General features: G+C 51.7%; 2 protein-coding genes across 3 annotated transcripts; one reads left to right on the top strand and one right to left on the bottom strand.

The window, feature by feature from the left end:
• Positions 1-23,222: 23,222 nt before the first annotated feature.
• On the bottom strand, positions 23,223-29,089 carry CREBL2 (cAMP responsive element binding protein like 2). 2 transcript variants are annotated; one of them, XM_078619710.1, is made up of 4 exons: positions 28,646-29,089; positions 26,157-26,294; positions 23,857-24,045; positions 23,223-23,406 (listed from the first exon to the last, which is right to left on the bottom strand). In XM_078619710.1, the coding sequence occupies exons 1-4, from the start codon at positions 28,658-28,660 to the stop codon at positions 23,278-23,280; spliced, it is 471 nt and encodes a 156-aa protein (XP_078475836.1). In that variant the 5' UTR covers positions 28,661-29,089; the 3' UTR covers positions 23,223-23,277. The 2 variants fall into 2 exon arrangements, with proteins under 2 accessions (XP_078475836.1, XP_078475837.1); XM_078619711.1 differs by having other exon boundaries at positions 23,857-24,042.
• Positions 29,090-34,652: 5,563 nt separating this feature from the next.
• LOC144737011 (metallophosphoesterase MPPED2-like) lies at positions 34,653-62,605 on the top strand. Its single transcript, XM_078619659.1, has 6 exons — positions 34,653-34,736; positions 50,430-50,578; positions 51,898-52,079; positions 54,332-54,563; positions 56,087-56,319; positions 58,524-62,605. The coding sequence occupies exons 1-6, from the start codon at positions 34,734-34,736 to the stop codon at positions 58,631-58,633; spliced, it is 909 nt and encodes a 302-aa protein (XP_078475785.1). The 5' UTR covers positions 34,653-34,733; the 3' UTR covers positions 58,634-62,605.
• The last annotated feature ends 9,484 nt before the right edge of the window (positions 62,606-72,089 follow it).

The raw sequence follows: 72,089 nt of genomic DNA, 5'->3' as shown, positions 1-72,089 counted from the left end.
AAACAGAATATAAATAACTTTATTGGTACCGAGGCTCCCGCGAGGCCACGTGGGGCAGGGCCGCGTGCGTGGCACAGTTCTTGGCGCCGGCTATCGGAGTTTGGCGGCGGTCGTGTCGCTACGGTTCTCCGCGGTGAGTAACAACGTCTGCACACACAGCGGCGCTACTGCTGCTACCGCCACGCCTCTCTCTAAATAAAATCAACGCCGAGCCGCTCGCGTGCGTTCCGAGATTCAGCGGTGAACGGGACACCACCAACATCATCCTGCAACTTGCAGAAGACGTCTCGGACATGGAGAAGGGGTTCACAGTTTTTCGAACGATGCTCATTTTTTATTTTAAACCCCCGCGCGTATTCTTCAATCCACGCGTTCTCCCGTCTCCGGCTCTCGGTTTTATTTCTGAGGTGCGCGTCTCTCCGTCGTGCGCGCCTTTTGAGTTTCCGGTTCAATATTTTTTCATTGCAATGGCCAGCGTTGTTCGCCGCCACTACTACCGCTACTACTACTACCACCACTACTACTACCATTACTACCACCACAACTACAACCACCACTACCACCACCACTACCACCACCACTACTACCACCACTACTACTACTACCACCACTACTACTACCATCACTACTACTACCACCACTACTACTAATATCACTACTACCATCACTACTACCACCACTACTACCACTACTACGACCACTACTACTACCACTACTACCATCACTAATACCATTACTACTACCACTACTACTACCACCACTACTACCACCACTACTACTACCATCACTACTACTACCACCACTACTACTACTATCACTACTACCACCACTACTACCACTACTACTACTACCACTACTACGACCACCACCACTACTACCACTACTACTACTACCACCACTACAACCACCACTACTACTACCACCACTACTACTACCACTACTACTACCACCACCACCACTACCGCCACCACGTAGAGCCAGGGGGGAAACCTACGGTTGGTTTTCCGAACGTCGCCGCAACGTTTTTCGGACGTTCAGCGTCGCCTCCCTTGGTGTCGTTAATCGTGGAGGGAGCGGGGTTGGTTGGTGGGGGGGTGAATTTGTATAGTTAGCAAGTGCGTGGTTTTAAAAACATCTCGGTTAGATTGCATTTCCGATGTTAAACCGCTCGCCAATGACCGTACCAAGTAAACAAGTCTTAATAATTCTTCACTTTATAATTTGTATACCTCGTATTATTCTCAGTTTTGTGGTGAATTAATACACGCATCTAAGTCGAGTACGCTTTATTCTTGCATTTCCAGTCTTGCATTTTGTTTGCGTGCATTTACTCGTAAAAATATACACACATATAATGTATGATTTGGGATTGGTGGGACATTTCTTTTGTTACCCAGTATAAACCAATCGTGCCGCCGCATCGTGAACCGAACTCGGCCCATCATCTCTTGCTGGCATTTTGTTTTCTTCCGACTGTCCCCATTTCCATCCCCGATTTGCGCTCTCACCATTTAGGGAGAAACACTTCGCGGTTACGGCGGAGCTCACTCCGCCAACACCTCTAAAGATGTCCTCCGAGTGACGCTCTGCGCCACACCGAGCAATTTCCCACCCGCTCTGCCATATGAGGGCTAATGTTCATCACGCGACGGCCAGATGGTTATACAGTGGTACCTCGGTATACGTCGTTAATTCGTTCCAGAAGGTAGGACTAATGCAGGTAGGAACAACAGTTCCACACTGCCCACCAGGGATTATTTGTCTGTCGTGCATAGCCCCTCCCAAACATGTACGCTCCCGTATTGGTTGAAGTGCGTCACGTGACCGTGAGCTTTCTGTCGTGCACGAATGCGCTGTCCAACCAAGTTCCTACCTGCCCATTCCGAAGGAACCTGTTACCGAAAATGACGTACGCCCAACGAATTTTTCCCATAAGAAATAAAGGGAAAGGAAATAATCCGTTCCAGAGTATAAGAAATGATATTATATATGGCATATTATACATTAATGGGGTTGTATAAAAAATGCATACATAAATTAAAATAAACGTATAAATAAAAAATGAATAAATGTAACATCACTTTACCTTGCTGAGAGGAGTTGATAGCCTACGAGGATGGTGGTGAAGAAGGGGAGGAGTCACGAATGGGGTCTACGTGGGCACGCGGTGACTCATCCCGACCCATACAAGTTCTAGCAAGCGCGTCGTATCCCAAGCAAGACGTCGTATCCCAAGCAAGACGTCGTATCCCAAGCAAGACGTCGTATCCCAAGACATTTTTTTCTCTCGTCAAAACACGACGTATACCAAATTCGACGTATTCCAAAGCGGTCGTATATCGAGGTGTGACTGTATATATTTTTTTATTCGCAGCACCGTGGCCAGATTAAGTGCACGACCAAACTGAACGTGATTTTTTTTGTTTGGTGCAGTCACCGGGGGCCGTGCTGGGACTATCAAATCACTTGATAATCATGGTGAAGTCACTGACCAGCGGTTTGCATCTCTAAGCTCGTGGGGCATTGACGAGGATTTGTTGTTGTTGTTGATTACCTTCATGACCGTCACTGTGGGCTGTTTGCGCTCTCATTCAACTGCGGGGTCTGGCACGATGTCCCGACGTTTCGTGTGTCCCCTGCCTGCCTGGGGTGGGGTGGGGGGGGCCGTTCCACGTCCCCCTCTATTCTTCTGTCCGTGATGGTTAAACTTGGGGACTTCCGTGCCAATAAAAAAAACAAAGACACGCGCGTCAACAAGAGGACCGACCGCGAACGGCCCAACACACTCTTTCTAGAGCGTAGAAATCCAGCACCTCCGATTAGCACGGTCGTATGTACGTTGAACTTCTTTCGCACAATACGTAGCCAACCGTGCTAATTTGTGGGTCTCGACGGGTTTGGGTGTCTGGGTCTCTATGTAACGCGTGTGTTGAACTTATTTTGCACTGTACGTAGCTAACCGTGCTAATCGGAGGTGCGGGCGGGAGAGCGGGCGGGATAAGGACAACAAACTAAACGATGTATGGCGCGAAAGAAGTTCAACAGACGTACGTTCAGTGGCCGTGCGTTGGCGATTGCTGTGATCCGTGTGTCGTGTGGTAAGGCTCGGGATGCCAGTGCCCCGTGTTGAGTTTTTATTAAGCAATAAATGAAAAATGGTGTGTTCACGATCGCGCTGTCATGGCATTGCAATTTTGTTTGACAAATGCTTCGTCTGTGAAGGCTTGCAACCTGTGGACTATCATCACGAAGAGACCCCCCCCCCCCCCCGTGTAGCCTTAACAGGCTGTTGGGGCAAGTGTCATGCACCTATGAAGGCCGGCACGGCACACTAAGGGGGTGGGGTGGCCAGCATCGCGCCCGGCCGCCTTTGTTTCCCCACTGGTGATGCTTATGCACCGCGCCAGGTACTCATTTGAGGCTGGCTCGACCTAGGGGAGGCCCAGCATTGCTTCAGATAATTGTCACGGAGCGGAAAATTGAACCTCGGCTCGCCGGGGGTTCGTAGCGCGGGGAAGTGCCGACCGCTGGGCCGCCGCTCCCCAGCGTCACCACGGGGACAGCGGAGCGGAGACGGGGACATGGGGGGGGCGGCGAGGAAAGAGATTGGGAAGAGAATTGGGGAATAAGGAAACGGAGGGAAAAGGAATGGAGAACCGGGAGCTCCGGAGAGACGAGGATCAGTTTAACACGTGTGTCGGGGTGTTATGGTAGAAACACACATCTGTTACAGCCGTGAGGATGCCACGGGACAAACACGTCGGTTGCAGCTACCACCCTGGGGGGCTGTGGGTTTTGGATCCCTCACGCCCCTCCCAACGGGTGGGGGCTGCGGGGTGTGTTTCGATCCCTCAGAACCCCGCCCCTCGGTGGGCAATTTGTATAAAAGATGGAGAGCCAGAGAGCTCGAGGCAGTGTTGGGGAGCCGAAGAGCCTAGAGCCAATTGAAGACTGAAGGCCGGACAGATAGACCCTGGAACTCCTCTGACCCGCTGTCCTTCTCAGGGCCGGGACAGGGCAAGCCAGTGGTGCGGCCCCAGAGCCTCAGAGCAGATGCCACTGGTTCTTCACGTTCTGTAGATGTAGATGCCACTGGTTCTTCACGTTCTGCAGATGTAGATGTCACTGGTTCTTCACGTTCTGCAGATGTAGATGCCACTGGTTCTTCATGGTCTGCAGATGTAGATGCCACTGGTTCTTCACGTTCTGCAGATGTAGATGTCACTGGTTCTTCACGTTCTGCAGATGTAGATGTCACTGGTTCTTCACGTTCTGAAGATGTAGATGTCACTGGTTCTTCATGTTCTGCAGATGTAAATGCCACTGGTTCTTCACGTTCTGCAGATGTAGATGTCACTGGTTCTTCATGTTCTGCAGATGTAGATGCCACTGGTTCATCACGTTCTGCAGATGTAGATGCCACTGGTTCTTCACGTTCCGCAGATGTAGATGCCACTAGTTCTTCACGTTCTGCAGATGTAGATGCCACTGGTTCTTCACGTTCCGCAGATGTAGATGCCACTGGTTCATCACTTTCTGCAGATTTAGATGCCACTGGTTCATCACGTTCTGCAGATGTAGATGCCACTGGTTCTTCACGTTCTGCAGATGTAGATGCCACTGGTTCATCACTTTCTGCAGATTTAGATGCCACTGGTTCATCACGTTCTGCAGATGTAGATGCCACTGGTTCTTCACGTTCTGCAGATTTAGATGCCACTGGTTCATCACGTTCTGCAGATTTAGATGCCACTGATTCTTCACGTTCTGCAGATGTAGATGCCACTGGTCCATCACGTTCTGCAGATGTAGATGCCACTGGTTCTTCGCGTTCTGCAGATGTAGATGCCACTGATTCTTCACGTTCTGCAGATGTAGATGCCACTGATTCTTCATGTTCTGCAGATGTAGATGCTACTGGTTCTTCACGTTCCGCAGATGTAGATGCCACTGGTCATTCACGTTCTGCAGATGTAGATGCCACTGGTTCTTCACGTTCTGCAAATGCAGATGCCGCTGGTTCTACACGTTCTGCAGATTTAGATGCCACTGATTCTTCACGTTCTGCAGATGTAGATGCCACTGGTTCTTCACGTTCCGCAGATGTAGATGCTACTGGTTCTTCACGTTCCGCAGATGTAGATGCCACTGGTTCTTCACGTTCCGCAGATATAGATTCCACCAACGCCATCTATTGCACGGCGGTTGAATTTACGACTCTTGGTCTAAACAGCTGGAACTGGAGATACGGACCAAGTTTGTTCGTATCTCTGCAAGTTCGTAAGTCAAATGTTCGTAAGTGGAGGAGTTCTCTGTACTAGAAACATCGCCGACACAACACCCCCCCCCCCCCCCCACAGCAACAATCAGAGCGGTGAGACCAGGGGGGCAAGCCGCGGCTCCGGAGCCACGCACGCGGCTCTTTGTAAGTGACTGCTTCGTGACGCTAAGTATCAAGGATCACCACCGTCCTCTCGTATTCACCAGAGCCGCATTGGCTGCTCTTGATAAATTGAGTTGTTTTGTTTGTTGCCGAATTCACTTTTCCCCACAGGAGCTGCTGCGCCCAAGACGTTGCGACTGCGGTTGGTCAGAAGAAGAGGTGCAGCGCCACGGGGCTAGGGAATAAGACTTACCACTATCCTGTGCTGTTTAGTTTCAAGTTGCATTTATTAGGTGTAGCCCTGTGAGCCATGCGGCTCTTGAGTCGGGTGCAACCGCAACAAACTGAATTTGAACAGAAAACATCTTAAAGCGACGACGTGCAACAGAAACATCCTAGATAAACCAGCAAATCTTCCAGGGAAAAAAACCCACCGTACTACAACGCTGTGTGCAAAAATCCCAGTGTGATGCAAATCAAACAATAACAACCATAAGACAATTTAGATTAAAGTTATCAGGCCAACTCCGCACTTCCGCAAGAAACATGGCTTAACCATATGTTTTCGAAATCACCAAAATGAAGCGAAAAAATATAATGTAACAACAGTAATCATAGGAACTTTGATTCAAATTTAACAATAAACGATATACATAACATACACTCCCAGTGTATGATGTGTGAGTCAGTGGTAGTGTGAGTGAGTGTATGATGTGTGAGTCAGCGTATGATGAGTGAGTCAGTGTATGATGTGTGATATGTATGTGTGCTGTGTATATGTAGTGAGCCTAAAGACGAGGGAGAGACGGTACTTGAGGCAACACTTTTATTGAACAAATAAACTCAATACAAGGTCCCTAACACAAAGGGGTAATGACCCCTTACACCCGCAACCTGGGGAGGTATAGGGCCGTCCATAAATGACGTCACGCACCTGGGGGGGGGGGGGTCAAACATTTGTGACGATGTGTGACGAGGGGGGGGGGTTGCGAAATGTGCACAACTTTAAATAAATATAGAATTGTTATAACACTCCTACAACATCAGAGTGCAGCGCCACATTAAACACGCACTACAATGACAATAGTTTAAAGCGATTTGAAGCATGTTTTATTTTCAAAATGGAAATGTTTTTGGGGGGGGGGGGCAGATCTTTGTGACGTCATGTCATATTTGAGGGGGGGTCTGACTTTTTGTGACGCCGTGTGACGAGGGGGGGGGGGTCAAAAATTGTCCAAAATCGCGTGACGTCATTTATTGACGGCCCCTATGGCCTCCGGGTTATCGTGCCTTCTAACACTGGGGGCCCAGCCAAGGTCCTCGGGTCCTGGCCACTGTCCCACTCAGTCACGACCCTTAGAAGGGCAGCAGGTCTAGGGGTCTACCCAGGGTCCGACTCTAAGCCCGGTCTTCAGTCTTCGGCTTCAGGACGACTGCCGAACCCGTTCAGAGGTCCGGCTTTTATCGACCCGCCAGGGTCTCTCCACCCCTGGCCACGCCTCCCTTCCAGAGTGTTCTCGGCAAGGCCGTAATTATAATGAATATAATAAATATTTAAATATGCTCAAAATGCCCCCCCCCCCCAATATATTGCTATAAAAAAATAATTGCTATTTGCTAAACATTAGCCACAATATCTGGACTCGTCTTCATTTTAATCAATGCATAGATTTCTGTTTATATGATTGTGGTTATGGTTGTACTTTATTAATCCCTAATCTCTGCCATTACATACAATGAAACAAGAAATGGTAAAAAAGTAAAAACAGAGAAATGTAATACATACACTATTAGACATTATTGTCAAAAATTAATGAAAAGTCCATTCCACGTGTTGGTGAATTTTTTTTTATTTTACGCAGGAAATGAGTTTTCAAATTAAAAAAAAAATTCTGGGTTGGGATCCCCAGACCCCCTGGAAGATTTGGTGTCCCCCCCCAACGTTGACTCCATGGCTACGGCCTTGCTTCTAGGGGGTCCTGGAATATGTCTGGGGAACCCTAGCGGCCCACATACCACCCCTGCTGACGTATGTCTGCTACTGCAGGTGAGTTATCAGTTTAGCGTACTTCCCGACATGCAACAAACTTGACATTTGCCATGTGGGTACTTTCCAGACTGTACACCATGCACAAATTATAAAAATACACTTTTTTGGGAGGGAGCTCAATAATGTATATATATTACACGGCAAGTGAGCTGTGACGTCAACTCTGTCACGTGACCCGCGCGTGTGGAAGCGTCACGCAGTGTAAGTGTAGCGGGTAGCGCGCCGCGCTACAAACTCGGCGACCCGAGTTCGATTCCCGCTCACGGCCACTCCCGGTGACGATTATTTGAACCGGTCCTGGGCCTCCCCTAGGTCGACTCAGCCTCAAGCGAGTAACTGGTCTGGTGTCTGAACATCGCCACTGGGGAGACAAAGGCGGCCGGGCGTGGTGAATCCAAGTCCCGAGTAGTAAAGCTCGTACAGAATAGAAGTTTTGCTGGCTCGCCTGGCTGACTGGCAACGCGCCACCCAACGCCGCGTTCCGATTGGCTGGAGGCCACGATGGGGTTGAGGCACCGAGGGGGGGGGGGGACGTGGGTGGGGGATTGCAGTGGGTGATGGGGCACTGGGGGTGGGGGTGAAGGGGGGGGCGTTCAGAGGGGGGTGGAATTTTGACTAAAAACTTTCGTAAATGCAGGAATTCATTTTCTTGGTTCTTTCGGTAAATTCACATGAATAGAAAACAAAAGATCTAAAAAATGTAATAAAAAAAGAAAATAGAAATAAAAATAATAAATTTAAAATAATAAATTGAAAATAATTAAAGCAAAAAACCGACGACGTTTCGATCGCAACACAAGCGGTCTTCATCAGATTGCGATCGAAACGTCGTGGGTTTTTGCGTTTATTATTTTCAATTTATTTTTAATTACATTTTATGTTACTATTTTATTTTTTTATTGTGGGTTTTTGTTTTTATTTTTTTCAACGTATTATTTTTATTTTTTTAAATAAAATTTCATTATTTTATTTAGATTTTTTTTATTTTTGGTTTCTATTTACGTGACTTTACCGAAAAAAACAAGAATGTGAAGAGGGTGGTGGAGGTGGGAGAGTTAATCCACAACATTTACAATTTGATTACCGTGCCGTTTCGCTGGTAATTACATCCAACATCATTGGGCGATTTGCCAGAATAGTGAATCAATTCACCTGCTTCAGGTCTTAACAAGAACAGCAGGACGACCTCATCACGGAACCCAATCAGGTGCTGAGATCAAGAGGACGGGGGGGGGGGGTATTGTAATTATTTTATAGATTAGTAATCAGTGAATTAGTATGTTTCCTCTGTCAGGAATTGTAATTGTAAGATGTGTTACTTAATGATACGCCGTAATTAATTACCAGCGAAACTTCGTACTCAAATTGTCAATTTTGTGGATTTACTCTCCAACACACCGGTGGGCTGAAGTAGTATACTACACTATACACTACATACTATACACTACATACTATACACTACATACTATACACTACACTATACACTACACTATTATACACTACACTATACACTACATACTATACACTACATACTATACACTGCATATTATACACTACATACTATACACTACACTATACACTACACTATACACTACACTACTATACACTACACTACACTATACACTACACTACTATACACTACACTATACACTACACTACTACACACTACACTACTATACACTACACTATGCACTACACTACTATACACTACACTATACACTACACTATACACTACACTACTATACACTACACTACTATACACTACTACACACTACACTACTATACACTACACTACTATACACTGCACTACTATACACTACACTACTATACACTACACTACTATACACTACACTACTATACACGACACTACTACACACTATACTACTATACACTACACTATACACTACACTACTACACTCTACACTACTATACACTGCACTACTATACACTGCACTACTATACACTACACTACTATACACTACACTACTATACACTACACTACTATACACTACACTACTATACACTACACTACTATACACTACACTACTATACACTACACTACTATACACTACACTACTATACACGACACTACTACACACTACACTACTATACACTACACTACTATACACTACATTAATATACACTACACTATACACTACACTATACACTACACTATACACTACACTACTATACACTACACTACTATACACTACACTACTATACACTACATTAATATACACTACACTATACTCTACACTATACTCTACACTATACTCTACACTACACTATACACTACACTATACACTCCACACTACACTACTATACACTACACTACTATACACTACACTATAAACTACACTATACACTACACACTACACTACTATACACTACACTACTATACACTACACTACTATACACTACATTAATATACACTACACTATACACTACACTATACACTACACTATACACTACACTACTATACACTACACTACTATACACTACACTATACACTACACTACACACTACACTACTATACACTACACTACTATACACTACACTACTAAACACTAAACTAGTAACTAATTGGCGTTTGTTTACTTGACAAATCCCTAATTGTCTGTCGGGTGGTGGAGGGTTACGACAAATTTATACTTTCGCGATATAACCCCAATTAAACTTTATTATTAATAATATTGGCCACGAAAGCCGGCCTACGTGTTAACAACCCGGGGGTGGTGGTGTGCAGAGGTGGGTTGGGAGGTGGGACGCGTGGGTTGGGGGGCATTAGGGGGGGGGGGCACCGTCGTTCATCGACGAGCACTTTCACAACAACGTTTTGCTGGCTGGCTGCCTGGCTGGAGGGAGGGACGGTCACTTTCAAAGGACGTGCAGGATGTACATGCCGGACAAAAATAATACTCGAGTGTATGTCAATTCATATGGCGATTAAAGTGAAATTTACATCCTGCAAATGTTCAAGTAGTCCAAGATTATCGCGGTGCAGATATCCACCCCATTGTTATCCACAAAGCACCACCCCTCCTCCCAGCTGAAGTCTATAGCACCTGTTGTTCGTGTTGGTTGGCGGTCACGGGTGTGATTTGTATGCAAGTTGAACTTCTTTCGCACTTCACGTAGCCAACCGTGATAATAATCGCAGGTGCGGATTTGGCCGCAGGCGATGAATATAGTTGATCGTGCATCACGGTGGCTAGGAGATGTTAACTACCTCGCCTGGTATACAGGAGGTCGTGGGTTCGATCCCGACCCTGACACCTGCTGTGTATTTGGAGTTTGCGCGTCTCTCATCATCACGGTGGCTAGGAGATGTTAACTACCTCGCCTGGTTTACAGGAGGTCGTGGGTTCGATCCCAACCCTGACTGCTGTATATTTGGATTTTGCGTGTCTCTCATCATCATCACGATGGCTAGGAGATGTTAACTACCTCGCCTGGTATACAGGAGGTCGTGGGTTCGATCCCGACCCTGACACCTGCTGTGTATTTGGAGTTTGCGCGTCTCTCATCATCACGGTGGCTAGGAGATGTTAACTACCTCGCCTGGTTTACAGGAGGTCGTGGGTTCGATCCCAACCCTGACTGCTGTATATTTGGATTTTGCGTGTCTCTCATCATCATCACGATGGCTAGGAGATGTTAACTACCTCGCCTGGTCTACAGGAGGTCGTGGGTTCGATCCCGGCCCTGATATCTGCTGTGTATTTGGATTGTGCGTCTCTCTCATCATCACAATGGCTAGGAGATGTTAACTACCTCGCTTGGTGTACAAGAGGTCGTGGTTTGATCCCGACCCTGACACCTGCTGCTGTATATTTGGAGTTTGCGTGTCTCTCTCTCATCATCATCACGGTGGCTAGGAGATGTTAACTACCTCGCCTGGTCTACAGGAGGTCGTGGGTTCGATCCCGACCCTGACGCCTGCTGTGTATTTGGAGTTTGCGTCTCTCTCTCTCATCATCACAATGGCTAGGAGATGTTAACTACCTCGCCTGGTGTACATGAGGTCGTGGTTTGATCCCGACCCTGACACCTGCTGCTGTATATTTGGAGTTTGCGTGTCTCTCTCTCATCATCATCACGGTGGCTAGGAGATGTTAACTACCTCGCCTGGTCTACAGGAGGTCGTGGTTTGATCCCGACCCTGACACCTGCTGCTGTATATTTGGAGTTTGCGTGTCTCTCTCTCATCATCATCACGGTGGCTAGGAGATGTTAACTACCTCGCCTGGTCTGCAGGAGGTCGTGGGTTCGATCCCGGCCCTGACACCTGCTGCTGTATATTTGGAGTTTGTGTGTCTCTCTCTCATCATCATCACGGTGGCTAGGAGATGTTAACTACCTCGCCTGGTCTACAGAAGGTCGTGGGTTCGATCCCGGCCCTGACACCTGCTGCTGTATATTTGGAGTTTGCTTGTCTCTCTCTCATCATCATCACGGTGGCTAGGAGATGTTAACTACCTCGCCTGGTCTACAGGAGGTCGTGGTTTGATCCCGACCCTGACACCTGCTGCTGTATATTTGGAGTTTGCATGTCTCTCTCTCATCATCATCACGGTGGCTAGGAGATGTTAACTACCTCGCCTGGTCTACAGGAGGTCGTGGGTTCGATCCCGACCCTGACGCCTGCTGTGTATTTGGAGTTTGCGTCTCTCTCTCTCGCTCTCCCCGTAACGGTCGCGTGGATTTTTCTCCGGGTCCTCTGGGTTTCTTCCCCTCCACATTTCGACTCAGCTGTACATTTCCACACAATGATGAGCCACTTCGTTGAGCTATCATTCGTGATAGCCACGGTCGCTTCTGAAGAACAACGATATAGCTCAGTGGGGCCCTTACCTGGTAAAAACACATTCCTGCTGCGGAGGGAGCTGGTAGGAACGTTGGGTTGCTCGGTCAATGGCCAGGGTCAACGGCGGCGTGGTGTATTCCGCAAATATGGCCGACTGTGAGGGCGGGCACAAGCCGACGTGAGTAGGTTAAACGTTGAGTTTTATAAGGGCACCACGGGGTGACCAGCCCCTCCCCACCCAGCCCACTCCTCCCACCCCCCACCCAGCCCCTCCCTGCACGACGGACGGACACAATAATCCCCTGTGGGCTGGTGGAACCAGTGGGTTCCTACCAGTATAAACATGTATAGTTTAAGTCTTGATTGTAATTATCGTGGACGTCTGTTTAGAATTTCACCAAATTGAACACGTAGTGGGCCTTCGCGCGACCAATATTACTCAGAAACAAGTTTTTTTTAATTAGATCGCGTAAATATACAATGATGTCGTGAACCCGCAACCACAGCGCATTAGAAGCTGGTTGTCACCACCAAGTTAAACGTGGGCAATACTCAACATTTTACTGGTAGGAACATCCTGGTTACACCAGCTCTCTCCGTCCGTCATGCATCCAAAAATGGGAGGGGTGGGGCTGGGTGGAAAGGGGAAGGTGGGAGGGGCTGGGTGGGGGGGGAGGGGCTGGGTGGGGAGGGTGGGGAGGGGCTGGGTGGGGAGGGTGGGGCTGGGTGGAGAGGGTGGGGAGGGGCTGGGTGGGGAGGGTGGGGAGGGGCTGGGTGGGGGTGGGAGGGGTGGGGCTGGGTGGGGAGGGGCTGGGTGGGGAGGGGCTGGTCACCCCGTGGTGCCCTTATAAAACTCAACGTTTAACCTACTCACGCCGGCTTGTGCCCGCCCTCACAGTCGGGCATATTTGCGGAATACACCACGCCGCCGTTGACCCTGCAGGCCATTGACCGAGCAACCCAACGTTCCTACCAGCAGCTCCCTCCGCAGCAGGAATGTGTTAGACGCTGGAGTGGGGGGTTCACTCTCCCAACCACACAACCGGTGTAGCGCTGAACGAGTAAACGAATTGGCCACGTGTTGTTTTACGTCACAAACCCCTTACCAATTGGTTGTGTGCCGGGTGGTGGCGGGTTTCACGACGCAACGTTGTACACAGGGCGCTTCAAAACATTTTCAGGGAGGGCCAATACGGGCGTTGTACAATGTGAAGGTGTTCTGATTAACGCTCTATAGCAGCCGCAACTGAACACGCTGCAAATTGAAAACGTTCAGATAACAGGACCCTGCGGGGTGGGCTAGTAGGAACGAATAACCAAAGAATATAAACATAATGTATTATTACACTTGTTAAGCCAGGAAAGCCCCACTGAGTCAAAAGGTTTTTGTAGGGTCCTGGCAAGTGTTTGCAGTAGGGGGCGATGTTGATACACGGACGGACGGACGGACGATATAATCTATTGGTGGTCTGGTCCACTTCGTTCCTACCAGTATAAAATCCTAAATAGAGCCCCCTATAGACTAATAATAGGGGTTGGGCAGCAGAGGGCAGTGTAACGCGGTCCATTGTTGTACAGAGTGCTTCAAAAAGTTGTGAACACTCCTGAGAATTTGCAACAACACCACAAGACATGTTCTTCCGGGCTCTGGAGACCACCTGGAGAAGATTCCAGGCACGCGTTGACAACGATGACGGACGAGTGGAGACTCTCTGACTTATTGAAGCTATGAACATCACATTTGTTATCATCCATAAGAGGTTTTTGGTTGAGATCGCATAAATATATAAATGTGTCGTTGAAACCCGCCACCACCCGACACAGCCAACTAATAAGGGTTGTCACGTAAACAGAACGTGGACAATTTGTCACTAGTACAGCACTAGTGTGTAGTGTAGTGTATGGTACAGTGTATAGTAGTGTAGTGTAATATACTAGTACAGCACTAATGTATAGTAGTGTAGTGTTTAGTGTAGTATACTAGTACAGCACTAATATATAGTGTAGTGTATAGTGTAGTGTACAGTGTAGTATACTAGTACAGCACTAGTGTATAGTAGTGTAGTATAGTATACTAGTACAGCACTAATATATAGTGTAGTGTATAGTAGTATAGTGTAGTATACTAGTACAGCACTAACCGGTGTGTTGGAGAGCCAAGCCACATTTACAAACTGAGTACGACGTTTCGCCAGTAATTACAAGCAGCTTCATCAGGCGACAGGCAAATCTGTGGAGAAGTCTTCCTGTTTCGTTCCTTATATCGAGGCGTAGATGTGGTGACCCGCTTCTGCGCTCTTGCACAATGATGGGGGGGGGGGGGCGACTGAGGCAACGTACATGATGCATGTGTATTATGCGAGCCCTTTGAACTTGTCCTTCCTGTCTATTGTTTATTAAAATAGCCCTACCAACGGTAATCCCTATTGAAATAAGCTGCCGTTTGTCGGCATGCATTTAAATAATGTATTATTTGATGATTTGCTTCCACGCAGCACTAGGGCGGTAGCTATCCGAACGGTGAAAGTTATTTTTATTTCTTTCAATTTCGATAGATTCTCGAATTAGTCTTGGCTAGTAGTAGCTAGTTTTGCACACAACTTCAACATTATCAAAATCAATTGAGTGTCCTTGTTGGCACGCGTGTTCTGCTACTGCTGACAGTTGCATTTGAGAGAATTTAATATTTTTCTAATGTATTTTACGCAACGTGTACATTTTTACCCCCCCACCCACCCTGGCATTGTGTAAATAAATAAAGTTCTCCGACGAGGCTTGGGATTTAATTAAATATCCTTTTTTATTACATTAATGTCCAGCAAAAAAGTTATGCACAATACCTAGAATAATTATACAAACAAACTGCGTTTATGAAAATATAGACTTAACGTGTACGTTTGAAATCAAAAACGGTATAAACGTAATGTGCAATTTCTCCTAAAGCTTCTTCCGCTTCTTCCGCGTCGTCTTCTTTTTCTTTATAACGCGTCGCGACAACGGGTTTAACGAACGGGACGAATCCAGGAACACCCGGATTAATAATTCACGCGTTGGTGGTTTTTTTTCGTTTTTTTTCTTGTTACCCAGAAGGATGCAAAAAATTCATCCAACTTCTCGTTTCCACAACTGTGTTTGTCCCAACGTTGGGGGAACGTTGGGTGAACGTTGAGCCAATGTTGGACCAACGTTGAGCCGAGGTTGGACCAATGTTGAGCCAACATTGGGCCAACGTTCAACCAACGTTGGCCCGATGTTTACACGTTTTACTGGGAGGCCTAAAGGGGGGGACGGGGTCACATGCCACAGTCCTCGTGGTTCCATCCAAAAAAGCTGGTCACGGACATCGTAGATGACCGTGACTCAATCAAAAACCGGGCGAAAGTGGGGCCTATAAGAGATTGGCCTACACGAGGTGGGCCTACATGAGGTGGTGAGGCTTTTAACCACGGTTCTGCTCCTCGGTGCAGACATTCGCCAATGAGGCCGTTGTTGGACTACAAATATCACGGACGTCTCTCCGCTACGGCTGGTCAATGGGGCTCCCTCGAACAAATCCTGCATTCCTGAAGACGGGAAACCCCCTACGAGCCACGCCCCCCCCCCCTCTCCCATCGTTGTGACTGACAATTCCCCACGGAAGTCATCAAACCACTGTCAACCTCACCTCCCGTCCAGCGGCACACGACGGAAGCAAAGTTACAACTCTTTCCCCCCCCCCCCTTACCCACCCACCACCACAAACTAACTTCGCTGTTATCCCATTAGTCAAGTGACGGAACCAAAAATTAGCGCGTTGGCTACGTAGAAGTCCAATGTCCGTGCGGCGCGTGCGCTGGAGTTCCTATCGCGCCGCCGTACGGAGGAGGCCAACCGCGCCGAAGGCAGCAAAGCTCTCACGGTTTCGATTCGCACAAACGCGTGAATTGGATCCAGTTTGCGAGCCACCCGGGCTCAGGATTGTCCCAGCCTTTTAAGATATTTCATTACGTCCCTTTGACCAAATACACAATGCAACACCCCCCTCCCTCCCCCTCTCCCTCCCCGCGGCAAATCAGAAAGTTTTCAAAAGGAGGGCAGATTATAAAACGTTAACGCCACTCGAGAAAAGTGTGTATAGATTTTTGCACGCGCACCTGTGCATGTAACAATCCGCAGAGCCAAGGGTTAAAGAAATTACTGATTTAAAAATATAACAAACTTTGAAAACAGTCTGCATCAGCAGCAGGCCACGCTTTCTCACCTGATGACGGACGTTTGTGTTTGAAGCTTTCGTGCAGTCACGAAAGCTTCAAATCCAGATCAAATCAAGATATAACAACAAATTTCGGAGGCATCTTGGAAGTGGCTCTGCGGATGGCGTCCGCTTCCCGTGGGGCCGATCCCCGACTTGGGAGGCGTTGGAAGCGCTGCTACCCCCCCCCCCCACCCCCGGTTGGTATTCTTCGTGCTGGCGACTAAGTGGCGAACGTGGTGAGGAAGAAAAAAACGACCCAAAACAAAAACGGCAAATACAAACTCCCGTCCTCAAAACTTTCTGACATGACGCTTGTGTATACTGCACAAGGATGCGTTGCCCGTGTGTGCTACCGTGAGCGCGCGTGTACCTACGGCACACTCGCATACGTGACGTACTTTGTGCGCGTACAGGCATCAACGTTCGGTTATCCCAGAAGATACATCATCATCGTCTCTCTCCGTGAAGCGAAGCAGCAAAATATCATAAAACATCTTCCCCCGGAAGACGTTTTACCCTCCGTCGCAATACCGTCCACCGCCGATTACAAGACGCACCGGGGGTGGTTTTTTAATTCTTCTTCTACTTTCTAAGTGACCTCCCGACCCCCCTTCCCCTTTTTGGGGGATTGCTTCGTAACGGCCCCGGTGCGCGCCTCACAATCACCCCCCCCCCCGTGATATCGAGTTGATCGACTTAACAATTCACCATTTTGAAGTGAAACTTTTATGTCAATAATTATTCTTGTTGATCATCATCATCATTAACCCTTTCCCGAATCCGATTTTTTTTTCTGATCCTATCTCTCTCTAAAAGGCCACACGCGCCGGTTTTAATTTGGCGCCGGCGGCCACGGTAGCGTGGGCCCGGCGGTTGCGTCGCCAACGCCTCTCTCTGCGGTGTAACACAATAACATAATAACACCACGACTGGCACTGCCACTGCTAAGCCTCCCTGCAAATCAGAACGCCTCGCTCGCCCGTCCCGAGATTCGGCGGTGGACGGGACACCCATCACCCTGCACCACCCTGCAACCTGCAGCCCCTATCGGACACGTGAAAGGGTTAAGTAGACGACTTCTTCTTTTTACGCACAAATCCTTTGACTCCCCCCACCCCCTCACCCCCCCAGGATAGCAAAACAATTCCCCTTCGAACCTCGCACCACGCAATCCTCAGGCGGGCGGGGGGGAAGGGGGCTGGGCAGTGTTTTCCTGCCCGAAAAATACAAAATCAATGTTGGTGCCTCTTTCTTCCCCGATCCGAGCCGATCGTCCGAAATCTCGCGTCCCGGGTCCACGATTCCTCACGGCGATTTCTTTCGCCGAAAACTCCAAACGCCCCCCCCCCCCCCCCCCGCACTGTGCGCCCCGCGCGCCGTACGCGTTTCCGCTCGCTCAGTTGTGCAGCATACACAATCCGAAACACTTATATTACGTATCGACATATTATAAAGTACGCACGTGCATCTAGTAAAGTGCTTGCTGTTAGCATGCCTCGGAAAGCAGTTTCAGACATTCAGTACGGCTACCCGCACGCAGATATCAAGTTAACCCATCTTAGATACTCCATCGCACCTCCCAGACACTCGCCTCTGAGCCAGCTTGCAAAGTTAGAGGTTCGACTCCCAATTCGGTTTTCTCAGTAATTTCTGCATTGGATTTCTCATCATCATCATTAGCATCGTCATTATCATCACAGTCATCATTATTTTCGTCATCTTTCATCAACATCATCACCACCACCACCACGTCAATCATCGTCAGCATCATCGCGACCATCATAATCATCACTGGCATCATCACCACCACCACCATCTTCATCGCAATCATCATCAGAATCTTGGCGACCATCAATCGTCATTGGCATCATCATCACCAATATCAGTAACATTCATGAGGTTTTTTTTGGGGTGAGCTCGCATAAACATAAATATGTCGTTAAACCCGCCACAACCCGAAACACAGCAAGGGTTTTTTACGGAAACAAAACTTGGCCAATTCGTTACTAGTTCAGCACTAACCAAACAGTCGTGTGGTTGGAGAGTAAACCAGCTGCAACATTTACACACGAGAGTGGCCGTGACGTTTCGCCGGTAATAACAACAGCAACAGCAACAAGCAGCAGCATCAGGCGACCGCCACAAAGTTGCGGAGACATCCTCCCTCCTCCCGTTTCGGTCTCAAATCGAGCGGAGGGATACATGTGACGTCATCACTTTGTAAGCCAATCAGGTGCCGAGGACCAGAGCGGGAGGGGGGGGGTTAATGTCTCCATGTAAATGTACAATTGATATCGATTATTGGTTGTGTCAATCACAGTTCATCAACATACATTATGTACATTGTGCATGTACATTATATACATTGTGACCGTGCTGCTCACAGTCAGCCACCATCCACGTATGGCATTGCAGTTAAACAGTGTTGTAGTAGTAGTATTACTTGATGGTACACTCCCAATTAGTACTAAGCCTGCAGCTGTGAGAACATTTGATTTCTCTCAATTTCAATAGATTCTCTAATTAGTCTTGGCCAGTAGCAACTGGTTTTGCACAGAACCTCAACATTACCACCACGATAATCATCATCAGCAGCAACATCATCACCACCACTTTCATTATCACCATCATCAGCAACATTTTAATCATTACCACCATCATCATCAGCAGTAGCAACATCATCACCACCTTCATTACCACCATCATCATCAGCAGTAGCAAAATTCTCACCATCACCACCATCATTATCAGCAACATTACCACAATAATCATCATCATCGTCTCGTCAGCCAGGCATTAGAGATGAAACAAATGTAAAGATTATGATTTCAAATTCCAATCGGGGGCCAACTCAACCACCACCATCATCACTGTCGTATATCCGGAGGTTGATACAAAAAGACGGAGTACCACTTTGTGTGCATGGGATCAACAGCGGTCATCCTCTGGTAAGAGACCCAGTGCTTGCCACAGGAACGTGGAATTTCCACCTAAGGTGCCGACTCTTTAGAAACGGGGGTGGGGAGGGGGCGACTGTTGTGGGGGGGTGGGTAGGGTGGGGTGGGTCGGTGGGTAGGGTGGGGTGGGTGGGGTGGTTGGGTCGGGTGGGGTGGGGGGTGGGTAGGGTGGGGTGGGTAGGTGGTTGGGTGGGGTGGGGTGGGTGGGTCGGATGGGGTGGGTGGGGTGGGTGTTGTGGGGTGGGGTGAGTGGGTGGATAGGGTGGGGTGGGTAGGGTGGGTGAGGTGGGTAGGGTGGGGTGGGTGGGGTGGGTAGGTCTGTGTGGTGGATCGGTGTGGTGGGTGGGGTGGGGTCGGGTGGGTGGGTGTGTAGGGTGGAGTGGGGGGAGATAGGGTAGGGTGGGGTGGGTCGGTGTGGTGGGTTGGGAGGGGTGGGTGTTGTGGGGTGGGGTGGGTGGGTTGGGTGGGTGGGTTGGGTTGGGTGGGTAGGGTGGGGTGGGTTGGGTGGGGTGGGGTGAGTGGGAATCGAACCTGGGGCTAACAAAAACCTGGCTCAGAGGCAAGAGGGTTGACCCGTCGTTCGGCACGGTCACCCGCCGATGCTCGACCGGCAGCGTTCGACACTTTTGCGTCGGTTTGCTTCACGTGGCCCCGTCTACAAAACAAACGGACGCGCTCACGCACGCAACGTCCTCATCGCAAACACGTTTTGGCTTGGCGCGAGTCGCGTCCGCGCACCCCCCACCCCATCGCGGTCTCGACGGGGAGCAAAAACGTTGATCCCCACACCTCCCTCTGCCTCCACCCCCCCCCCCCTCCTGGACGACTTAAGACACCGATTCTGTATTCACAACTCGGCTTGCACTCCCGCAAGCCTCGATCCAGACTCCCCCTTCGGAAGCACCGCAATCCCCCCCGGCCTCCACCGCTTCTTTTCCACCACCAGCCCCCATCCCCCCACTGACCAACCACATCCGTTTTTTTGATTACTTTCGTCCTCCCACAACTTCGATCCCAATGCGTGGAACTCGTGGTGGCGGTGGTGGGCTCCGGGAGACACGAAACAAAAATCTTTTGAATTCTGGCTTCGGGGGGCCGAGCAGGGCCAGGGGGCTAGGGGCGGGCCCTTAACGACGCGGCGCGACGTCAGCCGGCGACGCAATCGACTGGCGCGTGACGTCACGCAAGTGTGTGACGTCACACGCAAGTGTGTGACGTCACGCAAGTGTGTGACGTCACACGCAAGTGTGTAACGTCACACGCAAGTGTGTGACGTCACGCAAGTGTGTGACGTCACCCGCAAGTGTGTGACGTCACCCGCACGCGCAATCGATCACGTGCGCGTGACCCCCCCAAACTAAACGGCGGTCCACGCGGGGGGCAGGGGGGGTGAGGGGTGGTGGTCCTCAAGTGCTCGTACACTAAATTCGTAGTCATCCCGCAACACAAACTCGGGGGGGCACGGGGGGAGGGGGGGGGCTATAACTTGCCGTGTTGCATCTCGGTTGGCGAGATGCCGTGGCGGGGGGGGGGGGGGTTGAGATTTGTTAGGGGATACTTTTGGGTTAAGTGCTCTTATAAAAAATGAGGGCACGGTGGGGGAAGACGGGAGGAGGGAGAAGGGGAGAGGAGGAACAGGTTTCCCAATCCCACAATACATTCAAGTGCAGCAGCAGCAACATCGTCGTCATCATCATCATCATCATACATTCGTACGCTCGCCCACACGGCCCGCACGTAAAGCACCAGTGGAGTCACACGCGGCACGAACTCGTGCTCGCGCGCTCGCAACACACGTACAGACGTACGTACAAATACGTGTACACGCATGCATATGCACATCATATACATACACACACACACACAGACGAGACCCCACCCCCGCGCTACGTGGCCACGTGGGGGTGTTCAGGAAAGGTACAGAGAGTTAAGTGGGCGTCGATTAAGGGAAGGTTCACGACATGGGGCAGGGGGTTGTGGCCGGAACGTCACTGCCAATCGGAGCTCGGTTCAGGCCGAAGACGGATTGGCACACTGATGTTGTGGCCAGGAGATGTTGACTACCTCGCCTGGTCTACAGGAAGTCGTGGGTTCGATCCCGACCCTGACACCTACTGTGTATTTGGAGTTTGCGTGTCTCTCTGTCATCATTATCACGGTGGCTAGGAGATGTTAACTACCTCGCCTGGTGTGCAGGAGGTCACGGGTTCGATCCCGACCCTGACACCTGCTGTGTATTTGAGGTTTGTGTGTCTCTCTGTCATCATCATCACGGTAGCTAGGAGATGTTAACTACCTTGCCTGGTATACAGGTCGTGGATTCGATCCCGACCCTGACGACGCCTGCTGCTGTATAATTGGAGTTTGCGTCTCTCTCTCTCTCCACGTTGAGAATCAACGTCACGCGTTTAAGAATATTTGTCTGCTGCTGTGAATGTCCACGTGACGAGCCCACTTCGTCGAACTTTCGCTTGCGACGGCCAGGGCCGTGTCTCAAATCGAGCCAAGTAGCTCAGCCGGCCTGACCCGGTAGAATAGAAAAAACAGCCGAGATTCGATTATTATCTATGGCCAGGAATCGAACCCAGGTGACTGGAAATCTAAGGGAAGTGTACGAACCACTGCACCACCACTCCTGGTACTCTGTTCATATGTAGACTGTACACGCTTACACACAATATAGCATGTACATCGACAAACAATGCATATGCGCACAAGTGCGTACACACGCACACACGGATATATGGTACAGAACATTCATACAAATACTTAAATAGACCTACAAACATTCACACGTAAACACACACCCCCACGTCTCCCTTGTCTCTCAGCTTGACTCCCCGTGTCTCTCTGTGTCTTCCCTTGTCTCTCAGCTTGTCTCCCTGTCTCATGTCTTCCTACGTCTCACCACGTGTCACCACATCTCCCTGTGTCTCACCACGTCTCACTAAGTCTCCACGTCTCACCGTGTCTCTCTGTGTCTCACTAAGTCTCCATGTCTCACCGTGTCCCTCTGTGTCTAAGTCTCCACGTCTCACCACGTCTCACTGTGTCTCACCACGTCTCCCTGTGTCTCCCTGTGTCTCCCTGTGTCTCACCACGTCTCACTAAGTCTCACTAAGTCTCCACGTCTCACCACGTCTCACCATGTCTAAGTCTCCACGTCTTACCACATCTCCCTGTGTCTCCCTGTGTCTCCCGGCGTCTCCTTGTCTCCCTGTGTCTCACCATGTCTCCCTGTGTCACACCATGTCTCACTAAGTCTCCACGTCTCACCATGTCTCCCTGTGTCTCACCATGTCTCACCATGTCTCACCACGTCTCACCGTGTCTCCCTGTGTCTCCCTGTGTCTCACCACGTCTCACTAAGTCACCACGTCTCACTAAGTCACCACGTCTCACCAAGTCTCCACGTCTCACCATGTCTCCCTGTGTCTCACCATGTCTGCCTGTGTCTCACCAAGTCTCCACGTCTCACCACGTCTCACCACGTCTCACCAAGTCTCACGTCTCCGTGTCTCCCTTGTGTCTCACTACGGATTCCTACGTCTCCCTGTGTCTCAACACGTCTCCCCGCCCACCCCCCTTCCAAATATCTCCCCCTGCCCCAATATCTCCCCTCCCACCCCCCCCACCCAATACCCCCCCCCCCGCCCACCCCCCAATATCTCACCCCCCCAAAATCTCACCGCCCACCCCCAACAAAATCTCCTCCCCCCCAATATCTCCCCGCCCACCCCCAACAAAATCTCCCCACCCCCCAAAATCCCCCCCCCACCCAATACCTCCCCCAAATATCTCCCCGCGCCGTCTCCTCCCGGCGGCGGCGGCGGCGGCGTGGCCCGTTCAGTGCTTGCCAGGCCTCTCCTTGCTGAGCGAGGAGGCGAGGCTGCGGGGGGTCTCCTCGCCGCTCAGCAGCGCCTTGATCTCAGACGGGATCTTGCCCTGGTCCATCGCAATGCACCACTGCTTGTACTGAGGGCACGCGGGGGGCAGGGGGCGGAGCGGGGGGGGGGGAGAAAAGGCAGGGGAAGGTGAATGAGAGATGCAGGGTGGACGGAGGGGGAGAAGGTAGCGGGAGATAGTGGGTGACAGGGGGGGAGACACGGCGAGATAGGTGGAGACGCAGGGAGATTTTGGGAGACAGGGGGGAGACACGGGGCGGAAGGGGAAAGGTAGGGGGAGATATTGGGAGACACGGGGAGATGGTGGGGGAGGTAGGGGGAGATAGTGGGGGACAGGGGGAGACACGGGGAGGCGGTGGGGAGGTAGGATGTCTAAAGGAAATGAGTTTATCATCGTTTGCAGGGGAGAGCGAGAGAGTTTTGATGATGATGATGATGATGACGACGAAGCTTCATGGTGAAAGCCATCTCGGGCGGCGGGGGGGGGGGCAGCAGTGGCGGTGGTGGCGCACTCGCTCACCATGTCGAGCTCCTCGCGCAGGGCGCATATGGCACGCTCGCGTCCTGACACCATCTCCTCCAGGCACTGGTAGCGCTGCTTCTTGCGAGCGCGGCACTCCCTGGCGCTCTGCCGGCTGCGCTCCAGCTTCGCCTTGAGGTCGATCTTGGCCGGCTTGCGCCCACGCTTGCCCGGCTTCTTCACCTGCTGCTGCGGCGGCGGCAGCGGCGGTCGCGAGAGAGAAACGGGGAGAGAGAGTCAAAGAGAGAGAGAGACGAAGAGAGACAAGAGAGACGGAGAGGTGACCGAGAAAGAGAGACAGAGAGAGAAACAGAGAGAGAAAGACAGAGAGACAGAGAAAGAAACAGAGAGAGAGAGAGACAGAGCGAGAGAGACAGAGCGAGAGAGACAGAGAGACAGAGAGAGAAACAGACAGAGAGACAGAGACAGAGAGAGAGAGAGACAAAGAAACAGAGAGAGAAACAGACAGAGAGAGACAGAGCGAGAGAGACAGAGACACAGAGAAAGACAGAGACACAGAGAGAGACAGAGAGAGAGAGACAGAGCGAGAGAGACAGAGCGAGAGAGACAGAGAGAGACAGAGACACAGAGAGAGACAGAGAGAGACAGAGCGAGACACAGAGAGAGACAGAGAGACAGAGATACAGAGAGACAGAGAGAGACAGAGAGAGACAGAGACACAGAGAGAGACAGCGTCGCGGTGAAATGGGCGGGTGGGTGCGGCAATGAGAAGCAGTGAAGCCGAAGCGGAGATCGTGGTGCCGATGGAGTGGCGGTGGCATGTGCGCTGTGGCGATGCTTAGAATCAAGAATCTCAATTATTAAGTTCCCGGCGTGTTGGAGAGTAAACCCGCAAGAGTTACAACTCTGGATTTACTCTCCAACGCACAACCGGTTAGTGCTGAACTAGTGAACTGCACTATACACTACACTACTACACAGCCATTGTAAATGTTGTAGTGGTTAGTGCTGAACTAGTGAACTGCACTATACACTACACTACTAAACTACTACACAGTAATTGTAAATGTTGTAGCGGTTAGTGCTGAACTAGTGAACAGACTACACTACTACACAGTAATTGTAAATGTTGTAGCGGTTAGTGCTGAACTAGTGAACTGCACTATACACTACACTACTACACAGCCATTGTAAATGTTGTAGTGGTTAGTGCTGAACTAGTGAACTGCACTATACACTACACTACTAAACTACTACACAGTAATTGTAAATGTTGTAGCGGTTAGTGCTGAACTAGTGAACAGACTACACTACTACACAGTACTTGTAAATGTTGTAGCGGTTAGTGCTGAACTAGTGAACTGCACTATACACTACACTACTACACAGTAATTGTAAATGTTGTAGTGGTTAGTGCTGAACTAGTGAACTGCACTATACACTACACTACTACACAGTAATTGTAAATGTTGTAGTGGTTAGTGCTGAACTAGTGAACTGCACTATACACTACACTACTACACAGTAATTGTAAATGTTGTAGCGGTTAGTGCTGAACTAGTGAACTGCACTATACACTACACTACTACACAGTAATTGTAAATGTTGTAGTGGTTAGTGCTGAACTAGTGAACTGCACTATACACTACACTACTACACAGTAATTGTAAACGTTGTAGTGGTTAGTGCTGAACTAGTGAACTGCACTATACACTACACTACTACACAGTAATTGTAAACGTTGTAGTGGTTAGTGCTGAACTAGTGAACTGCACTATACACTACACTACTACACAGTAATTGTAAACGTTGTAGTGGTTAGTGCTGTGATAGTAACGCATTGGCCACGTTTTACTGATTGCCTGTGTCGGGTGGTGGTGACGGCGGGTTTAACGACACATTTTTATTTACGCGACCTAACCCAAGCAAACCTCGATTATGTTCGAATTGCACACGTAACAAGTTAAATTGCCAACCCATTAAAGCGCCGTGCGCATGTATGATGACGACGATTATTATTGTTATTTACAGTGGGAAATGGAACGAACGCGATCTTCGTCGTCAGAAGCAGCAATGTAAGCGATGTATCCACGTGGTTGGTGGTGGCGATGACGTCACAATTAAGAGACCCCGGTGGGTGAGGTGGGGGGGTGTGTCAATCAAAGAGAGAAACGTGCGGCAGCCCTTCAAATGCCTAGCTCAGCGCCACGTCGACGCAGCTCTCAGGGAGCACCACGTCCCAACAACTCTCCCTCTCTCGCTCGCTCGCTCTGATGATGACGACGCTGATACTGTGGCCTCATGGCTCCATGCTAACTCGGCAGGCCACCGACCCCCACCTCTATGTGCTGGATCTTCTTCACTTTGCCATCACCTCCTCCTCCTCCTCCTAGAACCCCACCACCTCCACCTCCTCCTCCACCTCCTCCAACTCCACCAACTCCACCACCTCCAACTCCACCCACTCCTCCAAGAGCCTACAGAGCACAGCACGTGGGCATGAGCACAAGCCTGGGTGTACTTGTGGATACTCAGTCGGGCGTCACGTCTTGACCAGTTTAACGCGTAGCAGGCTTTCGCCACCAATATTATTCGTGATGAACGTTTTTGGGTGAGATCGCGTTATTTATTAATGTGTCGTCACCCTCCACCACCCGACACGGCCAATCGGAAAAAAGTGTCGCGTTGACAAAAGAGTTCACTACTTTAGCCCACCGGTTTGTTGAAGAGTGAATTAAACATTTTTTGTAAATGTTGTCGATTCACTCATCAGCAAACCGGTGGGCTAAAGTAGTGAACTATTTTGTCTTTTGTCAACGTGACACTTTTTTGCCGATTGGCCGTGTCTGGTGGCGGATGGTTACGACACATTTATAAAAAACGTGATCCGACCCAAAAACCTTTATGACGAATTCTTGAGCAGTCGTCTCGCTACGAACCCGGCGACCCGGGTTTCGATTCCCGCTCACGACCACCGACAACCACTTGACGATTATCCGAACCGATCCCTGGGCCTCCCCTCGGTCGACAACCCTCGTGCGCTGCTACTCGCGGACAGCACTTGCCCCACCAGCCTGTTGGAGGCTACACGGGGGAGGGGGGAATGGGGAGTTGGTGTTGGGACTTGTTGGGAGTTGTCGGCTATCTGACACTCACCCCGCACCGACAGCACGAATCAAACATTGTCCGGTGAAACTGGTAACGTGAGAAAGCGGAGCCCGTTGACAGAATTCGCCTCCGTGTCCCGGTACACGATGCTGCTGCTGCTGCTACTAACACACGGAATACCATTTACAGTACAAATACAAAGGTCTCCCGTATAGCCTGTACAAGACTGTTGGGGCAAGTGCTGTTAGAGAGCAACTTTCAAGGCCGGCACTGTGACACACGAGGGGGTGGGGTGGCCAGTGGTGATGTTTAGATACACACCGCATCAGGTACTCAATTGAGGCTGAGTCGACCTAGGGGAGGCCCAGGACCCGGTTCAGATAATCGTCACTGGTGTTGTGAGTGGGAATGGAACTCGTGGTCGCTAGGCTCGTGGAGCAGCGCGCTAACCGCTCCCCCACCGCTCCCCAGGCTCCTGCGGCACACGTGGTCACAGTTAAGATAAGTAAACAGAGTCCAATGCAATACAGTGTACACCAGAGCACAGCCAAGCACACACACACACACCAGCCTCACAGATAACACACTGCCACACAGTAAACACACACTACAGTACAAAGACCAAGATCCCCCGTGTAGCTTTTAACAGACTGTAGGGGCAAGTGCTGTTAGCGAGCACCTATGAAGGCCGGCACTGTGGCACATGAGGGGGTGGGTGGCCAGCGCCACGCCCGACCGCCTTTGTCTCCCCACCAGGTACTCATTGCACACTATAGCACAAAGACAAAGATCACCCGTATAGCCTTAACAGACTGTTGGGGCACTACAGTACACACACTACAACAGTATACACACTACAGTACACACTACTGTACACACTACAGTACACACACTACAGTACAACCTGCCGTACAGTACACACACTACAGTACACACCCTGCCGTACAGTACACACACTACAACAGTATACACACTACAGTACACACTACTGTACACACTACAGTACACACACTACAGTACAACCTGCCGTACAGTACACACACTACAGTACACACCCTGCCGTACAGTACACACACTACAGTACACACCCTGCCGTACAGTACACACGCTACTGTACGCGCATCAGGGTTACACACCACAGGACACGTGGCGCTACAGTGCGCGCCGCCGTCACGTGACACCACAGTTCGCGTGTCGAAACTTCTTCTGCGCCGTACGCAGGCGACCCGCGTGTGCTACATCGGGGAAGTCGTCCGCAGCCGTCGCCGTCGCCGCCGTCGTCGTCGGAGTTTTGCAGGAAGGCGACCGCGGGCGTCCCCCTGCGCTCGAAACGAGTTTGACCTCGCTCGAGATACACAAACCACGAGGTCTCGTCGGTCTGGACAGAAACACGCGGAGCGCTGCAGCAAGGACAGTGCAGCCCCCCACCCCGCACCCCCTTCCCTACCGTTAGAGTCAACGCACAACAGTGAGTCAACAACAACAACAACAACTCCATAAGCTCCACTCCTGTTAGCGCCCCCCCTCCTCCTTGTCTGCACTGTCAAATAACCCCTACACACACAGACACACAGACACGCACACTGACACACAGACACACACTGACACACAGACACACACTGACACACAGACACACACTGACACACACACACAGACACACACAGACACACACACAGACACACACACAGACACACACACACGAAGCCGCGTGTCACAGCACCTTGCTGTCGTCCATGCTTCAGACACGCAGTGGGGCGCTGAGGGCGGTGGTGGTGGTGGGGGAGTGGTTCCGGACGCTTCGCTCCGTCCTCCCCAGCCCAGCTGACGGAGGCTCGCGAAGGCTTGCGGAGGAGGAGGAAGAGGTGGGTACCACGAAGACCGACGAACAACGTTGAGTTAGCTATAGCGGAGCGAGGAAGACCCGATCAGACAGCACAACGCTCGAGTTTGGCGCTCGCTCGCTCTCCCGACTTCTCGCTTCGAGCGTGGAGCTGACAGCAGCAGCAGCAGCGGCGGCGGCTCTGGGCTCTGTGTGAGCGAGGCGATGGGGGTCACACACACAGAGAGAGACAGAGAGAGACACCACTAACACCACCACCACCTCCACCACTCGTGTCTGTGTGTTGATGTTGGGGGGTCGCTTCCCTCTCTCCAGACTGTTCTAGCTCCGCCCACTTCCAGATCCACAACAACACCGTCACGTGACGCGCGCCCCCTACGTCACCGCGGAGAACTTGAACTCGAATAACCCCGCCCACACACCCCCCACCCCCCGCGTGCCCCCTCCCCCTATCTTAATAACCACGCCCACACACCCCCCAGTGCCCCCCCCCTCTGCCGCCCTCCTTCTTCAACTGCCAACTCAAACCGCATCGGGTCGGGATTTAAATAAACACGCCCCCAACCTACCCCCCCCCTCCCGTGTTTAATTTCAAGGCGGGGCTTGGTATATAAATAAACACGCCCACCCCCCCTCCCACTTGGCCCCCACCCTCAAGTTCAACGTCAAGGCCAGGCGTGAGATTTAAATAACTCCGCCCCACACCACTCACCCTGGGCGTGAGATTTAAATAACTCCGCCCCCCACCACTCACCCTGGGCGTGAGATTTAAATAACTCCGCCCCCCACCACTCACCCTGGGCGTGAGATTTAAATAACTCCGCCCCCCACCACTCACCCTGGGCGTGAGATTTAAATAACTCCGCCCACCAACTCCCGTGAAGTGACGTCACGCCCGTTGTGTTTTTTTTATAAAATAAAAACTTGAGTTGCCCCGCCCCCTCCCCCCTCCCTCCCTCCTCCCTTCAACAAATTCCGCGTCACGTGGTCTCCCAACTGGGTTAGGAGGCGTCGAGCGAATGTTCTAGGGCTCCTTGCTGTCACGTGGTGGTGGTGGTGGTGGGGGGAGCGGCGTTGCTATGGTGATTTTGTGTGGGGCGAGGAGGGGATGGGGGAGGGGGCTGGTTGCCATGGCGATGACGGAGCCACGTGCTCGAGCCGCGCACGTGTGTTGACGTTTTGGTAGTGACGTCACGCGGGGTTGTCTCTGTGTATGCGCTATGATATTCTTGGTTTCTTTCGGTAAAGTCGAAGGGAAATAATAAAATAATGAAAATATTAAATTCTCACGACGTTTCGATTGCAACACGAGCAATCATCATCATGTGTGAAAACCACAGATATATTTTTTTTGGAAAAAGTGGAATCGAAACGTCGTGAGAATTGTATTGTTTAAGTTTTATTATTTTATTATTTACCGCTGTGAGTTTAAACTTTTGCATTTTTTGTTTTCCTTCAGTATTGACGTCAAGACTCTCGTCCCTAGAGAGCTTTACATTTACAAGTTGAAATTAAGTTTTGCACTTATAACTGTAAATACGAAGAAAAAATGACTTAATACCGTGAAAAATGCGGCAGTGATGTAACACATTTTTTAAAAGTTATATTCTTTTGAACTTATAAATTCGTTCATACCCCCCCCCCCCCTCAATTCCCATTCGGAGTTTATCCAGCATTGATAAAGTGCCGTTGTGTAGACGTGATGGGATTTGTTTTCTTCCTGGGTGCCAGGCTAGGTGCACGTTGAGTCTCGCTGCCTGGCAGGGTCACGTGGGACAGACCCAGGGTGCTGTGGGGGGTCGACTGCCTGCCTGAGGTGATCACGGAAGTCATCAACCTCTCCTCACTCACAATGTTGTTTTAAGACTGCGGGATAAATCCGATGAGCTATAAAGTTGTATTACTCACAACAACAAACACAGGACATATATTACGTCACGCACCTGGGGGGGGGGGTCAGACATTTGTGACGATGTGTGACGAGGGGGGGGGGGGTGAGAAATGTGACGTCACATCAAAATGCGCAACTTTAAATAAATAGAGACAACACGTTCTACTTAATTAAACTGACTTTTTTTTATAAATGTTTTCTCCTACAACATCAGAGTGCAGCGCCACATTAAATACGCACTACAATGACAATAGTTTAAAACTATTTGAAGCATGTTTTATTTTTGGGGCGGGGGGGGGGGTGGCAGAGCTTTGTGACGTCATATTTGAGGGGGGGTCTGACTTTTTGTGACGCCGTGTGACGAGGAGGGGGGGGGGTCAAAAATCGTCCAAAATCGCGTGACGTCATTTATGGACGATGATAGCCCAACAAAGTGTCTCTCACTGCAAGTCATCACAGTGGAGGAGCATCAGGGCCCTCCTGAAAACGGTCTTGGGACACGGGGATGATGAAATCATGGGGAAAGGGGCCGTCCATAAATGACGTCACGCGATTTTGGACGATTTTTGACCTCCCCCCTTTTCGTCACACGGCGTCACAAAAAGTCAGACCCCCCCTCAAATATGACGTCACAAAGCTCTGCCCCCCCCCCCCCCCAAAATAAAACATGCTTCAAATCGCTTTGAACCATCGTCATTGTAGGGCGTATTTAATGTGGCGCTGCACTCTGATGTTATAGGAGACAACATTTATTATAAAGTCTATTTAATTAAGTAGAAGGTGTTGTCTATATTTATTTAAAGTTGCGCATTTTGATGTGACGTCACATTGCTGAAACCCCCCCCTTGTCACACAAATATCTGACCCTCCCCACCCTAGGTGCGTGACGTCATTTATGGACGGCCCCAAAGGTGAACACATCATCTCATTCTGACCACCATCATCATCACCACCACCGAAATCATCAACTTACTCATGAAGCGGATGCAGAGGCAACGGTAGCAACGCGACGAAGTGGGATTATCATCACCACCATCACCACGTGGAAATCCACAGCAGCAGCAGCGGCCAAATAGTTCAAACGCGTGATGTTGATTCTCAACGTGGAAGGGAAAAGGCGGAGAAAAATCCACGCGACCACGGGGAGAGACAGAGAAGAGTGAGACTCGGTCTCCAAATATACAGCAGCAGGCATCGTCAGGGTCGGGATCGAACCCACAACCTCCTGTAAACCAGGCGAGGTAGTCAACATCTCCTAGCCACCGTGATGATGATGATGATGACAGAGAGACGCAAACTCCAAATATACAGCAGCAGCAGGCGTCAGGGTCGGGATCGAACCCACGACCTCCTGTATACCAGGCGAGGTAGTTAACATCTCCTAGCCACCGTGATGATGATGAGAGAGACACTCAAACTGCAAATATACAGCAGCAGACGTCATCAAGGTCGGGATCGAACCCACGACCTCCTGTGTACCAGGCGAGGTAGTCAACATCTCCTAGCCACCGTGATGATGATGAGAGAGAGAGAGAGACGCAAACTCCAAATATACAGCAGCAGGCGTCATCAAGGTCGGGATCGAACCCACGACCTCCTGCACACCAGGCGAGGTAGTCAACATCTCCTAGCCACCGTGATGATGATGAGAGACAGAGAGACGCAAACTCCAAATATACAGCAGCAGGCGTCATCAAGGTCGGGATCGAACCCACGACCTCCTGCACACCAGGCGAGGTAGTCAACATCTCCTAGCCACCGTGGTGATGATGAGAGAGACACTCAAACTCCAAATATACAGCAGCAGACGTCATCAAGGTCGGGATCGAACCCACGACCTCCTGTGTACCAGGCGAGGTAGTCAACATCTCCTAGCCACCGTGATGATGATGAGAGAGAGAGAGACGCAAACTCCAAATATACAGCAGCAGGCGTCATCAAGGTCGGGATCGAACCCACGACCTCCTGCACACCAGGCGAGGTAGTCAACATTTCCTAGCCACCGTGATGATGATGAGAGACAGAGAGACGCAAACTCCAAATATACAGCAGCAGGCGTCATCAAGGTCGGGATCGAACCCACGACCTCCTGCACACCAGGCGAGGTAGTCAACATCTCCTAGCCACCGTGGTGATGATGAGAGAGACACTCAAACTCCAAATATACAGCAGCAGGCGTCATCAAGGTCGGGATCGAACCCACGACCTCCTGCACACCAGGCGAGGTAGTCAACATCTCCTAGCTAATATAGGAAGTAGTTCCCGACCCCTTCTTCATCCAGCCAGCCAGGGGTGGCGATGCGATGTCGGTCAATGCGTCAATGAACATCTCTCGTCCCGTAAAACGAATTGGGCACGGTGCAGAAATCTTTCTCAAGCGGTGGATTTTAACGAAGAGCATTGCTGTTACCTTCTTAGCTTGTGACTACGGTGCCGTCTTTGCTGCGCTTTAGCCGCCCGGCGCTCCGCTCGTTGTTGTGAGCATCGCTCCTCGCCCGCCCTCCGCTGTTGTTGCTGAAGGTGCGACTTCCTCCCCCCCGCCCTTCTCCCCCACCCCGCCCCCCCTTCTCCCCCACCCCGCCCCCCTTCTCCCTTACCTCGCCGCCCCCTTCTCTCTCACCCCGCCCCCCTTCTCCCTCACCCCGCCCCCCCCCTTCTCCCTCACCCCGCCCCCCCTTCTCCCCCACCCCGCCCCCCCCTTCTCCCTCACCCCGCCCCCCTTCTCCCTCACCCCGCCCCCCTTCTCCCCCACCCCGCCCCCCTTCTCCCCCACCCCGCCCCCCCTTCTCCCCCACCCCGCCCCCCCCTTCTCCCTCACCCCGCCCCCCTTCTCCCTCACCCCGCCCCCCTTCTCCCTCACCCCGCCCCCCCCCTTCTCCCTCACCCCGCCCCCCCTTCTCCCTCACCCCGCCCCCCCTTCTCCCCCACCCCGCCCCCCCCTTCTCCCCCACCCCGCCCCCCCCCTTCTCCCCCACCCCGCCCCCCCTTCTCCCCCACCCCGCCCCCCCTTCTCCCCCACCCCGCCCCCCCTTCTCCCCCACCCCGCCCCCCCTTCTCCCTCACCCCGCCCCCCCCTTCTCCCTCACCCCGCTCCCCTTCTCCCTCACCCCGCCCCCCCCTTCTCCCTCACCCCGCCCCCCTTCTCCCTCACCCCGCTCCCCTTCTCCCTCACCCCGCCCCCCCCTTCTCCCTCACCCCGCCCCCTTTTCTCCCCCACCCCGCCCCCCCCTTCTCCCCCACTCCGCCCCCCCCTTCTCCCCCACCCCGCCCCCCCCTTCTCCCTCACCCCCGCCCCCCTTCTCCCTCACCCCGCCCCCCCTTCTCCCCCACCCCGCCCCCCCCTTCTCCCTCACCCCGCCCCCCTTCTCCCTCACCCCGCCCCCCCTTCTCCCCCACCCCGCCCCCCCTTCTCCCCCACCCCGCCCCCCCCTTCTCCCTCACCCCGCCCCCCCTTCTCCCTCACCCCGCCCCCCTTCTCCCTCACCCCGCCCCCCTTCTCCCTCACCCCGCCCCCCTTCTCCCTCACCCCGCCCCCCCTTCTCCCTCACCCCGCCCCCCCTTCTCCCTCACCCCGCCCGCCCTTCTCCCCCCCGCTGCCCCCGCCCTTCTCCCCCCCGCCCCTTCCCCCCCCCGCCCTTCTCCCCCCCACCCGCGGTGGATGTGGAACTCCTTTCCGCATCACCACCGGCACCAGCGAAGCCGACATCGCCAATGAGGAAGTCAAAAGCAACATCCAACACAGCAGCAGCAGCAACAAGAACAACAAAGCAACAACAACACAGCAACAACAACACAGCAACAACAACAACACAGCAGCAATAACAGCAACAACAACACAGCAACAACAACAGCAACATCCAACACAGCAACACAGCAACAACAACAACACAGCAGCAACAACAGCAACAACAACACAGCAACAACAACAACAGCAACATCCAACACAGCAGCAACACAGCAACAACAACAACACAGCAGCAATAACAACAACACAGCAACACAGCAACAATAACAACAGCAACAACAGCAACAACACAGCAACAACAACACAGCAACAACAACAAGACCCTCGCTGTGATGGTGAGCTGTGATTAAAGGCGAGGCACTTTAAAGTGGCCATCAACACACTCACCACTAGTACACTCACCACTCGTACACTCACCACTAGTACACTCACTACTACACTCACTACTACTACACTCACCACTACACTCACCACTAGTACACTCACTACTACACTCACCACTAGTACACTCACTACCATACTCACTACTACTACACTCACCACTACACTCACCACTAGTACACTCACCACTAGTACACTCACCACTACACTCACCACTAGTACACTCACTACCACACTCACTACTACTACACTCACCACTACACTCACCACTAGTACACTCACCACTAGTACACTCACCACTAGTACACTCACCAGTACACTCACCACTACACTCACCAGTACACTCACCACTAGTACACTCACCACTACACTCACCAGTACACTCACCACTAGTACACTCACCACTACACTCACCAGTACACTTACCATTAGTACACTCACCACTAGTACACTCACCACTACACTCACCAGTACACTCACCACTAGTACACTCACCACTAGTACACTCACCACTACACTCACCAGTACACTCACCACTAGTACACTCACCACTACACTCACCACTAGTACACTCACCACTAGTACACTCACCACTACACTCACCAGTACACTCACCACTAGTACACTCACCACTAGTACACTCACCACCGGTAGACTCACCACTACACTCACCACTACACTCACCACTAGTACACTCACTACTAGTACACTCACCACTACACTCACCACTACACTCACCACCACTACACTCACCACTAGTACACTCACCACTAGTACACTCGCCACTAGTACACTCACCACTAGTACACTCACCACCACTACACTCACCACTAGTACACTCCTCACTAGTACACTCACCACTACACTCACTACTAGTACACTCACCACTAGTACACTCACCACTAGTACACTCACCACTACACTCACCACTAGTACACTCACCACTAGTACACTCACCACTAGTACACTCACCACTACACTCACCACTAGTACATATGTAGTAGGTTCAAAGGGGTAACGGCCCCTTCACCCGTCTAACAGGGAGACCCCACTGTCTCTAGCCCGGCCAGCCTGCTCCCAGGTCCTCCACTCGAGAGCTAGGGGAGGCTAGCTGATCCAGCTCTGGCCAAGCTAGGATCACGGCACCCTTAGTCACCAGACCGGCTCTTACAAGAGCATCGGCTCTGGGCTCGCGGGGCACGCCACTGGCTTGCCCTGGTCGGTCCTTAGAAGGACAGCGAGCCAGGGGAGTCCCAGGGCCTGTCTAGCCGGTCTTCACTCTTCACTGGTTTAAGCTAAATACTGAACCCCGAGCCCACCGGCTCACCGCCTTGTATAGCAACTCCCCCCCGAGGGGTGGGGCCGTGGGGGATCACAGCGCTGTTACAGCCCCCCAGGGCTAACCGATGCGGACATGGATGTAAGCATCCTTCCGCGTGCGGCATAACCACCCCTGGTGTGTTTGTTCGCCCTCCCGTAACACCTCTACATCACCCCCCCCCCTGTACAGCCCGCAGCCGTCCCGGCTGCAACAAAATTCACAATAAATATGCATCCCCCCCGAACCCATGTGTGCCTCGCGTGAAAAACAACAACAACAATAACAACAACAGTAACAACAACAACAATACCGAGGAAAAAAAACGACATCCCCCCCAATAAATACCCCATCCCGTAAGAAACCAACATATGTACAATTACAAGTTTCCCCACCCCGAACGGATCCCCCCCCCCCCCGCCGCGACCCCAGCAAGGGCTGCACGAGAGGCCGACCTCACAAAAGTCTGCGCATTTTGGCGCGCGTTCTTGCAGCGGGACCGTCACAAGGGGCAGCCCCGGCTTGCCCAGCGGTGGGTGTCAATAGTTCGGGTGCGAGAGTGTCTGGCTTCGCGGACGAGCGAACCCCGACCCCCCGGGAGGGGTTGGCAGTCACGAGCACGTCAATCCCGGTGCACCTGGAAGCGGAAGAGCCAGTGGCAAGTCAGGCGAATGCAGTGAATGCAGACTCCGGAAGTCGGTGGACCCCTCACATGTTCGGCCATGTGTGTGTGGAGTAGGATCACGGGGTGCAACGAACGGTTTCAACCGCAAGGGGTGCACGAACCACCGACGCTTCCCCCACTGGATACGTACACATTGTGGCCGCAAGACCTGCACCACTTCCATGGGCCCCCGCCACGGCCGCAACAGCTTGGACGAGGTTGCCAGCGGAACTTGGGGACAGTGCAACCACGCCTTGTCACCCGGTTTCCACTGGAGCACATGTACCCGGCCCAGCTTGAGCCTTTCATTCGCCTTCTGGCGGAGGTCTGAATTTTGGATGGCCGCCTCCCGCGCCTCTGTCAATTTAGAGATGTTGAACTTGACATGGTCGGCCAATTTGGATTTAGCATGTGGCGCGGAGACCCGCAGCTGAGTCGCGACAGACGGGTCAGCCTCACGACCATACATTAGGAAGAAGGGCGAAAATCCGGTCGCCGCATGAGGAGCCATCCTGTAGGCTGACAAAACTCCCGGGATATGAAGGTCCCAGTCGGTCTGGGATTCAGACACCTGGTGAGACAGCATGGATGTGATAGTCCGATGCAGACGCTCCACCATCCCGTCAGTTTGCGGGTGATACAGGGAGGTACGAATTTTTCTCGTACCCAGGAGCTCGCACACCTCGTGGAGAAGTTTACCCGAGAAATTTTTCCCCTGGTCGTTCAGCAGCCGCTCCGGAGTACCCTTGTCGAGGACGTAGCCCTGGACAAAGGCCTCCGCGATGGCTGCTGCCGACTGGTTGGCGAGTGGCCAGGCCATAGGCCATTGCGTAAAATATTCCACACCAACCAATAGGTATTTATTTCCCCTAGGTGTAGCGGGGAATGGACCCAAAATATCAAGCGCGACGAGTTCGTTAACCCGGGAAACCTTAATAGACTGCAACGGTGGGTTGGACCCCCTTGCTGGTGGCTTCCGTTGCGCGCACTGAGTACAAGACCCTAAGAGATCATCTACGTCCCTTGCCATGCCCAGCCAAGAAAAATCAAGCTGGAGCATGGCAAGGGTTTTGTGAGTCCCCAGGTGCAGGAATCGCTTGTGAGCAGCCCACACCACCCTACCCCTCAGTGTGGAAGGCACCACCAGCCGGTGGCAGCGGGATCTCCCGTCCCAATGCATCAAGAGACCCTGGAACAACCCCCACAAGTCGACATTTTCCGCACCCCGAACAGATCGGGACAATTGGCCCGATGGCTGTTGAACCCCCAAGGCGTACTGTAACGCCGCATGATCTGTGCGGACGGTGAAACGGCGACCGTACAGATATGGGCGATATTGCTGAATGAAGTAAACAATTGCCAATAGTTCCCGACGGGTGACACAGTACCTTTGCTCCGCTGGAGACAAAACCCGACTGCCGTATGCCACAACATGCTCTACGCCCCCAACAACCTGGGACAGCACGCCGCCAATGCCGTGTTGCTTGCGTCCGTATCGAGCAAGAAGGGTTTCGAATAATCGGGATAACTTAATGGCGGGGCCCCCACTAAGGCGTCCCGGAGGCAGCGAAAAGCAGCCTCCTCCTTCTGGCCCCAGTGAAACTTGACCCCCTTTGATGTCAAGGCATGTAAGGGCTTAGCGATCGTCGCGAAATCGGCGACAAACCGTCGGTAATACGACGCGAATCCAATGAAACTCCTGACCTACCCCACCGAGGTGGGAGTCGGCCAGGAGCTGACACATTGCGTTTTGGCGGGATCTGTGGAAATACCTGACTGTCCGACAATGTGGCCCATATACCGCACCGACTCGCGGAGCAAATTACATTTTTGCGGCTTGAATTTCAAATTAGCAGCACGCATTTTGAGGAAAACAGCCCGCAACCTCTGGAGGTGTTCGTCAAATGTTTTACTAAAGACGATGATATCGTCTAGGTAAATCAGACAAGAATCCCATTGCAACCCAGCCAGAACCAATTCCATTAAGTGCTGGAAAGTTGCCGGCGCTGAGTGGAGCCCCATCGGCAAGCGGTTAAATTGGAATAGGCCGTGCGGCGTACGGAAAGCCGTTTTTGGTTTAGATTCATCATCAAGAGGGAGCTGCCAGAACCCTGACAGTAAATCCAACGTGGAGAAGAACCGTGCCCCTGCCAGGGCGTCAAGCGATTCATCCATCCGAGGGAGCGGATATGCATCGGCTACGGAGATTGTTTAGCCGACGAAAATCGACACAAAACCGCAAGGAGCCGTCGTGTTTTTTAACTAACACGATGGGTGCACCCCAAGGGCTGGTAGAAGGGGATATAATGTCCGCAGCTAGCATGTCATCTACAGCCGATTTGACATGATCCTTTTAGGCGGGACTCAACCGAAAAGGATTTTGGCGGATTGGCGCGCTGTCACCCGTGTCAATATGGTGTCGCAGCAGTTTAGTACAGCCAATATCATATTTGTGTCGACTAAAAACATCGGAAAAATCGCGCAGAAGGGTTCGTAGTGTATCACGCTGTGAGTCGGACAGGTCCGATGATCCCGCACAAAGCGCATCCAGCCACCCCTCATCACGGTCCAAATGCAGTTTTGACGGAGGAGCGGTGCTCACATGTCCAATGACCGGTTCCTCACAAGGTACCGGCGTTGCGTGCACAAGCACGGCCCCTTGAGGAACCACAGCCGTTCGCAACCCAACATTTAGGACCGCGATGAAGGGGTCCCCGTTCCCTTTTAGAATGGTCTGGGCCGCTATCAAATCAGGTCCATTGACCCCAGCCCTAGACGATCCCAACAGAACACCCCGATCCCCAATCCCCTCAGCGAAGGGTCGACGCAGCCTAAGAGGCACGAGCATCTGAGCCCGCGGCGGTACGCGTACCGTTCGCGTAACGAGCGCTTGTACCGTCCCAAATGCCGTACGGACAGTAGCGGGGGAGGACAGGAACATCATACGTTGGCCCGACGGGAGTTCAATGCAACCTTGGTCGATCAATATTCCAATTGGCATTTTGGCCAAAAAGTCCGTCCCCAACAGGCACGGAACTGCCAGAGAGGAGGAGACCAACACCGGCCCGGATAATTTGATGTCGCCAATACAAATTTGCGCGTGGATCTGTCCGATAATGCCCAACGAGTCCGCATTGGCAGCATAACACGGAACATCAACGGGGAGCAGAGGGCGGCTTTGAACGGGAAGAATGTTGAAAATCAAATCGGACACAATTGTCGCCGATGCTCCAGTATCAACTAAGACCCGCACCTCAACCCCATCAATATGCCCGACAACAACCGACGACCCCGCTGACGCGGCAACAACGCGGTGGGCCAACTCAGACCACTGGCCCGGTTGGAACGCCCTTCCCATCGCGGCATATTTTGACGCAATGACAGCCGATTTCCGAACCCGTTCGTTGCAGCGCGTGAGTGTGTCACAGGTGTGTGCGTAGGCCAAACATGTGGGATGCCACGACTTGCCGGAGTTCGCTGCGGAGCCTTGGGTAGAGGAGCGTCGTCCGGCCGAGGTGTTGCACCGCGCTGCCGAGGAGCCCGGCATCCAGAAGCCACATGGCCCCGGAGGCCACAGTTGATCCTAGTGGCTCGGCCCGTCCCGAGCTGGTCAGTCCCCGGATCTCCACTCCATCGGGCGACCCACAGCGCAGACCTCTTCCAATGGGAGGGCGGTTGCAGCCACGGTATGCCTGGCCGCCGCCTTGCTGGCCTTGCGACGTTGGGACAGCAAGTTTGCATGAATGTGCCGTGCGGCCCGCAGGGAACACATCTCCTTGTCGTCTTACACCAAGACGACGATGTCCAGATCGTCCGCCAACAGCAATATCTTCTCAGCCACCATAGCGTTCCCCCCTTCCTCGTCCATCCGCGGGAAAGCCGTCTTTGCCAAGGCCAGGAGAGCCATGCGGTATGCCAGGGGCGATTCCTTGGCACCCCGCTGACGGTCGTAAAACAGCTGTCTGCAGTCGGAAGGTGGTCCGTAGACTGCAGACAGGAGTCGAAGCGCCGCCTGCAGCGTGGCGCGCGCCGATCTCGGCGCCGTAGTGAGGGTTGCGAGAGCGTCGCTGTCCAGCGTTGCTGTCCAGCGTCGCCGGCAGCACGCGTAGCGCCTCGTCGTCCATCCATCGCGACATTTCTTGGTGGGCGAAGAACCGTCTTTGGAAGGCTCCCCAGTCGCCGTCTTCCGCCACAAATTCTTTGAGGACCGGCAATTGCTGCTGAAACGAGGACTCCGCAGCCGAAGATCGCCAACCGCCGTTCCCGCCATTCTGTACATTATCGGCGGGAATGGCGGACGCCATCAGCGGTCGCACTGTTGGTGACGCGCTGTCCGCTGATTGGCGTTCACCGCCATCGGCCGCTGTTGATGGCGTGGCGGTTTCTGGTTGGCGACTTTCGGTCACATGATGTGCCCGGGGCCCGCCCTCAGCACCCACTGTACTGATGGCGGCAAATTCAACCTCCAGCCCCGTTGAAATGGCGGGAACTGGCATTGCGTGTCGCCCGTCGTTGCCCCGTGCTGCTCCTCCAACCCCTAGGCGAGTGATTTCCTCCAGCGTGGCGGCTGCCGCGTAGAGTAGCTCCGCCAGGCGGGAGTGAGCCACCCGCAGCCCATCAGCGGACGGCCCCCACCCGTCCGGCTGCTGCGGTGGCGGTGGACTCGGCCCCGGTTGCACGGACTCGCCCTCGGCGAGTTCAGGCTCTGAGTCGGCCTAGGTGTCATCGTCCCCAGGTCCCCTGGTACGAGCCGTCCATCTTGTATCCATCTTTAGAAGACCACTTCTGACTCCAGTTGTAGTAGGTTCAATGAGATGTGGACGACGTAGTAGGAGGCACACTTATTTATTATAACGCTTCACTCAGCACAGGCCAACGTATACAACACTCAAAGGGGTAACGGCCCCTTCACCCGTCGAACAGGGAGACCCCACTGTCTCTAGCCCGGCTAGCCTACTCCAAGGTCCTCCACTCGAGAGCTAGGGGAGGCTAGGTGATCCAGCTCTGGCCAAGCTAGGATCACGGCACCCTTAGTCACCAGACCGGCTCTTACAAGAGCATCGGCTCTGGGCTCGCGGGGCCACGCCACTGGCTTGCCCTGGTCGGTCCTTAGAAGGACAGCGAGCCAGGGGAGTCCCAGGGCCTATCTAGCCGGTCTTCACTCTTCACTGGTTTAAGCAAAATACTGAACCCCGAGCCCACCGGCTCTCCGCCTTATATAGCAACTCCCCCCGTAGGGGATCACAGCGCCGTTACAGCGCCCCAGGGCTAACCGATGCGGACGTGGATGTAAGCATCCTTCCGCGTGCGGGCATAACCACCCCTGGTGTGTTTGTTCGCCCTCCCGTAACACCCCTACACATTCACCACTACACTCACCACCACTACACTCACCACCACTAGACTCACCAGTACACTCACCACTAGTACATTCACCACCACTACACTCACCACCAGTACACTCACCACTAGTACACTCACCAATAAACTCACCACTAGTACACTCACCACTACACTCACCACTACTACACTCACCACTAGTACACTCACCACTAGTACACTCCACTACACTCACCACTACTACACTCACCACTAGTACACTCACGACTATTACACTCACCACTAGTACATTCACCACCACACTCACCACTAGTACACACACCACTATGCTCACCACTACACTCACCACTACACTCACCACTACACTCACCACTACTACACTCATCACTAGTACACTCACTACTAGTACACTCACCACTACACTCACCACTACACTCACCACCACTACACTCACCACTAGTACACTCACCACTACACTCACCACTAGTACACTCACCACTACTACACTCACCACTAGTACACTCACCACTACACTCACCACTAGTACACTCACCACTAGTACACTCACCACCACTACACTCACCACTAGTACACTCACCACTAGTACACTCACCACCACTACACTCACCACTAGTACACTCACCACTGCACTCACCACTAGCACACTCACCACTACTACACTCACCACTAGTATACTCACCACTAGTACACTCACTACTACACACACCACTAGTACACTCACCACTAGTATAATCACCACTACACTCACCACTACTACACTCAACACTACTACACTCACAACTAGTACACTCACCACTAGTACACTCACCACCACTACACTCACCACTAGTACACTCACCACTAGTACACTCACCACCACTACACTTACCACTAGTACACTCACCACTACACTCACCACTACTACACTCACCACTACACTCACCACTACTACACTCACCACTAGTACACTCACCACCACTACACTCACCACTACACTCACCACTACACTTACAACTAGTACATTCACCACTACACTCACCACCACACTCACCACTAGTACACTCACCACTATACTCACCACTACACTCACCACTAGTACACTCACCACTACACTCACCACTAATACACTAACCACTACTACACTCACCACTAGTACACTCACCACTACTACACTCACCACTACACTCACCACTAGTACACTCACCACTAGTACACTCACCACCGGTAGACTCACCACTACACTCACCACTAGTACACTCACTACTAGTACACTCACCACTACACTCACCACTACACTAACCACTACACTCACCACCACTACATTCACCACTAGTACACTCACCACTAAACTCACCACTAGTACACTCACCACTACTACACTCACCACTGCACCCACCACTAGTACACTCACCACTAGTACACTCACCACTACACTCACCACTAGTACACTCACCACTAGTACACTCACCACCACTACACTCACCACTAGTACACTCACCACTAGTACACTCACCACTACGCTCACCACTACTACACTCACCACTAGTACACTCACGACTATTACACTCACCACTAGTATATTCACCACTACACTCACCACTAGTACACTCACCACCACTACACTCACCACTACACTCACCACTAGTACACTCACCACTAGTACACTCACGACTATTACACTCACCACTAGTACACTCACCACCACTACACTCGCCACCAGTACACTCACCACTAGTACACTCACCACTAGCACACTCACCACTACACTCACCACTAGTACACTCGTCACTAGTACACTCACCACTACACTCACCACTATACTCACCACTAGTACACTCACCACTACACTCACCACTAGTACACTCACCACTACACTCACCACTAGTACACTCACCACTACACTCACCACTAGTACACTCACCACTTGTACACTCACCACTACACTCACCACTAGTACACTCACTACCACACTCACTACTACTACACTCACCACTAGTACACTCACCACTACTACACTCACCACTACATTCACCACTAGCACACTCATCACTAGTACACTCACCACTAGTACATTCACCACTAGTACACTCACCACTACACTCATCACTAGTACACTCACCACTACACTCACTCGCCACTACACTCACCACTCAACACTAGTACACTCACCACTAGCACACTCACCACTACACTCACCACTAGTACACTCACCACTAGTACACTCACCACTACTACACTCACCACTACACTCACCACCTCTCACCACTAGTTTATGTGAGTCTATAGGTCTCTATGTGAGTCTGTGGGTCTCTATGTGAGTCTGTGTGAGTCTGTGGGTCTCTATGTGAGTCTGTAAATCTGTATGTGAGTCTATGTGAGTCTGTAGGTCTCATTTTGAGTTTGTAGGTCTCATTGTGAGTCTGTAGGTCTCTATGTGAGTCTGTGTGAGTCTGTGGGTCTCTATGTGAGTCTGTGTGAGTCTGTGAGTCTCTATGTGAGTCTGTGTGAGTCTGTGGGTCTCTATGTTAGTATGTGTGAGTCTGTGGGTCTCTATGTGAGTCTGTGAGTCTGTATGTGAGTCTATGTGAGTCTGTAGGTCTCATTGTGAGTCTGTAGGTCTCATTGCGAGTCTGTAGGTCTCTATGTGAGTCTGTGTGAGTCTGTGGGTCTCTATGTGAGTCTGTGTGTGTCTGTGGGTCTCTATGTGAGTCTATGTGAGTCTATGTGAGTCTGTTTGAGTCTGTGGGTCTCTATGTGAGTCGGTGTGAGTCTGTGGGTCTCTATGTGAGTCTGTGAGTCTGTATGTGGGTCTATGTGAGTCTGTAGGTCTCATTGTGAGTCTGTAGGTCTCATTGTGAGTTTGTAGGTCTCTGTGAGTCTGTGTGAGTCTGTGGGTCTCTATGTGAGTCTGTGTGAGTCTGTGGGTCTCTATGTGAGTCTGTGAGTCTGTATGTGGGTCTATGTGAGTCTGTAGGTCTCATTGTGAGTCTGTAGGTCTCATTGTGAGTTTGTAGGTCTCTGTGAGTCTGTGTGAGTCTGTGGGTCTCTATGTGAGTCTGTGTGAGTCTGTGGGTCTCTATGTGAGTCTGTGTGAGTCTGTGGGTCTCTATGTGAGTGTATGTGAGTCTGTGGGTCTCTATGTGAGTCTATGTGAGTCTGTGGGTCTCTATGTGAGTCTATGTGAGTCTGTGGGTCTCTATGGGAGTCTATGTGAGTCTGTGGGTCTCTATGGGTGTCTATGTGAGTCTATGTGAGTCTATGTGAGTCTGTAGGTCTCTATGTGAGTCTATGTGAGTCTGTAGGTCTCATTGTGAGTGTATGTGAGTCTGTAGGTATCTGAGTCTATGTGAGTTTATGTGAGTCTGTAGGTATCTGAGTCTATGTGAGTCTGTGGGTCTCTATGTGAGTCTATGTGAGTCTATGTGAATCTGTGGCTCTCTATGTGAGTGTAAAGGAGATCCGACACAAGATTGCAGGGGTTTTGTCTTTTAATCCTTTTCTCCCATCCACACCTGTCCCCAGCCGTCCCAATCTCGTTCCCTCCAAAGGCCCCTTCTTCCCGACCGTTCTCCCCTTATATCTCCTCGATTACCCCTCCCACTAACCCTCCTATTGGTGGGAATCCTTCCCCTGACACCCCTACATCACCCCCCCCCCTCCCCCGGAAAAAAAAAAAAAACGTCCTTGGTTTTGCCTCCCCCATGGACCATTTAAGTCTCCCCATGCCTCCCCCCACTGACAGTGACGACAGCCCTTAACTCCCCCACAACCATAGAATGCAATATAATACAACAACATCAATTGCGCGGCCTGCCCGGGTCTCCAGTCAGCGTCCCGTAACAGCCCGGACATCCACAGGCAGCAGATGACCGTGGCGGCCCCCTCCTTCGAAGGCCCTCTTGTCGCGGTCCCTGGTTCGGTGGTGCCGGTGTCGCCTTGCCTGGCGCCGCTGTCTCTCCGGTCGCTGCGGCCCCGGGTCGTGCCGCCGCTCCGTCAGGCCTCACATGGGGTGCTGTAGGTGACAAGGGAACACAGGGCACTGAACCCCCTGCCGGTCGGCACGTGGTGGTTGGCGACCTTGGCCTGGGTAGGGATGATGATGATGATGTTGGCGGTGATGTTGGTGGTGATGTTGGTGGAGATGATGGTGGAGAGATGTATGGCTTAAGGCGGGTGGGGTGTACAAACCATCGTCGCTTACCCAGTTGGACCTGGACACACTGCGGTCGGAGTGCTTTAATGACCTCGACCGGCCCTTCCAGGGTCGGTGCAGTTTTGGTGAGAGGCCAACCGGCACCTGAGAACAGTGTAGCCATGCCTGGTCCCCGACTTTAAAGGGCTTGGCTGTCACTGTCCTCTCCCGTAGCCGTGCATTACTCTCTTGGCTCGTGGCCGATGCGGCCTCGGTTGCTTGGGGGGCCTCTCTCAAATAAATGAGGGAGGTCTTTAGTGCCTTCGGCCATGCGTCATCTCTTGCGGGAATGTCTGTCAGCTGCACCTCAATAGGCGGAACGGGATCCCGTCCGTACATCAGGAAAAACGGCGAGAACCCCGTTGCCGTGTGCGGGGCCACCCTGTACGCCGCTAAGACCGATGGAATATAGAGGTCCCAGTCGGAATGGTTTTCGTCCACCACTTGGGACAGCATGACCGCTATGGTGCGGTTAAGCTGCTCTACCATCCCATCGGTCTGGGGATGATACGGAGATGTTCGGACCTTTTTAGTGCCCAGGAGAGAGCAGACGTCCTTCAATAGCCGTGAGGAGAAATTCCTGCCCTGATCCGTGAGCAACCGCTCCGGTGCCCCCTTATCAAGGACATAGCCTCCCACGAAGGCATCGGCGATGGTCTGTGCCGTTTGGTCCGGGAGGGCCCACGCCATTGGCCACCTCGTGCAGTACTCGACCCCGACCAACAGGTATTTATTTCCCCGTGGCGTGACCGGCAGTGGTCCCAGGATGTCCAACGCAACCAATTCGTTGACCCTGGTCACCGTGATGGGCTGTAGGGGCGCCCGGCTTACCCGGGGTGGCAGCTTTCGTCGCGCACATTCGACGTAGGTAGCGACCCATTGGTGCACGTCAGCGGTCATGCCTGGCCAAAAGTACCGACCCTGTAATGTGCACAGTGTCTTCCGCCCCGCCAGGTGCAGCAGCTGGCAGCCGTGTACGTCAACAACCAATTTTTGACGCAGCGACTCCGGAACTACCAGGCATCGCCGGCGCCCTGCCAGGTCCCATCGCATGAGGAGGTCCTCCCATACGATGTACTCCTCCCCCCCTGCCTTTGCTGAGGTGCGTAGCATTCGCAGTGGGGCTTCCTCCAGCTGTAGCCGTCTCCAATCGTCCAAGGTCAGCCCCAGGTCGTGGTCGGTCAGCTGGACCTCACCCTGTGCGCCCTCCGCCGTGTGTACGGGAGCGATGACCGTCCCCTCCGGCCTCGCCTCCTTGCAGCGTGCCCCGCCTGTGGTGCATGCACAAGGGCCCTGGGGCGCCAGTCGGGACAATGCGTCTGCGTTGGCGTGTCTGGTCCCTTTGCGATGTACCACTTGGTACCTGTACTCCTGCAGGCGCTCTATCCACCTGGCCAGCTGGCCCGAAGGCTGGTCGATGTGGAGCGAATACTGCAAGGCCGCGTGGTCAGTGCGGACCGTAAATTTGCGACCATACAGGTAGGGTCAGAATTGCTGCACGAAGTGAACGACTGTCAGGAGTTCCCTACGTGTGACGCAGTAGCGCTGCTCCGCTGATGAAAGCACGCGAGTTCCGTAGGCGATAACCACCTCCCGACCCTGCTGGACTTGCGACAAGACACTGCCGACGCCCACATCGCTGGTGTCCAGGATAAAGGGGAGGCCAAAATCTGGAAAGGCCAATAGTAGTGCATCTGTCAGATGCGAGCGCAGCTGTTGGAATGCCTCTTCCTCCAGAGGGCCCCAATAAAACCTCTGGTTCTTCGCCGTCAACACGTGCAAGGGCTTGGAAATGGTTGCGAAGTTGGGTACAAACCGGCGGTAGTAAGAAATGAAACCCACAAACCGGCGTACCTCTGGAACCGTTGTGGGAACAGCCCAGGCCCTCACGCAGGCCGTCTTTTCCGGGTCTGTAGCCACTCCAGACTCACTGACGACGTGGCCCAAGTAGCGTACCGACGACTGCATAAGGTGGCACTTCGACGGCTTGAGCTTCAAGTTCGCGTTCCGGAATCGCAGGAATACCTGATGTAATCGGTCAATGTGTTCCTCGAATAATCGGCTGAAGACAATGACGTCATCCAGGTAGATGAGGCACGTTTCCCATTGGAGGCCTGCTAAGGCCAACTCCATTATGCGTTGGAACGTCGCCGGCGCAGTCTGGAGGCCCATAGGCAGGCAGTTGAACTCGAACAGGCCCTGTGGTGTCCGGAACGCTGTTTTAGGCCGGGAGTCAGCGTCTAGTGGGACCTGCCAGAATCTGGACAATAAATCCAGCGTACTGAAAAATGTTGCTCCCGCCAGTGCATCCAATGAGTAGTCGATACGGGGTAGGGGATATGCGTCGGCCAGCATGACGGCATTGAGGCGTCGGAAGTCCACACAGAATCTCAGTGACCCATCTGACTTCTTGACCAGGACCACCAGTGCCCCCCAGAGACTCGAGGATGGAGAAATTATGTCGGCCTGCAGCATTTCCTGCACCGCTTGTTGAATGTGCCCTTTTTCCATTGGGCTCATTCTATATGTGTTTTGGCGCAGGGGTGCAGCGTCTCCAGTGTTGATGTGGTGCTGCGACAGATTTGTGTGCCCTAGGTCGAACGGTCCCCGGCTGAACACGTCCGAGAACTCATGCAATAACGAGTCTGTGTGAGTCTGTTGCTCTCTATGTGAGTGTATGGTAGTCTGTGGGAGTCCGTGGGTCTCTATGTCTGTGAGTCTTTGTGAGTGTGTGGGTCTTTATGTGAGTCTATGTTAGTCTGTGGCTCTCTATGTGAGTGTATGATAGTCTATGTGAGTCTGTAGGTCTGAGAGTCTATGTGAGTCTGTGGGTCTCTATGCGAGTCCGTGGGTCTCTATGTGAGTCTGTGTGAGCCTGTGGCTCTCTATGTGAGTCTATGTGAGTCTGTGTATCTCTAAGTCTGTGAGTCTATGTGATTCTGTGGCTCTCTATGTGAGTGTATGGTAGTCTATGTGAGTCTGTGGGTCTCTATGTGAGTCTGTGTGAGTCTGTGGGTCTCTATGTGAGTCTGTGTGAGTCTGTGGGTCTCTATGTGAGTCTGTGGGTCTCTATGTGAGTCTGTGGGTCTCTATGTGAGTCTGTGTGAGTCTGTGGGTCTCTATGTGAGTCTGTAGGTCTCTATGTAAGTCTGTGGGTCTCTATGTGAGTCTGTGGGTCTCTATGTGAGTCTGTGGGTCTCTATGTGAGTCTGTGGGTCTCTATGTGAGTTTATAGGTTTCTATGTAAGTCTGTGGGTCTCTATGTGAGTCTGTGGGTCTCTATGTGAGTCTGTGTGAGTGTGTGTGTCTCTAAGCGAGTCTGTGTGAGTGTGTGGGTCTCTATGTGAGTCTGTAGGTCTCTATGTGAGTCTATGTGAGTCTGTGGCTCTCTATGTGAGTCTGTGGGTCTCTATGTGAGTCTGTGTGAGTCTGTGGCTCTCTATGTGAGTGTATGGTAGTCTATGTGAGTCCGTGGGTCTCTATGTCTGTGAGTCTATGTGAGTGTGTCGGTCTTTATGTGAGTCTGTGAGTCTGTATGTGAGTCTATGTGAGTCTGCAGGTCTCATTGTGAGTTTGTAGATCTCATTGTGAGTTTGTAGATCTCATTGTGAGTCTGTAGGTCTCTATGTGAGTCTGTGTGAGTCTGTGGGTCTCTATGTGAGTCTATGTGAGTCTGTGGGTCTCTATGTGAGTCTGTGTGAGTCTGTGGCTCTCTATGCGAGTCTGTGGCTCTCTATGTAAGTCTATGTGAGTCTGTGGGTCTCTATGTGAGTCTATGTGAGTCTGTGGGTCTCTGTGTGAGTCTATGTGAGTCTGTGGGCCTCTATGTGAGTCTATGTGAGTCTGTGGGTCTCTATGTGAGTCTATGTGAGTCTGTGGGTCTCTATGTGAGTCTATGTGAGTCTGTGGGTCTCTGTGTGAGTCTATGTGAGTCTGTGGGCCTCTATGTGAGTCTATGTGAGTCTGTGGGTCTCTATGTGAGTCTATGTGAGTCTGTGGGCCTCTATGTGAGTCTATGTGAGTCTGTGGGTCTCTATGTGTGTCTATGTGATTCTGTGGGTCTCTATGTGAGTCTATGTGAGTCTGTGGGTCTCTGTGTGAGTCTGTGTGACGCCACCTCTCCCTTCCTGCAGGGCGGCATCCAGGACACCCTGTGGCGGGCGGACGAGGGGCGGGAGCCGGACGACGGGGACGTGACGGTCGACGGGGACGTGACGGTCGACCCGCTGAGTTGGAACCCGTCCACGGCTTACCGAGCGAGGGGCCCCTCCTGCCTGCGCGTGTGAGGCTTTGCGCGGTCAAGGCGACAGCGCTTGAAAGTGTCGTGTGCAGTGGTGTAGTGGTGGTAGTGTATAGTGTAATGTAGTGCATAGTGTAGCGTATCGTGTAATGTATAATGTAGTGTATAGTGTAGTGTATAGTGTAGTGTATCGTGTAATGTATAGTGTAGTGTGTCGTGTAGTGTATAGTGTAGTGTTTAGTCTAGTGTATAGTGTAGTGTATAGTGTAATGTAGTGTGTAGTGCATCGTGTAATGTAATGTATAGTGTAGTGTATAGTAGTGTAGTGTATAGTAGTGTATAGTGTAGTGTATAGTGTAGTGTATAGTAGTGTATAGTGTAGTGTATAGTGTAGTGTATAGTGTAGTGTATAGTCATGTAGTGTATAGTGTAGTGTGTAGTGGTGTCGTGTATAGTTTAGTGTATAATGTAGTGTATAGTGTAGTGTATAATTTAGTGTAGTGTATAGTAGTGTAGTGTATAGTGGTGTAGTGTATTGTGTAGTGTATAGTGTAGTGTATAGTGTAGTATATAGTGTAGTGTATAGTGTAGTGTATAGTGTAGTGCAGTATATTCAGCATCTGAAAGCGCGCGTTGGCGGTGACCGTCTTAGTTCGACGGCTGAGCCAAAAGCCGCCGCCGCCACCGCCGCTGCTGCCGCTGCTGTGAGGGTGACTACCGGAGGAGTTCCCCGTGACGGTGGTTTAAGGCTCCTTGCTGACGAGATCAGCGGCGAGGTGTCGCGAGGCTGATTCGTGGCCAAGCCACTTTTGTGCGCCTGCAATGAGTGGGGCCTTCATTAGTGAGGGGTCGCTTCTGACAAAGGAGCCGCGTAGTCGCTCTGTTCGGGGGCCTTCTTACCTGGTCGTAAAATAAGTAATGTAAAAAAATACTTTTTTTTAAACACGCTTTAATGAAATGTACCGTGCGAGTAATGGCAGAACTCCACGACTCCAGGAAGTGGCCCTGAAGCTTGCCACAGCGTAAGGGGCTGTGGGCAATTACAGCCAACGTCAGTTGAGCGTGGACAATTAGACCCAAGCCGAAACATACATATAGAAAAGATTGTTTAAAAATATAGATTGTAATGATAGAATATAGTATTGTCATCAGTATGACATAAGTATACCAAGTTTGCAGTCGATAGCACATTGGGAAGTGGGTAAACATTGAGTTACAATATTTGAGGATACAACAACAACAGACAGAGTGAGTTAAATAAAAGCGTGTACAACAGCTTCTAGTTTAGTTTTTGATCTCCGACCACGCGGAAGCTCCTCCTGCCTACCGCGCGCCCGTCTCTCCCCTCCGTTGGCCCCCAGGGTGCCGCCGACGCCGCACGCGACCCCGAGGCCGGAGGGCCACACGCGCTTCGTGTGCGTGTCGGACACGCACTCGCTCACCGACAACCTCGTGGTGCCACCGGGGGACGTCCTCCTGCACACCGGCGACTTCACCCGTATCGGGCTGCCCCTCGAGGTGTCCGCCTTCAACGACTGGCTCGGTGCGCGTACGCGTGTTCGCACGTACGTGTGCGTGTACCTGTGTGTGTGCACGTACGTGTGTGTGTACCTGTGTGTACCTGTGTGTGTACGTGGTGAGCGGTGGTGTCGCGGTTAGCGCCACGCTCCGCTACGAACCCGGCGACCCGAGTTCGATTCCCGCTCATGCCAGTCTCAAAGAACACAACTGCCTTATTGCCAGAAAGGGTCAAACCGATTCTTATTTCTCAAACGTTGATACAGTAAAACCTTGGATTGCGAGCATAATTCGTTCCGGAAACGTGCTCGTAATCCAAAGCACTCGTATATCAAAGCGAATTTCCCCATAAGAAATAATGGAAACTCAAATGATTCGTTCCACAACCCAAAAATACTGTATTCATATAAAAATGATTAATACAAAATACCTTTTGATACTTTTATTATTTTGTATTTAATATAAAGTAATCAAATGTATTCATTAAATGTAATCGTGGCTGGTGTGAGGGAGACGAGAGAGGAGGAGGAGGGTTATTGTGGAGGACGACTTTCACTTGCAGTACAGTTACTAAAGAACAGTCACTACACTTGGACACAAAATAAAAAAAAAAATGCTTTACGCACACACTCATGGTCACAACACTATAGTAAACAGTCTACGCTCGCACGGATGTTGACTATACGAGTGAGGCACGCCGACTGAGACCGAACATGGGAGACGATTACCCACAATCCCGCAGCGAGAGAGAGAGAAAAACCATTGGCTCAGTTGTGATCACGTGACGCTCGGCAGACAAAGCGTATACTGTACGTACTACAGTACTGCTCGTATTGCAAGACCTCGCTCGTTTATCAAATTAATATTTATTTAAAAATTTTGCTCGTCTTGCAAAACACTCGCAGACCAAGTTACTCGCAATCCAAGTATTTACTGCACCGCCAAACAGGCATCCCATGATGTAGCTGCTCGTCCCGAGCTACCAACGTTCTGCTGCGCGTGGAATTGCCCTTGCGCTGGTCGACTTGTGGCGATGTTCTCTGGTCTGACACTGGCGGTGAGACTGGGCCATGAAGAAGGCTGAGCTGTCTCTGATGGAGGCCAATCAGTTGCAACGACAATGCCCAAGTATGATCAGAGCCATTTTTGTTTGCATGTTCGCCGTGCGTGGTTAATGCAGGACACTGATGCCTCGTGCAAGGTGTCTATTTGGTGTTTGGACATCCTAACAGAACTCCTGTTTTATTGCCAGAAAGGGTAAAAAAAGAAAATTATCTTACTTTTCATACTTTGCTACTGACAAAACAAAAAAGGCATCTCGCGATGAAAACAGAACAGACCGCGAGTCGTATCACTCACAGAAACAAAGATCCCCCGTATAGCCTTAACAGACTGTAGGGGCAAGTGCTGTTAGCGAGCACCTATGAAGGCCGGAACGGTACACGAGGGGGTGGGTGGCCAGCACCACGCCCGACCGCCTTCGTCTCCCCAGTGGCGATGTTTACACATCGCACCAGGTACTCATTTGAGGCTGAGTCGACCTAGGGGAGGCCCAGGACCGGTTCAGATAAACGTCACCGGTGTTGTAGTAGTAGGCTTTTACCCTTTTAAACTGGTACAAAACTGACACCTTTATTCAAGGCATCATGTTTGCAATAACCACAACACAAGTAGTCAAAAAAGCAAACAAAAAGAAGCAACTCTGATAAGGATAATAATATGCACTGTCCTTGAAGTTGATTGGTCCACACCCGAGACGGCTTTCTTTGGAGCCTAGTCCCCATTGGTGTTGGACCAGATGACACCAGAAGGCCTACAACTCAAACATAGTGCAATATCAGAGTATTGAGAGCTCGGGGTAAGCATTTACACTATGAGATCTCTTTTACCAGTGGCAAAATATAGTAGTAGGTTTTTACCCTTTTAAACTGGTACAAAACTGACACCTTTATTCAAGGCATCATGTTTGCAATAACTACAACACAAGTAGTCAAAAAAGCAAACAAAAAGAAGCAACTTTGATCATGATAATAATATGCACTGTCCTTGAAGTTGATTGGTCCACACCCGAGACGGCTTTCTTTGGAGCCTAGTCCCCATTGGTATTGGACCAGATGACACCAGAAGGCGTACAACCTACTACTATATACTATATTTTGCCACTGGTAAAAGAGATCTCATAGTGTCACCAGTGTTGGTCGTGAGCGGGAATCGAACCCGGTTCGCCGTGTTCGTAGCGCAGCGTGGCGCTAACCGCGGCACCACCGCTCCCCACAGGCCGCCAGCCCTGCCAGCACAAGGTGGTGATCGCCGGCAACCACGAGCTGAGCTTCGACGCGGACTTCGTGGCGAGGCTGGACGACCCTTGGAGGCGCTTCGGGATGCCGGCGGCGGCGGGGCGTGCCGACGCCACCATCCCCGGGCACGTCCGGTCGCTGCTCACCAACGGCGTCTACCTCCAGGACGGCGAGACGGAGGTTCTCGGATTCCGCATCTACGGCTCCCCGTGGTCAGTCTGCTGTCGTGGGTTGCCGCCGCTTTCGTGCGGGTGAGGAGTGTAGAACGCGGTCGTGGCGCGAGCTCCGGTCATCGTCTTCACAGTAGCGGCGGCGGCAGTGGCGGTGGATTTTGGGTGGCCGTCGAACAAAGACGGTCACCGGCATCGCACGGCGCTTTCAGATGCGATATACACGACGCTATACACTACACTATACACTACACTATACACTACTCTACACTACACTATATAATACACTATACACTACACTATACACTACACTATACACTACTCTACACACTACTCTACACTACACTATACACTACACTATATAATACACTATACACTACACTATACACTGCACTATACACTACACACTATACACTACACTATACACTACACTATACACTACACTATACACGACGCTATACACTACACTATAAACTACTACACACTACACTACACACTACACTACTATACACTACGCTACTATACACTACACTATACACTACACTATACACTACACTACTATACACTACGCTATACACTACGTTATACTCGATACTATACACTACGCTATACACTACACTATGCACTACACTATACACTACTATACACTACACTATACACTACACTATACACTACACTATACACGACGCTATACACTACTATGCACTACACTATACACTACTATACACTACACTATACACTACACTATACACTACACTATACACTACGCTATACACTACTATACACTACACTATACACTACTATACACTACACTATACACTACGCTATACACTACGTCATACTCGATACTATACACTACGTTATACACTACACTATACACTACACTATACACTACTATACACTACACTATACACTACACTATACACTACGTTATACTCGATACTATACACTACGCTATACACTACACTATACACTACACTATACACTACTATACACTACACTATACACTACACTTTACACTACACTATACACTACGCTATACACTACGCTATACACTACGCTATACACTACACTATACAACAGACTATGTACTACACTATACACTACGCTATACACTATGCTATCCACTACACTATACAACAGACTATACACTACTATACACTACGCTATACACTACTATACACTATGCTATACACTTCGCTATACACTACACTATACTTTACACTACACTATATTCTACACTACACTATACACTACACTAGACACTACACTATACACTACGTTATACACTATGCTATACACTACACTATACACTAACCTATACACTACTATACACTACACTATACACGAGACAATACACTAAACTATACACTGCACTATACACTACACCACTTTAGACGTACGAACACACATACCTATCCACGTACATATGAAACATATCCAGGTGGGGCAGTGGTTGGAGGAGGGTTAAACATAAAAACTCTCCTTGCTATACCCCCCCCCGACCACCACCCCCCCCCCCCCACCACCCCCACCACCCCCTCACCACTACCCCACCACCCCAGGCAGCCCGAGTTCTGCAGCTGGGCCTTCAACTTGCCGAGGGGCGAGCGTCTGCTGGAGAAATGGCGGCAGATCCCGGCCGGCGTGGACGTGCTGCTCACACACGGCCCGCCGCTCGGCGCCGGCGACCGCGTCAGAGGCCACGGCGAGTGGCGTGCCGGCTGCGTCGAGCTGATGAGCAGCGTCCGCCGGCGGGTGAAGCCGCGGCTGCACGCCTTCGGGCACATCCACGAAGGTCAGGGGAGGTCGGGGGGTGGGCCCGCTTACTGCCCCACTTCATCGGCAGCTACGCGCGACGGGTGTGTGTGTATCGGTGTGTGTGTGTGTGTATCGGTGTGTGTGTTTGTATCGGTGTGTGTGTGTGTGTGTATCGGTGTATGTGTGTGTGTATCGGTAAAACTACGTGGCCGGGAGTCGGAGCCTTTCCCTGTACACCTTGGGGTGCGGCAGGGATGTCCTCTGGCTCCCACATTATTTAACATCTATTTCGACTGCGTAGTTCGTGAAGCCTTCAATAGCTGTACCGGGGGAATTTCCATTTGGTACAGATATAATGGGAGGCTGATCGACGCCCGGGTGCGATCAAGGGATGGCTCCCTATTGGTCAACCACGTTATGTATGCCGATGATTTGGTAATAGCTGCTCATTCAGAAGAGGAGTTGGAGACGCTGCTGCTGAGACTGGAGCGTGCCACTAAGAGATGGGGCCTTACCATCAGCCCCACCAAAACTAAGCACCTGCCTGGGTATTTTGTACCATTGGACACTCCACCCCCACAACTCCCAATCGGTGATGGGGAAGTTGTGGAGAGTGGAGAGTTTCCCATACCTGGGCAGTGTGCTTATGACCGGCTCCAGTTTAACAGCAGAGGTCTCACTCCGAATCAGTCGAGCGGAAATATCTTTTCATCGGTTGCGTAACGTTGTGTGGAAGCTACCTGGTCTGTCGCTCCGCACGAAGCTTCAGGTCTTCTCGGCCACGGTCATTCCCTCCCTTCTCTACGCTTGCGAAACGTGGACCCCCCTAATGGAGCATCTTCGCCGGTTGGAAACATTTAGGCTGGCCTGCCTACGATCCATCCTGGGTTTAACCAGGCTGGATTGTGTGAGGAGCTCACAAATCCTTGAAAGATCTGGGCAAAGTCCCATCGGTGAGCTCCTCCGGCAGGCAAGGCTGCGTTGGCTGGGTCATGTAGCCCGCATGCCCAGCCACCGCATGCCTAAACAGCTTTTGTTCGGCCGGATCGAGGGGGCTAAACGGGCGCGGCACGGGCTAGAGAAGAGATGGAGTGATGTGGTACAGGAGGACGTGGAGCTGAGTGGACTTGCCGATGACTGGTACCAGCGGTGTCAAGATCGGCCTCAGTGGAGGAGGCTCGTGAAGGACGCTACTGGGCAGTTGGAGGCAGTCGCCCTACAACAACAACGGAGGGCGGAGGAGCGACGCTCACAACAACGAGCAGAGCGCCGGGTGGCTAAAGCACAGCAAGTTGGTACAGTAGGGGGCAAAGGTGGTGCATCAGCCAGTCATCTCGGTCATCTCGGTCAGTCGACCCGTGGCACCTGCTGGGTCTGCCCCGTGACCTCCTGCCAGCGGGCGTTCGACACTTCACGTGGCCTCAAGGTGCACTTGGCCTGGCACAAGCGTCGTGGTGACGTCACCGCCACTTAGTGGCGAATGGCGGTTGTTGTTGTTGTGTATCGGTATGTGTGTGTGTGTGTATCGGTGTGTGTGTGTGTATCGGTGTGTGTGTGTATCGGTGTGTTTGTGTATCGGTGTGTGTGTGTATCGGTGTGTGTGTGTATCGGTGTGTGTGTGTATCTGTATGTGTGTGTGTATCGGTGTGTGTGTGGCAGTTGTTGTGTGTGTGTGGGGACCAGTAGTGTAGCAGTTTAGTGCACCGTGCTACAAACCCGGTGACCCAAGTTCAATTCCTGCTCATGGCCAACATCGGTGACGATTATCTTATCTGGTCTTGGGCCTCCCCCGAGGACGACTTAGCCTCAATTGAGAGTACCTGGTGCAGTGAGTAGTAGATATCACCACTGGGGAGATTAAGGCGGTTGGCCGTAGTGCTGGCCACCAGAGGTGGGACAAAGTCATTGTTATGCAAGTCCAAGTCGAGTCGCAAGTCATCAAATTCATGACTCGAGTCTGACTCGAGTCCAAGTCACATGACTCGAGTCCACATCTCATAGGTGGGACAAAGTCATTGTTATGCAAGTCCAAGTCGAGTCGCAAGTCATCAAATTCATGACTCGAGTCTGACTCGAGTCCAAGTCACATGACTCGAGTCCACACCTCTGCTGGCCACCCACCCCCCTCTTGTGCCGTGCCAACCTTCAGGTGCTGCTTTTTGCTACTAACGGGACTTGCCCCAACAGTCTGTTAAGACTATACGGGGGGGGGGAATCCTTTGCCTCTGCGTGCGTGTGCAGGTTACGGGATCATGACCGATGGGCGAACCTTGTTCGTGAACGCGTCAACTTGCAACGTGAACTACGAACCCGTCAACCCACCCATCGTCATCGACCTGCCCAACCCATAGCGGCGCCTTCGTGCCTTCGATTGAATGCGGATGGCTCTGGAACAATCTCCGCCTTTCAACGACTTATTCTCTGGGACGTAGGCCATCGCAAAACAGTTTTTATGATGAGAAAAATCGATTTATTTTACCAGGTCAATGCTCCTCTGAGCTATGTAACTCTTTTATCAGAAGCGACCTGGCTATCACAAACGATAGCAACTCAACGAAGTGGCTCATCATCATCACCATGTGGGAAATGTCTAGGAGCAGCCAAATACTTTAAAATGCGTCACTGACGTTGATTCTAAATGTGGAGGGAAAAAGCTGGAGGATCCGGAGAAAAATCCACGCGATCACGGGGGTACGAGAGAGAGAGACACGCAAACTCCAAATACACAGCAGGGGTCAGGGTCGGGATCAAACCAACGACCTCCTGCGTACCAGGCGAGTTAACATTTCCTAGCCACCAAGGCCTGTGGAGGCATCTGCGGCATGTCTCATGTTTCGCTGCCATTGCTCTTGTTTGATTCTGCACTTCGCTTGAGTCGACAGCCAACGTCATGCTTGAAGCGCTCCTCTGTACCCAGCTTTGGGTTTGAAAACCAAAAAAGGTCAAAAGAGTTGCTATCATTTTTTTTGAGAGTGATGGCTTTTGAGTATTTTGTTTGTTGTTGTTGGCCTCCTGTTGTAATGGAATGTCGCTTATTTGGTACTTGCTCGTCAGGCATTATTTGGTACACGTGTAGTGACACAGCGCCGACTGCTGTCCAGCAGCGGCAACTGCGGGGGACAGTTAGCGCACTCACACCGTCGAGCGCGTACACGGCTGTGTGTGCCGGCAGGGTGGAGTAACTGGGGCAAGGGTCACGGAAGACCTCATCGGGAGGCTCCTGGAACTCGCTCGTGGATTCGAGAATGGAGGCGTGGCCAGGGCGGAGTCAGGGCGGAGCCAGGCTGCGGCGAGTAGAATAAAAGCAGCGGAGAGCTCTGGGCTGCCGGTTCTGGGAGTGGACTTGTCTCGTCGTCGCTGTCGTCTTCACCGCCTTCGTCCGCTGCCGCCTTCACCCAATAATTGCGCGGCCGGACAGTCGTTGGCTGTCTCGGTCGACGCCGTCGGTGCAACGCGGTCAGGGTCGTGTCTGGGCCGGGCGGTACGGCAACGTGGCTGAGAAGGGAGGCCGGAGTTGGTGTAACGGAAATAGAGAGAAGGTGCCTCCTGCAACTACCTCGTCTCTGACTGAGTGTGCTACACACACACACAGCGACGAGGAGCACACTACACATGCATAGGCCCTCCCTCTTCATGCCCCACCTCCTTCCTGTTTAGACCACGCCCCCTTTTTGTATGGGCCCACCCCTTTTTTTACTCAACCCCTCCACTTTCTCTTTAGGCCCCACCTTCTTCCTGTTTAGACCACGCCCTCTTTTTATCCTCACCACCCCACACTTCTTCTTTAGGCCCCACACCCTCCTGTTTAGGCCTCGCCAAAAGAGGACGAAGGTGGGGGTGGGTGTATTGCCTTAAATCTTAATTTGGAGCTTTCGTGACTGCAGGAATTACTCTTTGGTTCTTTCAGTAAAGTCACGTATAAAGATAAAATAATACATTAAATAATAGTATACGACGTTTCGATTGCAACACAAGCAATCATCATCAGGTATAAATGAAATAGCAACACAAATCTAACCAGAAAACTATAGACAGACATATAAGCAGACAGATATCACCAAGATACATAGAGAGAGAGTAACACAGGCACACAGAGAGAAATCGTCTCTGTGACGAGGCCTTAAGTAGAGAGAGGGGGCGGGGGCGGAGAGAGGGAGGGGTTAGAGAAAAAAAATTAGCATGTCAATGAGTAAGACGACGCGTGGTAAAGTACGCAAGCTTGAAAATTAGGAGAACGGGAGAAAGACACACTAAATTAAATAACATAGCAAAATATCGAAATGTTATGTAATGCAACACAAAGAGTCGGTCAACACACAATTAATGCATAGCCTGGTCGATTACGTATTTCAAAGATTGCTAAGTTAGAATTTAAGTGTGAAAATTCCAAAGAGAGACAAAACATAAAACACGAGGATCGGAGACACACAGACAGAGCAGAACATAAGAACGACAAAAAAACGAGTGGAGACAGAAAAAGTACACTAAATACACAGGCAGAGAGAGAAAACAAAAAACCAGAGAGAGAGAAAAACATGAACTTAAAACTTCCCCGTAGAAGTGGTTCAATCTTAATTTGGAGCTTTCGTGACTGCAGGAATTACTCTTTAGTTCTGTCGGCCCCCTCTCTCTATTTAAGGCCTCGTCACAGAGACGACCTCTCTCTGTGTGCCTATGTGTTGCTCTCTCTCTATGTATCTTGGTGATATCTGTCTGCTTATATGTCTGTCTAAAGTTTTCTGGTTCGATTTTTGTTGCTATTTCATTTATACCTGATGATGATTGCTTGTGTTGCAATCGAAACGTCGTATACTATTATTTAATGTATTGCCTTAGTTAGAAAGATCGTTTGTTTCTCAGTCTGCTTGTCCAGACCTCCCTTTCGCTGGCGACTCCACCACTACACGACTATACACTACACGTTTCACGACTATACACTACACTATGCATTACTATACACTACACTACTGTAAAGGAGAGCCGACACAAGATTGCAGGGGTTTCGTCTTTTAATCCTTTTCTCCCATCCACACCTGTCCCCAGCCGTCCCAATCTCGTTCCCGCCAAAGGCCCCCTCTTCCCGCCTGTTCTCCCCTTATATCCCCTCGATCACCCCTCCCATTAACCCTCCTATTGGTGGGAATCCTTCCCCTGACACCCCTACACTACCATAAACAGACTCTAGCTCTTCCTGGGGAATTCCCAGGCGTTCCCAGGCCAGCCGAGCAACATCGTCCTGCATGCGTGTCCTGGGCCGGCCTTGGGATTTTCTCCCAGTGGGACATGCTGCCCGGTAGAGTTCCAGGGGAGTCTACCAGGAGGCAACCTTACCAGGTGCCCGAACCACCTCAACTGGCTTATCTTGATCCGGAGGAGCAGCGGCTCGACTCTGAGGCTCTCACGGATTACCGAGCTCCTCACTCTGTCGCAGAGAGTGAGACCGGCAACCCTGCGGAGAAACCTCATTTCGGCTCCTTGTCCCCGCGATCTCATCGTTTCGGTCATCACCCAAAGCTCATCACCATAGGTGAGGGTGGGAACGTAGATCGACCTTTAAACCGCGAGCTCTGTTCGAGAACTCAGCTTCCACTTTACTACCACGGAACGGTGCGGCGCACTGCAAACGCCGCACCGATCCACTGGCCGATCTCCCGCTCCCACCTGCCGTCACTCGAGAAAGAGGCCCCCGAGTTACTTGAACTCCTCCATTAAGGGCAGCTGTTCCCCCCTCTCCTGGAGAGAACAATCCACCGTCTCCCGGGAGTGAACCACGACCTCCGATTTGGAGGTGCCGATCTTCATCCCAGGCGCTTCACACTCGGCATCGAACCGTTCAAGTGCCCGCCGGAGACGGCAGACTGACGAGGCAAAGAGGACGACAGCGACGCCACCTCCATGCCCCCTGCACTGGATATTCTCCACACCTCGGCTGCGCCTTGATATCCTGTCCATGGAAATCACCAACGGCAGTGGAGACAAGACGCACCCTTGGCGGAGTCCAACACCCACAGCGAACAACTTTTGATTTAACACCAACTCTCTCTCTGGGAATAGAGGGACCGGATAGCACACCAAAGGGGCCGTCCATAAATGACGTCACGCGATTTTGGACGATTTTTGACCCCCCCTCCCCTCGTCACACGGTGTCACAAAAAGTCAGATCCCCCCCCTCAAATATGACGTCACAAAGCTCTGCCCCCCCCCCCCAAAATAAAACATGCTTCAAATCACTTTAAACTGTTGTCATTGTAGTGCGTATTTAATGTGGCACTGCACTCTGATGTTGTAGGAGAAAACATTTATTAAAAAGTCTATTTAATTGACTAGAACGTGTTGTCTATATTTATTTAAGGTTGCGCATTTTGATGTGACGTCACATTTCTCAACCCCCCCCCCCCCCTCGTCACACACCGTCACATTTATGGACGGCCCCAAAGCAGCACCGGTACATCATACTAATCGGAGGTGTGGGGGAAAGGCGACAAACTCCACACAAAAAGCAGTTCTAAAGAAACTGGTTTTCAATATAGATGATTTAACAGAAAACAACTTTGCGTAACAAACCGTTGCCCAAAGTGGTATTTTTTTTATGGTCCAGGGTTTTGGAATCCCCTGACGGAGGAGGATTCCTCCTCCACCTTTAAAAATTGAAGCATTATCAACTCAACATAATTGTGCAGGACGGTGATGATGACGATGTCATAAGGAAACTATTTGTGATGTAATTTGTGATGTAATGAGGACGCACAATGGGTGACGTGGGCCTGAGTCGTCAGGTCGGATGATAATGATGGTGATGGTGACGATAATGATGATGTCATAGGGAACCCAAATGTGATGTCATGTGTGATATCATGAGGAAGCACAATAGGTGACGTGAGCCTGAGTCATTGGGCAGGACGATGATGATGATGTCATAGGGAAGCCAATTGTGATGTCATTTGTGATGTCATAAGAAAGCACAGTGGGTGACGTGGAATTGAGTGGTTGGGCAGGACGATGATGATGATAATGATGAAGATGATGATGCCATAAGGAAATCCATTGTTTGTCATTTGTGATGTCATGAGAAAGCACAAAATCATTGGCCAGGATGATGATGATGTCATACGGAAACCTATTGTCATGTAATTTGTGATGGCAATGAGAAAGCACAAAGTCATTGGGCAGGATAATGATGTTGATGAAGATGATGATGATGTCATACGGAAACCTATTGTGACGTAATTTGTGATGGCAATGAGAAAGCACAAAGTCATTGGGCAAGATGATGATGATGATGGTGATGAAATGTCATAGGGAAACCAATTGTGATGTCATGAGGACGATGATGATGTCATAGGGAAACCAATTGTAATGTCATTTGTGATGTCATGAGGAGGCACAATGGGTGACGCGGGCCCAAGGTCGTGGAGTCCCAGGCTGGTAGGGAGCCATAATTCCTGCGAATGTATGTAGCAAAAAATAAATACATTCTGAACAGACCCATGGTTATAGTTACGCTAACTACGGACCTATAACGTTATCTTAATGTAGCCTTTGAAGTTGAACGTGTTTGTTTATTGTACCAAACGCACACTGCCGATTTTCGGCCACGAAATCACGTTTCGTCGACACGACGCGACTGGATCGCATTCAAAGAGCCGAACGGCTCACAGGGCTTAAAGCAGCGGCGGCGAGGACGTCACCACTGTGGCGCTCGTGCCAGGCTAGGTGCACTTTTGAGGCCACGCGAAAGTGTGGATGGCTCGCGGCTGGGAAGAGATCACTGGACGGACAAGGATACTTTTTGTTTTAGTTTTACCAGGGTTAAGGCCCCACATAGCTGAACAGCTCTTTTTCAGGACCCTGGCTATCACAAACGATATCAGCTCAACAAAGTGGGCTTATAATCGTGTGGAGGGAAAAACCGGAGGACCCGGAGAAAAATCCACGCGACCACGGGGAGAGAGACAGAGAGAGAGACACGCAAACTCCAAATATACAGACAGGCGTCAGGGTCGGGATCGAACCCACGACCTCCTGTATACCAGGAGAGGTAGTTAACATCTCCTAGCCACCGTTATATTTAGAGAGAAAGAGACACGCAAACTCCAAATATACAGCAGCAGACGTCGTCAGGGTCGGGATTAAACCCACGACCTCCTGTATACCAGGAGAGGTAGTTAACATCTCCTAGCCACCGTTATATTTAGAGAGAAAGAGACACGCAAACTCCACATATCCAGCAGCAGACGTTGTCAGGGTCGGGATTAAACCCACGACCTCCTGTATACCAGGAGAGGTAGTTAACATCTCCTAGCCACCGTTATATTTAGAGAGAAAGAGACACGCAAACTCCAAATATCCAGCAGCAGACGTCGTCAGGGTCGGGATTAAACCCACGACCTCCTGTATACCAGGAGAGGTAGTTAACATCTCCCAGCCCACCGTGGACCAGGTGTTCGGCGTTGACTGAGATGATAGACGCGCACCACCTGTGCTCCCACACTCTTGTGAGCGTTTCAAACGCGGGCAGTTGCACAAGAAATAACACGCGATTCGTGCAACGCAAAGTCGATTCAAAAATTAAAATTTCGATTTAAAGCTTTCGTGACTGCAGGGATTCATATTCTTGGTTCTTTCGGTAAAGTCACGTAGAAGGGAAATAATAAAATAATAAACATTATGTTTTATTTTTAGTATTTTATTATTTCCCTTCTACGTGACTTTACCGAAATAACCAAGAATATCGATTAAAAACGTTCTTCATTTTGAAGGGGTTGGAGGTAATCCGGGGAACTATTTGGTTCTGTTTTTTTTTGTTTGTTTTATTTGCGATGCAACTTTGATTCCAGAGCAGTTTGAGAGTACACGCGTGTTAGGGGCCGTTCATAAATGACGCGTCACGCACCTAGGGGGGGGGGGGGGTGTCAGACATTTGTGACGATATGTGACGAGGGGGGGGGGGGGGTTTGAGAAATGTGACGTCACATCAAAATGCGCAACTTTATAAATAAATATAGACAACACGTTCTACTTAATTAAATAGACTTTTTAGTAAATGTTTTCTCCTACAACATCAGAGTGCAGCGCCACATTAAATACGCACTACAAAGACAATAGTTTAAAGCGATTTGAAGCATTTTTTATTTTTTTTGGGGGGTGGGGGGCAGAGCTTTGTGACGTCATATTTGAGGGGGCGGGGGGTCTGACTTTTTATGACTCCGCGTGATGAAGGGGGGGGGGGGGTCAAAAATCGTCCAAAATCGCGTGACGTCATTTATGGACGGCCCCTTGAACCGCTTCGCGCTGACAACCCCCTCTGTCCGATCCGCGGCGGTCATTCGGGGCAGGAGTCGCGGAACCAAAAGAGCGGAGGAGAGCCGAGACAAATCCAAGTCGGTTCCAAACAACAACAACAACAACAACAGAAACTCCAAACGTTGACGTGAAGATGAAAATCCTCGATGGTGCCAGCGCCATCTGCCACGCGGCACAAAGACGCCATCTTGGTCGTGGCAGGGGAGAAAATGGCGGGAAGCCGCCATCTTGTCTTCACCGCGGCGGGAAGACGCCGCCATCTTCAACATCGCGGCGGAGAGGCAGCCTTGCGCTGCCATCTGGAGGTGCCGCGGGGTGAGCAGCCTGCTGTGAGCTGCTGTTTTGCGAGGAGGAGCTGCGAGGAGAGGACGCCGACGCTGCAGCTGCTGGGGCGGGAGCTCTCCCGTCCTGGCTCGGGTGCGAGACAACGGAGCAGTCAAGTCGCCGAACGAGTTCTGCGAGGCGTCTCAAGTTACCACCCTGCCGTCCTCTGCTTGCTGCAGCCCCGGGCGAGTCGTAACGATACGCACCCGGCCTTAACACACACCTCACCCATCTTTCGTGTGCCGGGGGGCGATTTTTGTCATGTCTCGAGCGTGCGGAGCGCGGTTCGGGCTGTGTGTGTGTGTGTTCTGGATGAACGCGCTATTTGCTTGTTGCTCGGTGTCAATTAGTGTGCATGTGTGTGTGTTGAGGATGGAAGGAGAGTCTGCTGTGCTTGCTGAGTGTCAAATAGTGTGTGTGCGCTGCGGCGTGGAGTTGTTATCTTGATGGCGAAGTTAATTATTAACTCGGGAGCGTCGGGTATCCTGCGCTGTACCATCTCGTGGGTTACCGTGTGCGACGGGCTTAATTGAAAAATATTATTTTTTGGTGTATTGTGCTGCGAGGTGCTGTGTGCGATGCGGTTGTTGCAAGAGAGAGAATATTTGTGTTGTTGCTGCAAAGTTACGACAGGATTAATGGTGTGTTGGTTGCCTGCAGATCTGCTTGCTATTGTGCTTAAATGTACGCGTGTGATCGCGATATGCTGACTGCATGTGCTGTTACACCGTTCTCTACGGTTATGGGGTGCGATGCATTGGTTGACTATTGGGGTTGGGATTGTTATTATTTGTGCGTACCTGTTTGGAAATTGGTAACAAATTCGAGGGGGACCCAAAAATTTGGTTGTATGGGTGTTGTGCACACGAGATTGCGTGTATATTATAGGTAATTGAGCTTTTTGAAAATGAGGGTGCGCGATGACGCCATTGTGGGTGGCTCAGATGTTAAGGGTGATGGGACCGTATCTGATGTGTGTGGCATTGTGCTTGTGCTGTTCGCCTTGTGGCGCTGTCCTCTGGTCTGACACTGGTGGTGAGACGAGGCCTTAAAGAAGGCTGCCGTCTCTGGTGTAGGCCAAGCAGTTTCAGAGACAATGCATACAATACTCTTTGGTACTTTCGGTAAAGTCACGTCGGTATAAAACAAAATTAATGAAATCACGACGTTTCGGGCGCAACACAAGCGTCCGTCAATCTGAGGATGCTTGCGTTGCGCGCGAAACGTCGTGATTTATTTTATTCTATTTTCTACCCACGTGACTTTACCAAAAGAACCAAAGAGTGTGGATCCCTGCAGTCACGAAAACTTCCATTGCATACAATACTATCAACGCAGTGTTTGTTTGCATATTTGATCACAAGCATGATGTGTTTGGTTCATGCAGACTTGATGAGGCCTTGCAATTGGTGTGTCTATTTGGTATTTGAACATATTAATACCACTCCTCTATATTTACAGACAGGGTAAAGCCTGATAATAGGGTTTTTACCCCTTTTTCTGGCAACAAAACAGGTGGTAAGATGTTAAACTCTGATAATATATGCATTGTCCTTGAAACAGTTTATCAGAGTATGTTTTTTGTTTCCATTCTGACCACAAGCATTGTGATTAATGCAGACACGATTCCTCGTGTAATGTGAGGTTATACCTGGAGGATGATGATTGGCTCTGCCGGCCTCAGCCCGCAACCAATGGGGAGTCGAGCCAGGGGCGTGGCCCTGGAGCCGTACAGTATCTTCGGGAAAGTTCCAGGGGTGTGGCTGAGGATTGGCTGCGTGGTATCACGTGGGCCAGGGATTAAAAGGGGACGGAGAAAGACAGCACGTGGTCAGTGTGCGGAGGAACGAAGGGGGAGGCCACGTGGCTGGTGCCGTGGTCCCGCGCCAGCCACGTGGCGGGCTGCGGCAGTCTCTCTCTCCCTCACGCTGTCAGCCAGCAGCGTGAGGGAGCAAGGGAACTGGAGGAACGAATGTGGTGGAAGCTGTGAACGAAATCGAATAAAGAACTCTCAAGTCACGACATCGTCTGAACGGGGTTTATTACACTCGTGAAAGGTTTCAGTTTGGTGTTTTAACATATTAACACAACTGTTTTGTTGACAGAAAAAGGGGGAAAAAAACCTATTATCATACTTTGGTACTGGCAAAGGAGGTCCCATGATGGAGGGTACAGCCTATTGGGTTTTTCTTTCATCAACATAGGATGTATTCTAGATTTGAAGCTTTCGTGACTACAAGGATTCATACTCTTAGTTTTTTCGGTAAAGTCACGTAGGTAAAAAATGAAATTAATTTTATCATTTTTTATTAATTTGAATTTCATTTTTTACCTACGTGACTTTACCGAAAATACTAAGAGTATAGGATGTATTGAAAAAAATATATATATCGATGATGATGCCTTGCATGTGTCTATTCGGTGTGTCTGAATATCACCTGATGTATTCTTGCTGGAAAGGACTTTAAAACATATATAAGATGTGGCCCACACGACTCGGAGCGTGCCATCGGCTAACATCGCATCACTGTCTGTGTGCGATGCCCGGAGCGAGAGATGCAAAGGCACCTTGCTACATTTCTGTTCATAAGAGGTTGTTGTTGTTGTTGTTGGGTTAGATTCAAGGCCGTAGCCATGGAGTCAACATTGGGGGGGACCAAATCTTCCAGGGGGTCTGGGGTCCCTCCCCAGAAAAAAAAATCTAAATTTGAAAACTAATTTCCTGCCATTTCCTGCCTAAAATATTAAAAAATTAACTAACACACGGGATGGACTTTTATTTATTTTCTACAATAATGTCCAATAGTGTATTGTATTACATTGCTCTGTTTTTTCTTTTTTTACCTCTTCTTGTTTCATTGTATGTAATGGCAGAGATTAGGGATTAATAAAGTACAACCATAACCACAATAATATAAACAGAAATCTATGCATTATTATATGAAGACAAGTCCAGATAGTGTGGCCAATGTTTAGCAAATTGTTGTTTTTATTTACATAGCATCGCAATAATTAGTTTTTTAAATATATTTTTTATAGCAATATATTGGGGGGGGGGGGGCATTTAGAGCATATTTGAATATTGGGGGGGGGGGATCCCCACCCTCCAATATATATTATAATTACGGCCTTAGTGAGATTGTGTAAATATAAATGTGCCGTTAAACCCGCCACCACCCGGCACAGGCAACTTAGTTGAGGTTTGTCACGTGAACAGAACGTGCCAATTCGAGTGTTGGAGAGTAAATCCACAACATTTACAATCTGAGTACGACGTTTCGCCAGTAATTACGACGATAATTTTTGTTGTTGCGGGCAATCAATGACCGTCGGTAATAAATCCTCAGTGAGCTCACGAATCCTTTAATCCGAGGTTTTACATTTTTTCTTAATCTAATTGCTGTTTAGTTAAAAGGAATTCTGGTGCAACTTTTGCCGGTGAGTATACAACTCGTGGGACGACTGGTAGTGCCCCACGTGGGCGTGGCCTAGTCCCGTGTGGGCGAGGCCTAGCCCAGTGTGGGCGTGACCTGACCCAATGTGGGCGTGGCCTAACCCAGTATGGGCGTGGCCTGACCCAGTGTGGGCGTGGCCTAACCCAGCGTAGGCGTGGCCTAGCCCAGTGTAGGCGTGACCTGACCCAGTGTGGGCGTGGCCTAGCCCAGTGTAGGCGTGGCCTGACCCAGTGTGGGCGTGGCCTAGCCCAGTGTGGGCGTGGCTTGGCCCAACGTGGGCGTGGCCTGACCCAGTGTGGGCGTGGCCTAACCCAGTGTAGGCGTGGCCTGCCCCAGTATGGGCGTGGCCTGACCCCCATTCAATGGAACGAGCAGACACTTTGTGGGCATGGCCTGATCCTAAATCGACAAGGCCCGATCCTAACCGGACATGGCTCAACTGTGCCAACTTGCCCAGTTCCTTGTGGGCATCGCTTGATTTAATGTGTGCATGGCCCACATTTACATGGGCGTGGCCTGACCCTGCGTGGGTGTGACCTGATCCTACATGGGCTTTGTCTGACCCAAGTTGGACATGGCCTGACTCTTTATAGGTGTGGCCTGACCCAAGTTGAGCGTGGCCTGAACCAAGTTGAGCGTGACCTGATCCTACATGGGGTTTGGCTGACCCAAGTTGGCTGTGGCCTGACCCTAGATAGGCGTGGCCTGACCCAAGCTGGCCGTGGCCTGACCCTAGATAGGCGTGGCCTGACCCAAGTTGGCCGTGGCCTGACCCAAGTTGGCCGTGGCCTGACCCAAGTTGGCCGTGGCCTGACCCAAGTTGGCCATGGCCTGACCCAAGATAGGCGTGGCGTGACCCAAGTTGGACATGGCCTGACTCTTTATAGGTGTGGCCTGACCCAAGTTGGGTGTGGCCTGACCCAAGATAGGCGTGGCCTGACCCAAGTTGGACATGGCCTGACTCTTTATAGGTGTGGCCTGACCCAAGTTGGGTGTGGCCTGACCCAAGATGGGCGTGGCCTGACCCAAGTTGGTTGTGGCCTGACCCAAGTTGGGAGTGGCCTGATTCTACATGGGTATGACCAGACCCTGTCTGGAGAAAGCCCGATCTGGCGGACGCATGCCCCGACCCCAACCCCACACGGGCAAGTCCCGACCCCTGACGTAGACCCAGGCTGGACCCTGGGTGCCCGTGCCGGTTCCCGATCCACCCTCCCTGGGACCAGCCCAGCTGTGGGTGACCAACTCCGGCACCGCACCAGCCCACTGACTGCCGTCGACCGTAGGCCAGGCCTTCCCTGCCGCCGCAGCCGGCGTTTGCGAAATACGCCGGTCTGGCGTAGTGGAACCCGGACACTCCGAAACCCCTCGAAGCGCCGACGTGGGCCGGATGAGCCTTCAGCGCTTGCAGTGGCATCACTCCGGCCGACATCCGACGATTGCCGACGTAGCCCGCGATGTGGTGCCCCAGGGTCACCCCATCGTCCGACGCCGTTTTGTAGACCTGCGCGCCCCGCACCACTTTGTTGAGGCCTAGAGCCTCGTACAGATCGACGGGGGCAGTCGCGGCGGTGACGGCGGTCGCGGCGGTCGCGGCGGTCGCCGCGTCGGCGTCGGCGGCGGGATGCGCCCGGTAGTTGGGCGCGAGCGGCAGGATGCTGCCGCAGATCGTCGACACGACGCCACCGTCCGGGCACTGGTCGTGGTCGGCGGGGTTTGCTTTGTCACCGCCGGAGCACGCCGGTGCTGCGGTGGCGGCGGCGGTGTCGGAAGCGGCGGCGTCGGCGGCGGTGGGACAGCACGGCGCTGCCGCCGCTGCCGTGGAATGAGACATCTGTAGGAACGAGCGCTCATTCCACGTGGGGCATTCGTCCTGGTGGTGGTGGTGCCGAGATTGTTGGTGGTGGCGGTAGCCGAGGCATCCGTAGCCGTGAAACTCTCCGACACGGGAGCGCTCGTGATGGTGCTGCTGCTGGTAGTGGTGGCCATGGTGCCACCCGCGGACGCCCGGGCCGTCGAGCGGCGTCGCGGGCCATCCATGGCAGGCCGTCACGGCCGGCGGACAGCCACGATGCTCCCCAGCGTGACCTCCTCTGTGACCTCCAGCGTGACCTCCAGCGTGACCTCCAGCGTGACCTCCAGCGTGACCTCCAGCGTGACCTCCGTGTTGGTGGCGGCAGGAGGAGCAGCAGCAGGAGGAGGAGGGGCAGCAGCAGGATCCCGGCTCCCCCCCCACCGCCGCCTCGATGACTTTGGGTCCACAGATATTTTTGGGCGTCTCGTCGGGGCAGCAGCCAGAGCAGCAGGAACCCCGCGGCGTCGGGGGCAGCACCTCGACGCGGACGCCAAAGCCGTCGGCGCCGCCCTCCGCCACGTTCTCACCGGCACCGGGGCGGCACCCGGGCCAGCCAGCCGAGTCAGGCGAGGGCCCACGGCCGCCGCCGCCGTCGCCTCCGGCCTCGCGCCGCAGCGTGAGGGAGGTGCGGTGTGGGCCGCTGGGGCTGCCGCCGGAGCCGCCGACGCCGACGCCGTCGTCAGCCGCCCGGGCCAGTTCGAAGGGCTCGCGGTTGATCTCGAGCAGGACCGGGTAGGCCGTGGCGATGTGCGGCCCCTTGCGGTGCACGATCATGTGGCAGTGGTAGACGTCGATGTCGACTGGCGTGGTGGTGGAGTGGCCGTCGCACAGCAGGAAGCAGATGGTGTAGAGCGCCAGCTCGAACTCGGG

The sequence above is a fragment of the Lampetra planeri genome, chromosome 64, assembly GCF_965212315.1.
Source record: "Lampetra planeri chromosome 64, kcLamPlan1.2.h2, whole genome shotgun sequence".
Lineage (NCBI taxonomy): Eukaryota > Metazoa > Chordata > Hyperoartia > Petromyzontiformes > Petromyzontidae > Lampetra > Lampetra planeri.
This window is presented reverse-complemented; position numbering and strand designations above follow the sequence as displayed.

What these genes read in the sequence shown, in the direction of transcription:
- CREBL2 (XM_078619710.1), bottom strand. An exon ending in AGAAGATCCAGCACATAGAG is followed by an intron (nt 24,046 to 26,156) that starts GTGGGGGTCGGT and finishes CCGCCGCCGCAG; the next exon opens with CAGCAGGTGAAGAAGCCGGG. An exon ending in TGCGCGAGGAGCTCGACATG is followed by an intron (nt 23,407 to 23,856) that starts GTGAGCGAGTGC and finishes GCGTGCCCTCAG; the next exon opens with TACAAGCAGTGGTGCATTGC.
- LOC144737011 (XM_078619659.1), top strand. An exon ending in GGCCCCTCCTGCCTGCGCGT is followed by an intron (nt 50,579 to 51,897) that starts GTGAGGCTTTGC and finishes GTTGGCCCCCAG; the next exon opens with GGTGCCGCCGACGCCGCACG. An exon ending in CGCATCTACGGCTCCCCGTG is followed by an intron (nt 54,564 to 56,086) that starts GTCAGTCTGCTG and finishes CCACCACCCCAG; the next exon opens with GCAGCCCGAGTTCTGCAGCT.